Source organism: Phacochoerus africanus, chromosome 1 (assembly GCF_016906955.1).
Source record: "Phacochoerus africanus isolate WHEZ1 chromosome 1, ROS_Pafr_v1, whole genome shotgun sequence".
Classification (NCBI taxonomy): Eukaryota; Metazoa; Chordata; class Mammalia; order Artiodactyla; family Suidae; genus Phacochoerus; species Phacochoerus africanus.
The window spans coordinates 21,381,937-21,454,025 of NC_062544.1; positions in this window are offsets into that span (position 1 = coordinate 21,381,937).

The window sequence follows — 72,089 nt, forward strand, 5'->3', positions numbered from 1 at the left end:
AATGTTTAATGATATGTAATATATTTTTTTCCATTTGCTAAATCAGAGGGGCATTTATTTTGAATTCATACATATCTATTTCAACTTCAGTACTCACCAAGACGTGGACTTTTGTTTTTCATCTGAACTGCCTTCCCCTCTTTCTCTTTGTGTGTGTGTGTGTGTGTGTGTGTGCACGCGCTTGTAAGGCCACACCTGCGGCATATGGAAGTTCCCAGGCTAGGGGTGGAACCAGAGCCTATACCACAGCCACAGCAAAGTGGGATCCGAGCCGTGTCTCTGACCTGTACCACAGCTCATGGGAACACTGGATCCTTAACCCACTGAGTGAGACTAGGGATCGAACCTGTGTCCTCATGGATTCTAGTCAGGTTCATTAACCGCTGAGCCACGACAGACTCCCTCCTTCCCCTCTTCAATAAATTTTGAATCCAGAGAACATTTTTTTCATTCACAAATGAATGTGTGTATCTTTAAAGAATATGTATTTTTTTAAAAAGTAACCATAGCACCATTCTTGTTTCAAAGGGATATTTTTCTTAATAGTGTGAAATGTTTTGTCAGTGTTGAAATTTCCAATCCTCTCATATATGTTATTTACCTTTTTTTTTTTTGCATTTTATTTACCCATTCAGTATACCAAACAAGTTCACATGTTGCACTTCACTGTCACTTACGTTCCATTAGTCTATAGGAATCTTTCCCCCTTCCTTGGCTCTTGTATATATGAGGAGATTCCTACAGTTCATATTTTGCTGATTACATTGTATCTCTTCATATGCTCTTCTATCCTATTGTCCCACAAATCACACTCCAAAATAGTAGCCACTGGGTACATTTGGCTATTTAAAATTAATTTAATTATTCCCATAATGCTAAAATGTTCTCTTGGAGAGTGCTGATCTAGAGGATTTATCAGATTCACCTTCGATTTTTTGACATTGGTTCTTCAGAGGTGATGGTGTGCTCTTTTACCAGGAGCAATTTAATATCTCCTCTCTTGTGATGTTAGCAGGACCAATGATCAATGTCTAGTTTCATCATTCATTAGGGGTTGCAAATTGATTATGTTCTATTATTCTTCCAATTATGTACTGAAATTGTGATATAGAAAGAAACTCACCCATACTTACTCTATTATTAGTGATATTGTTCATATAGAAAAAGCAGAATAAACACTTGATTTTTTTCTCTTCCTTGGCTACCAGCATACTCAAGTTGTATATTTTTTTTTTTAGGGGAGGAGAAAGAGGAGAATATTAGTAACAATTTGTAAATTTTAAAATGTTTGATGTAATTCAATTCATCAAATACTTTAATGCTCCAAATGTCTACTTCGGCAACTCTTCAAGTTGGCTCCTGAGTTTTTTTGTTTGTTTGTTTTGTTTTGTTTTTTGTGTGGGTTTTTTCTTTTTTTTTTTTGGCATGATCTTGAATTTCTTCACAACTTCTTACTTTGTGGTATGACAAAATGTTTCAGTGGATTAAGTACACTTCAGATATAGACATGAGACCAACTATTTCTCTAAGGAGCTCTGCCTATTTTTATTCAGAAATAGTTTTGTTAGGAATTCCCATCGTGGCCCAGCGGAAATGAATCCGACTAGGAACGATGAGGTTGTGGGTTCAATCCCTGACCTCGCTCAGTGGGTTAAGGATCCAGCATTGCTGTGAGCTGTGGTGTAGGTCGTAGACGTGGCTCGGATCCCATGTTGCTGTGGCTGTGGAGTAGGCAGGCAGCTATAGCTCCGATTTGATCCCTAGCCTGGGAACCTCCACATGCCATGAGTGCCCCCCTAAAAGAACAAAAAGACAAAAATAATAAATAAAAGAAAGAAATAGTTTTGTTAGACCATAATTTCAGTGATAAGTGCTCATTGCTACCAGGTTTGACATTGTTTCTACGCCTCTTCAGTAGACAGACTTAGGATTTTCTTTTTAAAAGAGAAAGTATATCAGGTACTCTTTAAACATAAAATACATAAGCCCATTCTTCCATTTCCAGTTGAATTTGGGACTATAACGATTTTATTTAACCTGTACTACCTTATATCTGCATTTCCTTTTTCCCAGGTTCAGAAAACTGGTTGTCAATAAGAACAGAAATTATGAAATATAATTACTTATTTGCTTTATCCTTCAATGCTACAAAAAAATGTCAAAAATCCATCCTTAAAATTATGGTCGAAAATATTACTCCAGAAAACACTTGAAGATTTTTTTTTTTTTTTGTCCATAGGATTCATACTTTAAATGCTACTTGCATTCTGCAGTCAAATTATGTGTTTTTAAGTCACTTGGGATAGTAAGCAATAGAAAAGCAGAAGACAGTGGTCATTGCTCATTGGATGCTTAGTACTAGCCACGCACTTCTCTGAGAACTTCATAAGAAATAATTCGTAATTTGAAATACAGAACTGTGAGGTCAGTGCGACTTTAGAGATGGTGGAACTGAAGTGAAACTTGGTTTAATAACTTATTGGAGAGTGTAGGTTTAGAAAGTGTCTGAATAGGAGTTTGAATGCCAGCAGTCTGGCTGCTGAGCTCATGCTTTTAACCACTTAGTACCACCTAGGATTTATTAAAAGAGGTAGACCATGCAGCCCTTTAGAGAAGGAGAAACTACTGAGCTCCTAAAAACATTTATTTTAGACTCCATAAGGTCTACCCAAAATTTTATTTCTGAGACTCTGTGTTTATATATATACATATATATTAGTATATGTTTTCTTTCAAAATGTGTAAGTGCATCTCTACCAATGATCAGGATAAATTTATTGAACCTTAGGTTGTACATTGATAATTTTTAAATAAGGCTTTTTAAAAATTAGAATATATTCTCTTAGGAAATAAAAGCAAAGAGTAAAGAACTAAGAGATAAAAAATGACCCTCCATATTTGAAAAAGTATCTTCCTGAGAAGAAAAATAAGTTAAATACTGCATGCCTATGACATAACAATACCATTCACTTGTTTTGGGAGTTATTTATATTAAGGTAGAGGCAAGAGAAACACACATGGAAAGACTAAACTTTCCTGTACCTCCATGTTATCTAGCATGGGCATGAATCTAGTTCTGTGTATCCCCTCTTTCATGCTCCAGACGCCTCTGAGTGTTGGATTTTATTTGATGTGATTTTTGAGACTGATAGCTCTCTGTGAACAGTGAATTCTCTAGGTAGATGTACTAATACCATTGCAACATAGTAATGAGAGCAGGGGCTCTTGTTTTTGTTGTTGTTGGTGGTGGTGTTTTTGTCTTTTTGCCATTACTTGGGCCGCTCTCACAGCATATGGAGGTTCCCAGGCTAAGGGTCGAATTGGAGCTATAGCTGCCAGCCTACGCCAGAGCCACAGCAACACTGGATCCAAGCCGCGACTGCGACCTACACCACAGCTCAGGGCAACGCTGGATCCTTAACCCACTGAGCAAGGCCAGGGATCGAACCCGCCACCTCATGGTTCCTAGTTGGATTCATTAACCACTATGCCACTACGGGAACTCCCTGTTTTTTTCTTTTTGCACCAAGTGTATGGAAGTTCCAGGCCAGGAATTGAATCTGAACCACAGCTGCAATTAATGCCACAGTTGTGGCAGCACAGGATCCTTAACCCACTGAGCCACAGCAGGAATTACCAGCAAGGACTCTTTTGATTTAAAAAAAAAAAAAAGTGAGTTGGGTTGGGGGAGTGGTGTTTAAAGTCAGAATCATAGAAATAAAAGGCTTAAAAAACAACAACAAAAAATTATTCTTAACCTATATTTCTCCCCACACAAAGCTTTAGAAAGGTAATCTACTGTGTATTACTTTACCCAAAGGCCAAAGGAAACTTTTACTGGTTCAAAATCCCAACAAACCATATGTCCTTCATACAAGATTTGCGAAGGACTCCTGTGAAGCTGCATAACTCCAAGAGAGTGTACGCCTTCTTTCGTGAAAGGGCGAATGTTCCTTAACAAATGCTTCCATTGGAAAATTTTTTTTTTTTTTTAAATCTTAACTTTATTTTTATTTATTTATTTTTTTTGTCTTTTTTTTTTGTTGTTGTTGTTGCTATTTCTTGGGCCGCTCCCGCGGCACATGGAGGTTCCCAGGCTAGGGGTTGAATCGGAGCTGTAGCCACCGGCCTACGCCAGAGCCACAGCAACGCGGGATCCGAGCCGCGTCTGCAACCTACACCACAGCTCACGGCAACGCCAGATCGTTAACCCACTGAGCAAGGGCAGGGATTGAACCCGCAACCTCATGGTTCCTAGTCGGATTCGTTAACCACTGCGCCACGACGGGAACTCCTGGAAAATTGTTGATGGGGCTGTCATGAAGAGCTTATGCGATGCTCCAGGAGATAATTGAGAAATTTGGGATGCTTGTTCCTCTCTCCCAAATCTGGCTTATGTTATTTCTGAGCCAAGCTGTTGACCTTTTCTTACTTCTTTTGTTAAGCTGTGGCACCAAAAGGATTACATATCCAAACAGTTTTAGAGAAGCATTTTACCATGAGAATTGTAGGAAGCTTAAATTTATTGAATACTGCCGCATTTAACCTATTTAACTGGAACACGTTAATTAGATCTAATTGCAAAGTTGTTTTAATTGGAAAATCAAGCATTGCACTGATATTGGTGTGCATGATTAAACAAAGTAGCTGAGGTCACCAGTAGATTGTGTAAGATTCATGCCTGTGATTGATTAAGTATGAAAGTTAATCAATTTAATTTATGTGATTGATGTTGATTCTTTCCTTTTGAAATGCCTATTCATATCTTATTTTATCAAGAGACTGTGGATGGAATGTCAACTAAACTATAGTAGCTCTTCAGTTTGTTTATTTTGATATAATGATGTGTTTATTTCTGATCTAAGTAATTTTAACATGGCTTTTGTGTCACTAATTAAGATTTTCAAGTCACTCAAGATAAAATTAGATTCTCTGTTAAGAAAATTTAATTTTCCTGGGGAAATAATTCAAGCAACATGGGAAACTTAACATATTAGTTTCATTAGTGGAGTTGATAGTTTATTGCCTTAAAACATATGCCGCACAACTCAGGAACAAAGGTGTCCCTTTTTTAATCATCTCAGTGTCAATGTGCTTTGTGTTCCCCGATTACTATGATGATAATTATAATAAGATGAAGAATATTTATATAGTACTTATTATATGTCAGGCATTGTTTCAATTTCATTAAATATAATAACCTATTTAATAACATGTAAGTGCATTGCTACTGTGAATTTTCTTTTATCAAAGTGACAGTGGTAATATCTTATATATTGAATGCTGTTTCCTGCACAGTGGCAAACATACCTTGTTAAATCATAACAAGGTAACGTTATCTGCCTAGTTCCCCTAGTTGGTAGGTGCTTGATAATTTTCATATACAACATTGCAAAACTGTGTTTATTCATATGATTGAATCTATACCTTGAATTAGTCAGAGTTCTTCAGAGAAACAGAACCAATAAGAAGTATCTGTATCTATATTTATCTTTTTTTATCTCTATATCTAGCTATCTTTATCCCTCTATTCACCTATCTTTATATCTATCTATCTACCTATCTATTTATCCACAAAGATAATTCTTTTCAAGGATTCCTTTTAAGAACTGACTCCCATGGTTTGGGTAGAGTGCTGGCAAGTCTGAAATTTATAGGACAGGCCAGCAGGCTGAACACTCAGGCAAGATGATACTGTAGTTTCGAGTATGAAATTGTGGGGTGGGCCACAAGACTGGACACTCAGACAGGAATTGATGCTGCACAGTTGGAGAATGTCTTCTTTTCCAGGAAAATTCAAGTTTTGCTCTTAAGGTCTTAACTGATTAAATGAGGCCCACCCACAACATTGACGGTAATCTCTTCACTTAAAGAAAACTAATTCTAAATGTTGACCACACCTACAGAATATCTTTGCAAGTTCCCTTGTGCTGCATCAGCATTGTCACTGCAGCAGCCTGGGTTCATGCTGTGGTGTGGTTTCCATTCTAGCCCAGATATTGGCCTTTCCATGTGTTACTTTCTATATGTTTGCAATAGTTTCCTTCATTGTTCAGAGGCCCATGACTTCGATGTCAGACAAATGATAAGAAAACAGCCAATTCTATGTGTATTGAAAAAGTTGCTTACAAGCATCAGTCAACATTTATAAATTTGGTGATATTACATAAAATTTCCTATTTCTTAGTTCTCTTGAATATTAGGGAAAATGTGGCAGCACTCAGTTTGCTTTCCAAGATGGTATCAATAGGCTGGAGCCAACAAATAAATGTCCTGATAGATTGGGCATATAATCAGAATTCATTCTAGGCCCCGCCATTCCCAATTTTCTCCCCAGTGATGGGACATTTATTAAGATATCATTATTCAAGGAGGCTGAATTATTGTTTGGATATAGAGCTATGTAGAAATGTATCTTTATAACAATATATGTATTAAAAAGGTGAAACAAGGTGTTCCCTCGTGGCTCAACAGGTTAAAGAATCCAGTGTGTTCACTGCCATGGCTGGGGTTGATGTTATGGCACAGGTTTGATATTCAGGCCAGAAGGACTTCGTAGTTCAAGAAAATGTAAGAATGTATATTTCATTAAAAGAAAAAAAATTTGCATGTGTAGCAATAACTTGATAGTATATCTATACCTATACTGCACAATAGGGTAACCACTAGACATATTCATATGCAGCTATTGAAAGCTTGAAATGTAACTAGTCCAAATCAAATATGAGCTACGAGTTGAAAAACACTGTTTTTAATACTTAGTGAAAAAGAATTTTTAAAATTTCTTTAACAACCTTTTAATTGATTATATTCTAAAATATTTTGATATAAGGAATATAATTTTATTATTAAAATTAATTTTATTCATTTTGTTTTAATTTTCTTGCTATGATTAAAGGTAAAATTCTGTAAATGGCTTGCAAAAGGCCACTTGACTTATTGGACAGTGCTATCCAGAGGATACATCTATCCAACGTGGCCAGCTTCACTCTTTTTTTTTTTTTTTTGTGACTGCACCATGGCATATGGAAGTTCCTGGGCCAGGGATCGAATCCACACCACAGCAGCAATCCAAGCAGCTGCAGTGACAACGCTGGATTCTTAGCCCACTATGCCATAGGAGAACTCCTTCACTCATTTTTGTTACCTGTCTGATACCTATAGACACAGAAGATTTTAGGTCCTTGTATAGGATTCAATTTTGCTGTATTCTAATTCGTATCCACATGAAAAGCAAAGAATTCAGTTCTACATAAATGAACTTTTTTTAGAGATTGAAAAGCACTGTAAATAAGTAAATCCTACAGATTGTCTTTGTACTTAGTTCCCATAATTTAGAAGACTTATTTATTCTTATAGAGTAAGGCTGTCATTTAGATAACATAAAACAACTATACACTATTTTTGTCAACTTATATCCAAATATTTTAAACTGTGTAGGCAAATGCATAAAATAATATACTACAGATCTGCAAACCATGAAGAGTATTGGATTTCAGAAATTACGATTTTTATATAAAAGTTGATGTATTTCTGTACATTATTGAATGCTACCTTATATCCACAGCAAAATATAAAGTAGCACTCTGTATTAAAAATATCCCAGAGTTCCATTGTTGCACAGTGGTTAATGAATCTGACTGGGAACCATGAGGTTGTGGGTTCGGTCCCTGGCCTTGCTCAGTGGGTTAAGGATCCAGCGTTGCCCTGAGCTGTGGTGTAGGTTGCAGACGCGGCTTGGATCCCGCGTTGATGTGGCTCTGGCGTAGGCCAGCAGCTACAGCTCCTATTCGACCCCTAGCCTGGGAACCTCCATATGCAGCAGGAGCGGATCAAGAAAATGGAAAAAAGAAAAAAAAAAAATACATATCCCTATGTTGGAAATTCCTGTTGTGGCTCTGTGGAAACAAATCTATTAGTATCCATGAGGACACAGGTTCAATCCCTGGCCTTGCTCAGTGTGTTACGGATCTGTTGTTGCCCTGGGCTGTGGTGTAGGTTGCAGATGAGGCTCGAATCTGGCATGGCCGTGGCTGTGGAGTAGGCTGGCAGGTATAGCTCTGATTCGAACCCTAACCTGGGAACCTCCATATGTCACAGGTGCAGCCCTAAAAAGAAACACACACACACACTCCACTATATCTCCTGTGAAATATTTGAACATTCACAATGAAGGAAATTGATAAATTTTGTCAATTATTTCATATTTAGAATTTTTGCAGAGTGAGTTCATATCAGGACAGGTTTTGGCACCAAATGAGTTCTGAAAAAAAATTTTGATTTTCAGAGATTTTTGGATTTTGGATAAGGACTAGTGAAATCGTATTATGACAATACTAAGTTACTGACCTAACATTATCTTTTAATCATTTTTTTATCTCAAAAATAAACTATTAACAGTGCCTTTTTGGCATTGTTTCATATTTCCTATTTCTTCTTATTGGTTGAGCACCCAAAAGTGCACATTGGGATTATTTGGCTTTATGATGCTCTAAAACTCAAAATCAAAGCGTTCTTATATAATTGTCAAGACTGGTTCTTTAGGTACTTAAAGACTGACCTGTTTATTTTATCATTTTGTCTTTTCTATCACTCAAGTAGACCTAGTTCTTCAAGGTCTTTAAATACCATTGTTCCCAGAACTTAGAAAAATGGGAAGAAAGGAGTTTGTAACAGGAAAGCTTTTTTCAGTAGGAATTCTCCATTTTCATGTTACAGATTTAAAATGTCAGAATTTTTTTTTTTTTGCTTTTTATAACCACACCCGTGGCATATGGAGGTTCCCAGGCTAGGGGTCAAATCAGAGCTACAGCTGCTGGCCTATGCCACAGCCACAGCAAGGATCTGAGCCGTGTCTTCGACCACAGCTCACGACAAGGCCAGATCCTTAACCCATTGAGCGAGGTCAGGGATTGAACCCGCAACCTCATGGTTCCTTGTCAAATTCATTTCTGCTGCACCATGATGGGAACTCCTAAAATGTCAGAAATTTTTAAATTTTTTTAATCTCCTGAAAATCATTTAGGGTTGTTTTTAATAATTAGAGAAAGTAATGGAAAAAAAATAATGTTGAATTATACCCTGTATTGATTCTTTGGCATTTAAATATTTGCTTTTCATTGCCATCCCTCCTTCCTTAATTCAGGCCTGTTCAATTCTTTGGCAAAACTATTGCTTCAGCCTCTTTTCAAATACCATGCATGCACATCATCCCCAGTTGGATCCTACTAGACTCTATGGCTTCAAGCTTATGTTTCTCACTTCTTGAGCCCTATTCAATACCAGACCCCTGGTTAGGCGGTTTTAGATCTATTTTTTTTTTCATTGAATTCTTAAAAAAAAAAAAAAAAAATTCTAAAATGGTGTTCACTAGCTCAGAGTTTGAGCAACTTGCCCAAATTCCAGAATCTGATAAGAATACCATTAGGATTATAATTGCACTATGAAGAAATGCTTTTTTGAATGTGTTTCCTCAATGTCATTCTCTTTTAGGGGAAATTATCACAGGTAAACTAAATCATTTTCTGTACCTTCTAGAGAGGGCTCTGGAGAATTCACCATGAATTCAAATATATTTCAGTATAATGTTTTATGTAATTGTGCTACAGGTTGTAAATCAACAAAACAATACAGATGTTGTTCGAGGTTGTTTTTTAGTTGGTGGTTGTGTGTTTGTTTTTAATTATCAACATTGATAAATTAGCATTCAGTTTGCATGTTTTTTTTTTTTCCTTTGCCTAATTTTCTGGCCAGAACCTCCAGTTCAGATTGAATGTTAAATAAAAGCAATTTAGTGGCTATCTTTACCTTATTCCTGACCTGACAGGAAAAACATTCCCTTTCAACATTAAGTATGATGTCAGCTATAGGTTTTCTGTAGATGACCTTTATCAGGTTGAAAAAAGATTCCCTCCTATGCCTGGTTTGTTGAGAATTTTTATCAGGAATGGACAACAGATTTCCTCAAAGGCTTTTCCTGTATTTATTAAAATGGTCGTATGTTTTTCTTTTTTTCAGATTGTTAACGTGGTGATTTCCATAACACTTTGAATGTTTAAACTAGCCTTGCATTCCTGGGATAAACCCCATTTGGTCATGATGTTTATTCCTGTTTATATATTGATAGATTTGCTAAAACTGTGTTAAAATTGTTTGCATTTATGTTTGAAAGATATTGGTGCATAGTTTATATCATGTTTATCAAGTTTGGTATTGAGGTACTGCTAGCCTTAAAAAAGAGTTGGGATGCATTCCCTTCCCTACAATATTTAAGAAAAGTTTGTGTAAAAATGGATCTCTTCCCTCTTAAATGTTTCATGGAAATCACCTTTGAAGACATTGAGACTTAGTGTTGTCTTTGTGGAAAAGGTTATTAACTACAACTTGAACTTGTTTAATAGACGTAGGATTATTTGAGTTATATATTTCTTCTTGAGTGGACTTTGATAGTTTGTGTCTTTGTGTCTTTCAAATAAGCATAGACTTTATTGGCATAACATTTTTCATAGTACTCCTTGTTGTCTTTATTTTATTTTTTTTTTGTAAAATCTGTAGTATTCCCACTTATTTCATTCCTGATATTGGTTATTTGTATTTTCATCTTATCTTTTTTTTTTTTTTTTTTTCCCTGATTGGTCTGGGGAAAGAGTGGATAATTTTATTAATCTCGAATAACCAGCTTTTGGTTTCTTTGGTTTTTAAATATAGTTTTTCAGTATTTTATATAATCAGTGTCCACTCTTATCTTTAATTGCTTGTTTCTTTCTAAGTTGAGTTTAATTTTCTCTTATTTTATTCTTAATTTCTTATGGATGCTGTGAACATTGATTTGACAATTTCTTCTTTTCTAGCATAGGTGTTTAACACTATAAATTTTTCCCTAAGTATAGCTCTGTCAACTTCTGACATTTTAGTAAGTTATATTTTCATTTTCTTTCAGCTCAAAGTACTACTTTTCCTTTTGACCTTTTTTTTTTTTTTTTTTTTGCTCATGGGTTATTTCAAGACCTGTTAATTAGTTTCCAAGTTTTGGGACATTTTTCCAGAGATATTTCTGTTTTTAGATTATAATTTCATGTCAGCATAGTCAGAAAACAAATGTTGTGTACCTTAAAAAATTTTAAATTGAATGAGACCTATTTTATTTTTATTCATTTATTTTTTGAATGAGACCTATTTTATGGCCTCAGATATGGTTTATCTTGGTGGATATTTGATGTGTACGTCAGAAGAATATGTGTTCTGCTCTTGTTGGGCAGATGGTTCTATAATGTCGATTATAAAAATTTCATTGACTGTGCTGTTTAGATCTTCTGTAGCCTTACTGATTTTTCTCTCTACCTTTTGTATTAACTATTGAGATGGGATGGGATACTGAAATCTCTCATTTATCCTTAAGGATATTTTTTTATTTTTTAATTTGTTTATGTTTTTATTAATGTGGCATATGGAAGTTCCTAGAACAAAGGTTGTTGTGGCAACACTGGATCCTTTAACCCACTGCACCAGACTGGGGATTGAACCAACATCTCTGCAATGACCCGAGCTGCTGCAGTTGGATCCTTAACTCCCTGCACCACAGCAGGAACTCCTCTACCTTTTTGATTAATATTAGCATGATATATCATTCTCTGTTATTTTCCTTTTAATGTATTTGTGTTTTTATATTTAAAATGTGTGACTTGTAGGTAGCATGAAGAGGAATTATTTTTTCAATCTGATAATCTCTTTATTTTAATTGATGACATTTAGACTATTTTTAATGTAATCATTGACATAAATAGATTTAGATGTATAATCATACTATTTATTTTCTATTAGTCCCATTGGTTCTTTGTTTCTTTTTTCTCCTTTCAGACTTTTATGAACTAATTCAGTATGTTTTCATGATTCTGTTTTGTCTACTTTTTTAATTCCCTAGCTATAACTCTGCTCTACTATTTTTGTGCAGTAAGCATTTCTTTAAACATAAGGGAAAAAAATGAATTCCTGCTCTCAGCACTTACACTCAATGTTTTACTTAAGGTCCTAGCCAGACAGTAATACATGAAATAAAATACATAGTAAAATAATTATAAAGGAAGAAAGAAAACTGGAATTTTCTTCAGATTATTGCTTGTTTAGAATACCTCAAAGAGTCAATAGATAAATAACTTAATCAGGGTTATTAATTTAAAATCATTATGAAATTATATTTTTTATTCACTAACAATCAATACTTCAAAAAGTATTCTTTGACATTGCATATTTATGTTGAGCATATATCCATTTGTGGAGGGATCATCCAAGATTGATGGTTGGTTATTTCCAATGATTATACCTACCTCATTTACTTCTGGTTTTGTCTGTAAAGTTTATGTGTCCCTAATTGCATACAACTATGATAACTGACTTTCTATTCAACTGATTTGTTTTCTGTTTGACTGGCTTGTTAAACACCTCAAGGCAAAGTAACTGCTTACTCTTCTAGCTTCCTGTTGTCACTCAGTCCCTCACTTGAGTGTACCTTACATTCTTGCCAATGAATCTTGTCATAAATTCACTTTATTAGTTTAAGAATAACTTATCCAGTCATTTTGGTTATTTTTAACGAGATAATTCATCAATTTTCTATCTGCCATGTTGCCCAACATGTATAACCTATATAATTTCATAATTCATACTATGTAATTATCACAATGGTGCAGTGAGACTATTTCCTTATTTCTGCACAGTTATATACATTTAACTTAAGCTTCTGTTAGATTTTTTTATTAGGCCAAGTTTAACTTAATTAATCAACACAAATCTATTGAGTACCTACTATGTCCTTGCCCCTGGTAAGTAGACAAATGATTAAAACATTGTCTCTGTCTCTTGGGTTGTACATGATGGAAAATTTAACACACTATGGCTTAAAAGTAAAGATAATTAATTGATTTCTATAGCTAAGGAGTGAAAAATTGAGAATGATTTCACATGAGCTTTGAGTCAGCAGCTCAAGAGCCGTTAGCTGAGATCTGGCCTCTCTCTCTGCCCTTACTACACTGTGCACCATCACCTCTGCTTGTTAGGCTTCTCCCACCATGGAAGGGTCCAGGTTTCACATTCTCTTTATATCTTGCATGAAAAAGAAGTCATCTCTTCTGATAATAGTTAGAAAAGAGAAAGTGAAAAGTTTTCCCTCACAGAAAACCTCAACAAATATGTAGTCATGTCACATCACATCAGCCTATTTAGAGTATTAATCTATGAACTAGTTACTGTCATGGTAACAGGACATCCTAATTGGCATAGCCTGGAACTGAGGGTGGTTTCAACTATATTTAAACCATTATGGCTGATAGTAATGGTTGAGGGTGGAGGGGCTTTTCAAAGATAACTCAGAAGGCAATTAAGAAGAAAGAAGGTCAATGAAGATTAGAAAGGTCAGAGAAATAACTACTTCTGCCTTTCATGCCATCTTCTAATAATTTATGAACCAGGAACTTTATCATTAAAATTATTGAATCATTAAGCAAAACCAAGTAAAATGATCAAATCTAAACAGAAAACTGATATGAAGCTAGAATCCTCTGACTGTACTTTCTTGTGATGTATTTGTCTCTGCTTTTTAAACATAATCGTAAGATTTAGATTTATTCCTATAAAATTTTATCCAGTTGATTTTTCACCATTATTCCTGCTTTTTGAGCCTTTTCAGAATCTTGATTCTGTCAGCTGTCATATTAACTTCCCTTCCAGACTGAGGTCACCTGAAAATATGATAAGCATACCTCCTTTATCTGTATCCGCTTTGAAGATAAAAATGTTTCACAGGACAAGGCCAAATACACTGGTTGAACTTTTTTTTTTCTTTTTTTCTTTTTATGGCTACACGTAAGGCATAGGGAAGTTCCCAGGCTAGGGACTGAGTTAGAGTTGCAGCTGAGGCCTATGCCACAGTCAGGGTAACAACAGGTCCAAGCCATGTATCTGGGACCTGTGCCACAGCTTGTGGCAATGCTGGATCCTTAACCCACTGATGAAGGCCAGGGATTGAACCCACATCCTCACAGAGACAGCATGGGATCCTTAACCCACCAAGCCACAATGGGAACTCTAAATATTTTTTCTTTTTTTTTTTATTGTGGATGAAAATTTGAATAAGTAATCACTAGTATGTCACAAAGTTACAGCAAAAATATTCAGTCTTTTTATTATTACCTGTGTCAGCTTGAGTTAGTAATTCACTGTTTTATATGATTATAGTTGGGGATAGGTAAGGAGAAGAAATAAAAATCAGGTTTATCTGTTGTACAGACTTAATGGTTTTTTTTTAAAAAAAGAGGACAACGATTTTAGCTTTTACTGCATCCATTTTGATCATTTTGATCCTTTGATAGGCAAAGAAATTCAATATTACTGTGTTAAAATGTCCACATATGTGGTGTGCATCTATTGGCTGTCAGTCTGTAAAATTGGCCATCTGTTCACAATTCACTCTCCCTCCCCAACTGGTCTAGTACTGTGATATTGTAGTTTCTGATTTCAGACTCATCCATTTGACCTTATGGCTGACCTTTATTAGCTCTGCTTGATGTCATTTCTCCCTGTTTAATAATTCAATATGCAGAATTCCCATCAAGGCTTAGTGATTAATGGACCTGACTAATATCCATGAAGATGCAAGTTCAATCCCTGACCTTGCTCAGTGGGTTAAGGATCCTGAATTGCTGAAAATATGATAAGCATACCTCCTGTGCTGTGGCATAGGCCAGCAGCTACAGTTCTGATTTGATCCCTAGACTAGGAACCTCCATGTGCCATGGGTGTGGCCCAAAAAAGTCAAAAAATGCTACTACTACTACTACTACTACTACTAATATGATTTCATGTTTGGTGGGACATGTGTGAATCATGTAATTCATTTATAGATAGTACATTCTCTAGATTAGAAAAGGCTACCAACTCAGGAAAAAAAAAATGCAAGAATTATAACAGCAAACTTGTGAGTAAAGTCTTAATAGATAATTTAAAAGGGAATCCTTTTTTTTTTTTTTTTACCCAAAGCCAACATCAAGGAAGAAAATTCCCCTTAGTGCTTTCCTTGGCTAGCAGTTTTTGTTTTATTGCTATTGTTTTTGTTGAAGACCACAGCACATCCCCACCTAGACCAGGGCCTCTGTCTTTTGTCCTTGAATGACCATTGAAAAGCCTCTAGATTAGGTATCACTGAATACATCAGGATAGCTGTAGCAGCAGCTATCTACTTTTCTTTTCAGCTATCTTTCTTCATTTTTGCTTCTTTCATTAAAACAGTCTCATTTCCTTTCAGTATTCTTCATTTGTTTCCTTTACCACTTTATTTTTCTTTTAATTACAACTGAGAACCTTGTAAAATTCAAGTATGAATCTAAGACCTAATTACTCTAACTTTAGGGTGACTACAGTAAGATATATATCCTTCTGAATCTTTATTTTTATTGTGCATTTTTCTAAGTGTTCATATGTATTATCTAAATTTCGTCATTCTGTTCAATTCAAGGCAAGATACTCTCCTTTAAAAAAGGAAGCTAAAATTCATGTTTGAGGTTTATATTTTGGGCAGTAGAACCCACTGTTAACTAACTGAAAAAAAAAGAAGGAAAGAAAGAATCTGCCTTTGTCCATTTTGAGTTCTATCTTTAGATTATATCATCATAATATTAATAGGTTATGTCTAAAAGAATACTTATATACATTTTTATGTACTTCCATTGCTGACATCAGGAATTCAGAGACAAGAAATAGAGTAAAGCAAATCAAATTTGTAGTCCTTGATTTTTAAAAACACTTTTTATTCATTCACTTGCTATCCTATCTTGTTTGGGCTATCACTACTCAATTAGAGAAAGATAGAGAAGGTGTGTGAGAGAGAGGTGAACATTCCATTCTGTTTCCATCAAAATAGAAGCCTCTTATCAAAAGTGTACTTTTGATGATTTGCATGTCCTTATTTTTACTTTTTTGAAAATTGGTAGATTTAGAGCTCAAAAAAAGAGTGACCTAAATAAAATTTTTCTCAAAACAGGAACACTTTTGTCAGGCATCGTGACAATATCAACTTAGCTCCTTCACACAATATTCTTTTCACAATTCAACTTGACCTTGAATGTGATTGCTTTTCTAGCTGCAAGTGCTGTTCTTAAATATATGATGCCTACAGTGTTGTCAGATGAGTAGCAGATCAGAAATGTGCAAAATTAGAATGAGATGTACAGCCAGGTGCATAGGGTTTTTGAAGGCCAGATTCAGTCCTGTTGTGAGGTGTGTTAACTTGAAAAGATTGTTAGCCATAAAATAAATAAATAAATAAATGAAAGTAGCCCACCATGTACTCAGCTATACCTGCATTCAGCTAGTTAATGCAGGCTCCGCTTCTTAGCTTGAGGTGAAATTCACATGAACTATAAATGCTTGATCAGGAATATTTCTCTGACTTTACCTGGCTAGAGAGGCCCAGGGAAAGAAAAGCCGTAGGCCAGGAGCATCCTGCTGGCCAGTTTTTTCCAGGCTACAGCTTAGAAATAAGGAAAGAAACATAGCATCATTAGGCTGTATGGAGAATTTAGGGTTTTTGACATTTTGTTTCCCAATCTCTCAGTAATGTTGGTTATTGTACATTTATTTCCTGTTCTAAAACAAAACAGAAAAACTTCCAACCTGGAGATAGAGATCTCTTTTCTCTGTTTTCCATTTGAAACCACTAACGTTAGGTCTCAAGAAATGCTGAAAATGGCCCGATTATTTGCAGTACCAGAACCAAGGGCATCAGCCTCTTCTTATAGGAAGGGCTATAACCTATGTTGGAACTGGAACTATAGAAGAATAAGGAAGGACTTAGGAAAGAGCTAGAGACCTGGATCTGAAAAGTGGGAGTGGGAGTAGGAGAGGGTGGTGCAGCTGCACAAGGACAGAACCAGCCAGTGAAACGCAACATGGCATTTTGGAAAGACTTTAAAATTAGAAAAGTGGTGAATTTTATTCAAGATCACATACCAAGGAGGTATCACTATATACAAAGGCTGATGCTTTTTTCCCCCATTTTTCTTTGTAAAATGGGAGGTAAAGCATAAAAGATTACAGGTGAAACCAAAGAGAAGGATGGTTCAGAAAAAGCTAGATAAGAAGACAGTGGTGCTTTGGATGGATAGTTTAGAATGCTTTATTCCTTCAAGTACTTATTGAGCCACTATTTTTGATCCAGCCACCATGCAAAGATCTGGGTGTGGTATAGTGTGTAAAACAAGACACAGTCTCTTGAATCTTCACTTCCTTAAAAAATAACTGCATGCATAAGTATAAAATTGCAACATTGTTATTGCTGGAAAAAAAGAGGGAGGTGATGGAGATTATAATAAAGAAACCACACTAATATACAGATGGTTTTCCCTTGAGAAAGTGAGGTCTGAGCTGAGACAGGTGAAAACCACAGCAGTTTGTTAAATGAAGAAGGGCGATTGGGAGGAGGTAAGGTCTGAGCAGAGAAAATGACATGCTAAAGACTCAGTGGTTAGGGGAATGTATCAGTTGTGAGTGATTAAAAACAGGGAGCCAGAGAATGAAAATAAGCATAGAAAGAGATGAGGACCTAAAATCTGATTATTGAGGGTCTAGGAAGCCACATCAAGAAACCTTGTCTGTATTTTTAAGAGAACTGGAAGCCAAAGTTCAGTGTGAAGAAGGAACTTGCCACCAGTAACAGCAGATGTAGGCTGAGTAGTAAAGAGGCTACTTTATGGAATGGAAAAGAGTAATTATGATAGATTGGTCCAGGGTGCTAATGGAAAGGATTAAAAGAATGTGAAAATATGAGATATATTTGGGAGAAAAATTCAATATGCAAATAGATGTAACAACAACCAACTCATGCAAGTAACACCTGACACCCCCAAACCACAACGTTCATCAGAGGCTGTTTTCCATGCTAGGGGACCAGTTTATCTGCAAAATGAATGCCACTCTCTGGTTCAGGTTCACAACTTTTAAATGGTTCCTATTGTGATCAGAGCCAATCTTAGCATAGAAAGTGCTGGTACAAGGAGGTAATTGAAGTACTTTATAGATAGAAACAGGTGCCTGTGGGTAGAGGGGCAACAAATGCTTTAGAATAAAATTATGTTACTTCTTTCCTTAATATTTTTCCTGAAGTATGTATAAGTAACCTTCGCTGTCCAAGTTTTATGTGCTGTGGGGTTAGAGAATGAAGAAATGTGGAGAATGGAGGTAAAAAATGTAGAAAACTAACACATCCTAGAATCCTGCCACTTATTTTGTTTCCTCTTTCAGAAGATTTACAAGAAATGGAGAATATCAGGATCAAGCCTAATCTTTCTAGATCGGGATCTGCATATTAACAGATCTCCAGGTAATTTTGATGCTTGTGCAAGTTTGAGACTATTTAAAAAATACATAAAATATCTCAGAGATGGGGTAGGGTACTGTGCTATAACACATTACTTGGCAAATTGCAGCTCTTTTGCTATTTAGCCTCCTTCTACATACACATTCATACAGCAGGACATAAGGTTTATTTTTAAATGTTGTATGTATGCTGAAACATTGCATTAGCTATAGGTCTATCCAAAGCTATTCAGAATTGAAAGAAAAGAAAAGCACACCAACTTTGGAAAATGGCAATGAATGAAAGTAAAGTTGATAGCAATGACAAATGAGAAAGAAAAGTGTAAGTCAGAGCTCAGATTTAATTTAAAGAAAAAGTCCTCCTAAAAATTTGAGAAGGAATATATTGCTTACCACAAAATTAAGTCAGAAGAACAGAATTCTTCTTTCACCTTGTCTGCTCTTAGATTTATTAAAGTTTACCCCCTTTTCCTTCAAAAACAAATTGCCTACCATTCCAGTTATCTACAAATCACCCTGATATTTACTGGCTTAAAACAGCAATGTATTATCATCTCTCCTGATTTTGCAAATTGAACATGCTTGTTTGAGTGGTTCTAGCTTGGAGTCTTTTCGGTCAAATGGAGTTTGAGGTTGGGGACAATTGAAGGCCTATATGGTTTCTATGTGTAAGGTTGTTCATTATGTGACTGGCAGCTGAGGCTGGCTATCCACTGTTCGCTGAGCTGGTGTGTTTGTTTGAATGGCTACACATATTTCTCCATGTCCTTGCCCTCTTGTTGCAAAGAGAGACAAAGAGAGGAGCAAAGAGGAGGAGAGAACAGGAGAGAAAGAGAGAGAGAGAGGTGTTTTTAAAGAACACTGGACAAACTTAAGAAGAATTTCCACAGGTAGAACAGAATATATAATCACTACAAATTAGATGCTGTTTTCACCCCTCCCTAAATATAGATTTCATTTGCATCATCATCTCGTCTGCTAAATGTCATTTTTAAAATGTGAATTTTTAAATGTCAGCTAACAAGGAAGTTTGACTACTCAGTCTCTCTTGTTATTCTGACTCCACCAGTCTATTATTAGGGACATTTTAGCAGTTGATTGCTGATATTCCTAATTAAGTATTGGTTTGTGTAAATTGATTGAAGGTGACATGATTTTTAAGAATCATGTGGCATAGAATCTGTTACATAGTTATAGTTTAGTTGCAAATCCCTTTCTTAGCCAAAATGCATTAAGTAGATTTGCACAAAGAAATATAAAATTGTAATATAATTGTTAAAACTCCCACTGAGCTCAGATGTTTCATTGAAGAAATTCTGCTTCAGGTGGAAGAATGGACAAGAAGATTACACAAACTAGAAAAACTTTTAAAGTCCTTCTAACTTGATAACCCTATAATTCTTAAGCCCTTTCTATATTTAACTTGGGCAAATCATAGTAGGCTTTCTTCTCCACTCAAGCCCCTCAGATGCTTTCTAAAAGAGACTCAATTATTTGCTGCTGCCATTGTCACAATCAAGTTATCTATCCTGTGAAAAACCTGACTCTCTAATTAATGTTGTAGCATATGTGCATTAATGTCTGCTCCTCAAGTTCTCTAATGAGACACAAACTCACTACAAGATCTTTCTTAAGAAATAATAAACTGATTGACTCAGCATGACACCACCACCACCTAATTAATAAGATGGTGACAATTTTGAAATCCCTGTACTGTGGTTTTTCTTTAAAGAAAACTGTTTTGCCGATTTGCAAAAGGACACAAGAAAGGATGTAAATTTAGCAGTTAGCACACTTTGACTAAAGAAACAGGGCTTAGATAAAATCAATACTGCCCAAAAGAATTTTCCCCAAACGGTCCAGGAAACCTGGAAATGCAAGAAAACAAATCTGCATCCAAAAAAAATGGTCTGTTTATAGTGACATCTAGTGGTATCTGTTTTCATGCTCGCCCATTCCTGAATGAATTCCCAAGGAAGATGACAAATACAGAAAGCTTATTATTTTATTTTTTATCAATGCAAATGTGTAATTGATATAACATGTAATTGGAATAACGCAAATACGTATTTCACAAAACTGCATGAATTAGTATTATCAGGTGATTCAAAAACCTACATTTGAAGTGGCATGGGCGAATGGATTTTGATTGGGATGGTGACCACAAGAGAGGAGTAATGTCTGCCTTCATGTATAATTAGATATAGTTCTTGGTGTTGAAATTATGTGACCACAGGGGGGTTGTTTTCATATCTTTATTTCAGATGAATGAAACCAACCAATCGGGAGATGTGTGGTGTAAATACCTTTGTGAAAAATGAGTCATCTTGTGGCAAATTTATCTTATACTAAGTTACCTAAAAGGGCTACATTTCCAAAGGGTTATAGTGCAGTATAGTGACAACCTCTATTTTCTGGTAGTTTACATTAGTAGAGTTTGACTCAAAAAATATGTGTGTGCAGGGATTGAGGGAAGTGGGGGGAAATGTAGAAGCAGAATGTAATCCTAACTGTTCCTGACAATTAGGGTAGACCTTTTGTTTAAAACACATTTGTTTAAATGTTGGCAATTAAAAGAAGAATGAAATTTTGAAATAAAATATTATACTTCAAAATAGCAAGCAACAACTTGTAAAACTTAGAGGCTTTTCACAATCAAGAGACTCCATGAAGTTTCTAAGTGATATTTGCTCTTGTTACTTCAGAAGAGAAAAGATGTTTACAAGTAAATACTTTTGCAGAAGTTTTTGCCTTGCCCAGGTTCTGACACTGGTCCTTCTGAGAGAGCCCCCAGAGAATTCCATCTTATGCGTTGCTCTTATCATACCTTCCAGATCATCGTAGGGCAGATTTCATCCATTACGGACAGATGCCTTAACTCAGTACTTCATTCAACTAATATTAATGGCTACCCATGTGCCAACTTCTGTGGATGAGTCTGAACCAGTACAAGCTCTTTATCTTTGAAAGCCCATGTCTTCACTTCTTTAACTGAAAAGCTTCCCTGGCATGACACAATTTCTGTCTCTAGCACTGTCCCATTTTCAGCAGTTGTCATCAATATTCTACAATATTAAATATAAAGTTTCAGAGTGTCCTTGAAGTTTATGTCTGTCCACTTGTACCCTCTGTACTTCAAGGCGCATAGAAACTGCTTTGACCTCTGAGACCATCTTTTCCCTTCGCAAGATGAATTCCACACAGCTTTGACACAGTAAGCATTACTTCAAAAGCTCCTCATTCTACTTTATTCTCCCATGTGATGACCATTTTGCCTGCAAGTGTCATGGGTGAATGTTTTGAAAGACGAAATGTGACCATAATACCTCTAAGTTCTACTCAGAGCATTTTGGAAAACACCTTCTCTTTAGAATATATAATAAAGTTAAATAACTTGGCTTTTTCAGAAAGTAAAATTTGTCACTGAGGCATAAGTTAGTTATACAGTAGCATGATTTAAATACTACTTTTTGCCCACAGAAGGGAATTATGGTAAACAGATTCATAGAATTTCTAGCCTAAAATTTTGTCTGGGTGTTCTAGGGCATAGCCACAGGCAGATTTCAAAAGCTTTTTAAATAGGGGAATTGAAAATGCTTCATACATGAACCTAAGGATAGGGAGAAAAAAATTACTTTTAACATCTATCCACAGGCTTGAATTTGACTGACTTATAAAAACCTTCTAAAGGAACATATTAAGATTCAGTAAAAATATTTAGTGATGCAACATGTCAAATACTCAGTATACATCTGAAATCTTAAGAATATACACTACTTCTCCATCACCTTTAGTTTTACTGCGTGCTGAAAAATGTAGCTACTGCCTGGCAAAGTGTCATCTGTCCTGGTGTGAAACAAAGTATCATTGAGGTTTTGTTATTTTGACAATGGCCAGAATCTCTGCAGTATTTTGCAAAAGGCATTTTGATGGTAGCATATAGTCAATAGTACTTAGAAGTATATACATGTACATATTGAAATTTATCAGCGATAATTTAAAGTAAGTGATGGGATATTAATCTTAACTATCATTCCACCTAATGTGTCACATATTCCTCCAATTAATGACGTTAATAAATATCACCAGTATCTTTTATTTCTTTACTCAGAGAAAAATCATCCATACATAACTCTCCTATCGCTCATTTTACTGTCTTACCCTGCTGTTATTTCATCTGGCTGGATGCCTCACGATGCATAAGTTCAATATAAACTTCAGTCAGTTGATATTCATCTTTCTAGGCCTGACCCAGATTTTAAGTTCAGAGTGAATCGCATCTTCTCTGAGAAGGATTCTCTGCTTATTCTGGCCTAGTGATTCTCAAATCAGCTTAAATATTAGAATCACCAGGGAATGAAAAATTACATATATACAGTGTGTGTGTGTGTGTGTGTGTGTGTGTGTGTGTGTGTGTATTTTACATCAGACCCCAACTCAGATATTTTGTACTATGGTTTAATGATCTGGGGCAAAACGTAGGTAAATCCGTTTTAAAAAATTCTCTGTGATTCTAATTGTATATCCATGTTGATAATTCTGGCATCTGGTTTCTGCCCCACAAGTAATACTCATTTTTCTTTTCTGTTTTGGTGAGAGGAGGATAATCAATGGGTGGTATAAGCCAATGATACAAAACTTTTTTTAAAATAGTAGACATTTATAGTAAAAACAAACAATCAAAACAAAAAAAAACAAACTGAAAAAACCTCCCCCTTTCCAGAGTTCCCAGCCACTCTGCTGCTTTCTGCAGAGGTAACTGCTCTTACTAGCATCTCATGTTTTCTTTAGAGATAATATACTCACAAACAGACATGATTTTTCCTCCAACAACTCCTCTTCTCATCTTCTCCCCATTACCATACAAAAGATAAGGTATAGCACAAACTCATATAATATTGCTTTTTAACATATTTGATAATACCCATTAAAACCTCTATCAGAACATGTAATTTTGTTTCCTTCTCTTTACCAATGGCACAATATTCCACTTTGTGAATAGGGCTTACTCCACGTACTGGTCCCTGTTGCAGTATTTCAACCTATGTATTTACCAATTCATCAGTTTCTGCACTTGGGAGGATATGTGTAGAATAGAGATTTGAAGTGGATGTGCTGTTTTCAAGATGCTGTGCAGCTCTCATTCTGGTAGTTAAAGCAGATCACCCCCAGAGAGACTGGATCACTTGACACTCTCACCAACAATAGGCAAGTCCTTTTTTTTCTCTCTTGCCAACTCAGCGTATTAACAGAATTTTGATAACTATCAATGTGATAGGTGAAAAAGCAAATATTTCATTGTGGTGGTAAATGTCCATCTTTTCTGAGGGATGAAGTTGAGTGCCTTTTCTTCTGCTTAGGAAAACATTTGTATTTCATCCTTGGTGTTCATTCATATCCTTTGCTCACTTTCCTACTAGATTGTTAGTTTTTAACCTGTGGGCTTCAAGGTTTATTTTATATGTTAACAAAGCATTCTTTTGTGTTGAGTTGCATAGTGTGTTTTTTTTTTCCTATGTAGTATTTTTCTTATTCTTCTATGAGTAGGTTTCTTTATTTGCTTTTAATTGCTTAGGTTTTGAGACGTAATAGAAAGAATCTCTGTGCTCTGAAACTATTTAAATACAATTAAAGTTTCTTGTATTTTTATAGTTTCACTTTTACTTCTAAATATTTGATCAATCCAAAATTTACTAAAAATTTATAGTGTCCATTATTAATTAATGTTTTATATGTTAATATTTTATTTAAATATTTATATACCACCTCTTGTGTTAGATTTAAGTTGACATACAAATATTAATACTATATAATGCAGTAATTTTAAACATGAAGTAAGTTTAAAATTAATGAAAACATTGAAGAAAAAAATTGGTGCAAGTAAGGCAGAGATGTGTTTGAGTTTAGCATACAAATTACATGTAGTGAAGAAAAATATTCCATTTAATAATGGACCACAAATTTTGCCATAAGCTGTCTTTTAGAGTGTGAGAAGGAAATATGCTAAAATATAATCAGTTATTAAATTTATAGGTCATTAAAATTGACACACACAACTACACACACACACCCCTTGTTTATCAAGACAATCAGAGTATTTCCTAAATAAATTTTTTTCTTCCCAGCATTTTTAGGAAAACATACTTAAACAATGAGCAAATTCCATTAATCTGTTTATAATTCAAAGCTGGCAGCATCAAACTAAACTTAGTTTAGTAAACCAGTGCTATATGTATGGGTCCCTAGAATGAATTGATTGAGACATAAGATTCATTTGATGATATACACTAAGAAATTTTTGTTTTTTTATTTTAGAGAAATGAAGGACAACATGTCTTTCGGATAGTCTCCAAAAAGGTAGCTTCTTTAACTGAGCATTAAAAAGTACTTAGTAGACACAAATTTCAAAAATACACTTTTTGAAAGTATACCTATTCTAATTTGCCAATTGAAAACAGTCATTAATGTTGATTCTCTATTTATACTCCATAAATAAGTGATTCCTTACCCACACTATGAGATCCTTAAAGGCGGAGGTTTTATTTATATTTGTATTTACATTTATGTATTTGTAACTTAATCTCTGTAATATATAACTTTTAAAAGATGGTTGGTTGGTTCTCAACAATTTCTGATTGACTCATATGAAAAATGGTTCAATTTTCATAAAATTACTTAGAGATAGGAAGGGGTACCATTTTTTAAAAACCAAAATTGCAATATATTGCTAATACACAGTCGTCTTAACCTTATGCTGATAAAAAAAGTTTTGGTTTATTTCAGTTTGGTTTGTACAAGTGTGTTTTCTGATAAGCAGACTAAGAGCAAATAATAACCTTTTGTTATTATAGATAATGATTGACATCAAATTTCACTTTTATCACCTTATTAGGTTCTATCAGTTGAGGGAGCTTGTCTGTCTTGTTTACCTTTGTACTTCTAGCACTTAGAAGAGTGCTTAGAATATTAAATATTTCTCAAATTAATGAATGAATAAGGGTGTATTTTAGTTTTTGACATGAAGTAGCTTAATAGGCTAGAGACGTATGATTACACATCTTTAGAAAAGAATATAATCTGTATAGAGTTCTAGTATGAATAGCCTTGTGGTATCTGAGCAGTATTTTCTAGAAGGTGCCAGAATACTATTTCTTTAAGCTAATTGCTAGTTGTAGTTTATAAAATTGCTTAATCTCACTGATTCTTTGGTAAAAAGAAGTAAAAAAAAAATAAACTTGATTGTGTTAGCATTACACTCTACATGACAGAAAATACCACACTTAAATTTTTCATGTTGTCATGCCCCATTGTCTTATCCTGATTGAATCCAGAGCACTTATTTGACTCCCCATTATTTAAACTTTGGCTGTTTGTAAATTTATTTCCTTTTCTCCCAGATAAGTTGTACTACTAATATAATTACTATCTATAACTATAGTTCACTTTTCTATCTTATTCTGTATTTCAGTAGATTACACTATGAGTTTTTTTTTTTTCTTTTCTGCTGTTACCTAGATTTGTCAGCTGTTGATTTGGAAGTTATAAATGCTGTTTCTGCCCTCCTGATAGTTGTCCTATACACCAATTTCAATTTATATTTTTTCCATTGATTTGTGAAATGTGTTAAATCTATGAAGTGCTTTTTTCTAATACTTTAAAAATGTTTATTCCTTTATTTTCTTTATTGTGCTAATATCGAAAATTCTTAGGCCAATTAGGTTGTCTTAGCTTTCTGTATGAGAGATTTTAGAGTTATTCTGTCTTTGAAATTCTTCACAAAAGTGTGTCTATATTTGGGTCTTATATTCTCTGTTCTAATTAGTGGTCTATCAATGATTTATGTCTGAGATTTGTAATTATTCTGTTATACTAGTGTATTAGTCAACTCGGGCTGCTCTACCAAAACAACCCAGACTGGGTAACTTAAAGAATAGAAATTAATTTTTTCACAGTTCTGAAGGCTGGAAGTCCAAGATGAAGGTCTAGCCAATTTAATTTCTTTTTTTCTTTTTTTTTCTGGCTTTTTGGGGCCACACACACGGCATATGGAGGTTCCCAGGCTAGGGGTGGAATCAGAGCTGTAGCTGCTGGCCTACACCACAGCCACAGGACCTACACCACAGCTCACAGCAACACTGGATCTTTAACTCACTGAGCGAGGCCAGGAATCGCACCTGCATCCTCATGGATGCTAGTCAGATTCGTTTCTGCTGAGCCACTGTGGGAACTACACCAATTCAGTTTCTGATGAGAGCTCTCTTCCAGGCCTACAGAGAGTCCCCTCTCACTCTGTGGTCACATGGCCTTTCTCAGTGAGTGATTCTGATACTGCAAGTCTAGAGATCACCTTTTGAGAATCACAGCCTTAAATATATCCTTTTACCCAGGCTCCAGTCTTCCCCATCCCCACCCAAAACACACATTCTCTTTCATGATGGCTTTCTTTCTAATTAATGATATCTTGAATGTGTTTACTTGTTTTCATTTCAGTGTTTTAGTTATTTTATATTGTTCTGGTTGTTAGTTTCTATGATCCATACTTTTATCTTACTTTTTTTTATTATTTTTTGCGGAATATATGCATTATAGAAAATATGGATAACACAAAAATTTGAAAAATAAAGTTCATCTTTAATTCCTCAACTCTAAGATAGCAACCCTTTATGTTTTAGTTTAAATTCTTCTAGTCTCTTTCCGTTAAAATAAAAAAAAAAAACTTTACATTTACATAGATAAATATTTGGTGGTTTATATTGTGGATTATGGGGTTAGAAATTTTGGCCTGAATGCACATAGGTGACTTTTTATTTCCTGAATCAAATGTTAAAATTAAATCCTGAATGGAGATATTCTTTTTGGAGCTAAATATTCTCTTGCTATCTTTGACTGTTGTACATTTTCATAGTATCCACATCTTTCACTTAAATTTATCCTTTCAAATTATAGGATCACTCACATCTGCATTCCTTAGGTAGGAAAAATATATATATAAGATGTATGCTTAAAGAGTACATATTACCATCACGATTATTTGTAATACTAATATCATACTCCTAGAATACTGCTGAAATCAACTCAGCTTATACCACTGATAAGTGGTCACTGAAAGCGGAGTTTGTAGCAGAGAAAAGTTTATTGCAGGGCCATGCAAGGAGGTGAGTGGCTTTTGCCCCTCAAACCTAAAACTCCCTGAAGGGTTTCAGCAAAGCATTTTTAAGGCCAGGTGCATGTGTGTGTGTTTGGCGGATGGGGGGTGGTCACAGGGTATGTGATCAGCTTGTGCACAATCCTTTGATTGGCTGGTACTGAGATAACAGGGTGGTGTTACAGGGATTAACATTTCAATCCTTAGGAACCAATAGGTCTGGGGGCTATGTGCTTAGGTCATCAAGTAGTTAATGTCTTCCTTTGGGTGCGGTGTTTTCACCTCTGTACAACAACCCAGAAATATGCATTAGATACGGTTATCTAGGAACTTCAGAGCGGAGCTAAAGCAAGGGGTATGGTGGAAGGGCCTGCCCCAGGAAGGCCCCAGAGAGACTTGCTCAATTACACAAACAATATTATTTAATGATTTTGTTTACCCTTCCCATTTGCCATCTGTCTTTTTTCATAGTATAGAAACTTTGGCATCAATACCACATGAAAATTAGCTAAGGCTGGGCACCTACCTATAGATTAACTCGTGGCTTATGCCGAAAAACAGTAACTTACTTTCTAAAACACTGTGTACACTCTTTTGAATGCTAAGTAATAATAACAGTGTCAGCTGCTAACACTTATCAAACAATGCTGTCTTAGGAACACTAAGACACATGCTTTCCTTGGTTTATCTTGTTTAATTCTCATAACATAGTAAGGTAGGCTTATTACCAAGGTAAAGGTTCTGTGTTTGAGTCAGACCATCATTTGTTTATTCAACATATATTTAGAGCCTACAGTTTGCTAGACAATGTGTATAGAGCTGAGGATCATGAAATAAACACTTTCTAGGAGCCTGTAGGCTTATATGCCAACAGAGTGAAAGAAAAAAATACAGAAGCAAAAATAAAATAAAATATTCTAGCTAATGAAGAGTGCTTTGAAGGAAATAGTGTCATATGAATATGATAGGATAGTTAGGGAGGTGTGGTTATGTTACCAAGCTTAATTTGGGTCCCCTTGCTCCTCGCACAGTAAATCTACTGACACAGGTTTGTGGTGAAGGAAAGTGCAACATTTATTACAGGGCACCAAGCAAGGAGTCCAGGGCAGCTAGTACTTAAAAGACCTGAGCTCCCTACAGGCTTTCCGGGAAGTGTTTATGAAGACAGGGAGAAGGAGGGGGTTTGTGTGGGGCATGTGATCAGCTCATAAACATTCTTGTCATTGGTTAGTGATGAGGTAATTGGAAGTCAATATCAACAACTCTCTGGTTCCAACCCTTCTGGTGTCTCTGTGCTTATGGGCAGCATCCAGTTAACCTCGTCCACCTGGTGAGGGTTTCAGTATCAAACTGAAACAGTTCAAAGGATGTGGCTCAGAATATTATCTATAGTCCTTGAGGAAGAAGTAAGATCTTTGACTTTGTTTAATAGGTAAAGTATTATTATTTTGTATTGCTTGACTGTTGTCCTTTCCTTCTGCGATTTCTCACTTCTCTAATTAAATGTATTCTTGGACTAATGTTTTTCCACAGATAAAAGGCAGGCAGAAGACATGGATGGGGGTCTATTCTGTAAAGTCTTCACAGGGTTCTACTTGGTTACAGTTAGAGAGGAGAGGACTTCTAAGAGATGGTATTTGGTGAGGCAGCCACATGCTTAGCAGTGTTCCAGATAATCAATGAAGTTTAAAGGCCTTGAAATGAGAATTATTATCTTTACTGTCCATCTTTTTCCCTGGTACTGTTCCTTTAGGATACGGTTGATCCAGCTTTCTTTGATTCATGGTTTCATAGTGTTATTTTTGCCATCTGTTTACCTTAAGCCAATTATATAATTATGTATAAAACAGGGCTGTCCTGGATAAACAGATGTGTTTTTTAATCCATCCTGACAAACTCTGTCTTTTAATTGGTGAGTTTAAATTACTATGTTTAATGAAATTATTAATATGTTTGGATTTAGGTCCACCATCTTACTATTTGTTTCCTGGTTTTTCCCTCTATTTTTTCATTCCTCCTTTTGAATTATTTAAATATTTTAGCATTGTATTTTATCTATTGAATGTTTAATGATGTTCATATAGTTTTTTAGTAGTTTCTCTATAAGGATTATGACATACAGACTTAATTTTTTTTTTTACTCTAGAAATACTGAATATTCTACTTCTTCAAATGGCACACAGAAACTTTACCACAATAAAGGTCCTTTTATTTGCCTCCTTGTAGTTCTTATATGTTATAACTACAGACATTGAATAATCCATTAGAAGGTATCATAATGTTTACTTTCAATCATCATCATGTTTTTTTTTATTTTTTTTATTTTCCCACTGTACAGCAAGGGGGTCAGGTTATCCTTACATGTATACATTACAATTACATTTTTTTCCCCACCCTTTCTTCTGTTGCAACATGAGTATCTAGACAAAGTTCTCAAATACCATATGATATCGCTTATAACTGGAATCTAATATCCAGCACAAATGAACATCTCAGAAAAGAAAACCATGGACTTGGAGAAGAGACTTGTGGCTGCCTGATGGGAGGGGGAGGGAGTGGGAGGGATCAGGAGCTTGGGCTTATCAGACACAACTTAGAATAGATTTACAAGGAGATCCTGCTGAATAGCATTGAGAACTTTGTCATCATCATGTTTTAAACTGAAGAAAAGAATAGTCTGCAATATGTATCCACATATTTACCATTTCTGTTATTCTTCTTGTATTCTTTATGTTATAGGTTTCTTACTTCCTGTATTCTTTATGATATAGGTACCTAGTTATAATCCTCCTTGTTCTATTTTATCTGACAATATTTTATTTCACTTGCATTTCTAAAGAATATTTTCACCAGTTATAGAAGTCTAATATAGAGTTTTTCTGCAGCACTTTAAAAATGTTGTTTCATTTCCTTCTGACTGATATCACATATTTAGTCATTTGAATTAGTATCTCCGTTATGTAATGAGCCCTTAGCTGAAGTCAAGATTTTTGTATTTGTCTTTAATTTCAGAAATTTGATTGTGATGTGTCTGCATGTGGGTTATTAGAGTTTAACTTGCTTGGAATTTCCTGAGCCCCCTCTTGTATCTGTAAGTTTGTGTCTTTCACCAAATTATAGAAGTTTTCAGTTATTTTGCTTTAAACATTTTTTTTTCCTGCATCACCTACACTTTTTTTTTCTCTTTATGTGACTCATATGACACCAATGTTAGAATTTTGATATTGTTCCAGAGGATACCGAGGCTCTTTTTCTTTTTATTTTTTTCCCCAAATCTCTTTTTCCAAATGCTTAATTTCTCATGATACGTCTTGAAGTTATCTACCTCTTTACTATGTCATCTCTACTTTCCTATTTAGGTCATTTAGTGAATTTTCTGTTTGGATTATTATATTATTCAATCAAAAAATTCCAGTTTTGGAGTTCCCATTGTGGTGCAGCAGAAATGAATCCAACTAGGAACCATGAGGTTGCAGGTTTGATCCCTGGCCTCGCTTAGTGGGTTGAGGATCTGGCGTTGCTGTGAGCTTTGGCGTAGGCAGCAGACGTGGCTCAGATCCATCATTGCTATGGTTGTAGTGTAGACTGGCAGTCATAGCTCCAATTGGACCCTTAGTTTGGGAACCTCCATAAGCCTCAGGTACATCCCTAAAAAGCAAAAATCCACTTTATCTTTATGTATTCTAACTCTGATAAGACTTTCAGTTTTTCTATTTATACATGAGTTTTTGCACTGGCCTGTTAAAGCATGATTATAATAGCTAATAGCTGTTTTAATGTCTTTATCTAATGAGTACAACAACTCTATTATCTTTATTTTGGTCTGTTGATTATTTTTTTTAAATGTTAAAATGTCCTTTATTCTTCATATGCCAAGTAATTTTGCATTATATACTGGACATTTTGAATATTGTGTTCTGAGACTCTGATTTTTATTTAAATCATAAGAAGGTGGTTGGTTTTCTTCAGGTTTAAGCTAAAAGCTTTGATCTATTTCTTTGGATTGTGGTTTCAGTGTCAGTGCAGTTTTTAAAGTGTTTGCAGTCCTATTTGGATCACTTGTGTGTTCACTTTCTAGCACCCATTCTGGGCATGAATAGTGGTTTATATTGTAGTTAGTTTTAGAGCTTATGAGATCCTATTTAGGGTCATATATCCACATGCGTAGTTCATAGGTAAGCACAGGCATTCATACACCCTTTTATGGGATTGAGCTTTCTCTCTTGAGCTCCCTCCTATCTGCAAATCCCTGATTCTTGCCAGTTTCCTGTAGCTGCTCTTCTATATCCTCTAGTCAGAGAGCCTGGGCTTTATTTCACCTGCTTTTCCATTCACTTCCAACAATGGAGTCTGGGTTTGGAGTCAGATGCATTCCCCACGTTCTCAGATCATGGCTCCTCTCTTCAGCATGGTTCCCTCCCTCAGTATTTAGGTGGCTGCTTCACTACCAATCCTGTGCTTCAGCGGGAGAATTCCTCAGGGGCTAGAGAGCATAGGAGACAATGGAAAAGAGAAAGAAAGATAACTCAAGGAAGTTCACCCACTTTCTCTGCATTTCTGGAGCCCTCTTTACAGTTCTTTAGAACTCCTAAAGCTCTTTCTATCTTTAGTATGCAGTTTTGTGCTCCCTTGCAGTTGAGACTAGGCCAGGCAATTCAAGAAGGAAAGGAAATGGTAAATTCACTACCAGTTTAGTGGTACTTTAAATTCTGCTCTCATTTCTGAATCTACTTGCTACCACTTATTTTTCTCAGTCCTTGGGTGTCTGTATTTCTTCCAAAATGCATACGTGCATTCAGTGGGAAGCACTCCTGTCTTGGCCTGTTAAAAAAAAACAACAGAATTTAAAATGGTATCCAGAGAAAAATGAGTGTCAAAAATTGGAGGAGGCGTACAGTTGGAGACAAGTGGTCAGTAGCTTGAATTTTATTCCAATAACACTGAGTAATCCCTGGAGAAAAAAAAAAATTCTTCTACATCCAACCTGTGGTATATGGAAGTTTCTGGGCCAGGAACTGAATCCAAGCTGCATCTGTGACCTATACCACATCTGTAGCACACTGGATCCTTAACTCACTACAGTGGGCCGGGGATCAACCCCAGAGAGACAATGCCAGACCATCAACCCACTGTATCACACTGGGAACTCCTGGAGAATTTTAATTAAGACATAGTTATAATCTAATTTATATTTCAAATTACTTGGGCAGCTATATGGAAAAAGAATTGTGGGAATTTAAGGTATTTGTTGATGTTTTAAATAGCTATCTGTTGCATACAGAAAAAAAGATTTTAAGAGTTCCCATTGTGGCTCAGCAGGTTAAGAACCCGACATAGTGTCCTTGAGGATATGTGTTTAATCCCTCACCTGCTCAGTGGCTTAAGGATCTGATGTTGCTGCAAAATAGGCTGCAAATGTAGCTCAGCTCTAGTGTTGTTGTGGCTGTGGTGTAGGCCTGAAGCTGCAGTTCTGATTCAGCCCCTAGTCTGGGAACTTCCATATGCTGCAGGGGCTGCCAGAAAGAAAAAGATTTTAGATGTAGAATCAAAAGGATCTGTCAATGGGTAAAAGATAGTGAAAGGGGAAGACAAAGGGATAAGGATGATACTGATATTTTTGGTTTGAACAGTTGGGTAAGTGACACTGACATTTGCTGAGATTTGAAAGACAGGAAAAAAACAAGGCTTGAAGCTAAATATAAGATATAAGTGGTTTTATTTTTCCCCCTTTGGACACACCACATTTGACATGCCTGTTAACCATCAAAATGGATATGTCAACAGGGCTATTGGGTACACTCTAGTTCATTATCACAGACCCTACTGATGGTGAAACATTCTGGATATATTTAATATGGTTCTTAAAAAAATTAAAAAAAAAATGTCTTGGAGTTCCCATTGTGGCTCAGCAGATTAAGAACCCAGCTAGTATCCATGAGGATATGTGTTCAATCTCTACTCTCACCCAGCAGGTTAAGTATCTGTTGTTGCTGCAAGCTGCAGTGTAGGTTGCAGGTGTGGCTTGAATCTGACTTGCGGTGGCTGTGGTGTAGGTTGGCAGTTGAAGCTCCCATTTGACCCCTAGCCTTGGGAACTTCCATATGCCATGGTTGCGGCCCTCAACAGCAAAATAAAAAACAACAACAACAAAAAAATCAACAACAGGAAACTGTCTTTTAAGAGTATTCATAACACATTCAAACATAGCCTCACAAATACAGTGTCCCAGGAATGCCATAATATATACATGAAACTCATTCTCTATTTTCCTTAAAACTTACCGGGAATGCTTTTGTTGGCTTGATTGGAGGTCATTGCATTACAAGCCCAAAGTGCTTATATTTCATGATATTTTGATAATAATACACACGTTAAAAAAAAGAGCTTATTTCTTTGGTCTCTTTTGTACTCAGAGTACAGTATGGTGCACTGTATTCTGAGGTATTTGACCTAGAATAACATCTTTCAAGGTCTTTATTTTACCACTTAAAGTGGTCTTTTTTTCAGTCCAGGTCATTTTGCTATCTCTCTGACTATATATAATGAACATGTGATCCCTTATAGTTCTTTTGGTCTTCTGTTCTCTAATGACCAATTAATATTCAGAACAACCACTTAATGAAAAATGCTCACTGCCTTCTGGATCTTTTTATCATCTGAAATTTAAAATGTGAAGACATCTTGAGTTTCTACCTGTTAACAAATCATTATGGTCTTTCACCAACTTATTTCATCAGAAATTTTATCCTGAATAAGGAAAGATGTTTATATATATACACACATACTGTTCACATACACGTACTGTACACACACACACACATTTTTTTTTTTTTTACCATATACGTTTTACATATACACAGCCTGCATTCACATGCACAGACAGAGCAATGTTAAAATGACCTATGCTTTTTACATCCTATCTGTAGAATTCTCTCAGGATGTAGAAGGTAAAGGGAGCTATGTTTCTCCAGAAAATAAGACAGAAGCAGAATGGTATCTAATTAAAATGTTTACAACATTTCCCATGAGATATAAGCTACTGACATTTTCCAGAGTGCAAGCCAAGAAATGCTTAGGATTATACAGATGTACTTTGCAAGCTACAATTGCCATGCAATGAAAACATAGCTTAGACACAGTTCAGGAAATATGGATTGGATAACCTTTCTTTAGAACTCAGAAATTAAAAGTTAGGTCCTATGAGAACTTACGGTAAGTTGAGCAGCTCATCTCTTCTCAAAAGTAAATCAAGAATTAATTTTCTCTGCGTCATAGGCCTTCTTCCTCTAGAATGGTTTCCAACATCTGTATCTGAGTCTGCCAAAACCAGAGTTGTTTAGTCGTACTACTTTCTCCTCCCACCTGCTCTCATTTCTATCAGAAGACTCTACTCTTTCCCCTAGTTGTCACACTCTTATTCTCCAACACCTTAGTATTTCTGAGATGTGAATGGTGGTGATGACCTCAGCTCCTCTTAATTGTCCTATTCCTGAATTCCTCATAATGTTACTTCTTCATACAGTCAAATGGCAAATGTTTATTAAGCAACTACTTTGTTCCAAGCACCCTTCGAGGGAAGGGGATATATCAACAATCAGTGTAGACAGAATTCTTATTCTCATAAAACTTACATTTTGGTTCAGGTGTGGGGACAAATATTGAACAGTAAGCAGTGGATAACTAATCAATGTTTTTTTCTATAATGATGAATACCATGAAGAAAATAAACAAAAGGAAGAGATAATCGAGAGGATGCTGTGGGGCTTTGATTCAGTCCCTCCGAAGGCAACTCTTCCTTCTTTCCTTCAAGGGTTGGTGTTGCCCTGGAGTTGGTTCTTCTACCCACACCGGCATTTGTTTTTTTTTGTTTGTTTGTTTGTTTTTTTCTTTTTTCAGCTATACCCACAGCATGTGGAAGTTCCTGGGTCAGAGATCTAATCCAAGCCACAGCTGAAGCAAAACCAAATCTTTAACCCACTGTGCCAGGCCAGGGATCAAACAGTCACTACCACAGAGACAAGCCAGATGATTAACTCACAGCACCGCAACAGGACCTCCCACATAGGCATTTATAAAGCCACGAAATCCTAAGATCATTTCCCATAGTTCATTTTTATTAGTCTAAAATAACTGTTTTTAGGAGAATAGTGGGAGGTGTACTTCGTCACTTCAAGCTTAAATTCCTACTATCAACAGATAGAAGTCTTTGTATTATGATAGAGCATCATCATCTCCATTTTTCTCACTCTCCTACCTCCAGACCATACCCAGAAGTCCTTCTTTTTCTAATAAAGACATCTGTCTATTTTTTTCTACTTATAATTTCCCCCCCAAGAGCAGAATCTTTGTGAGGAAAAGAAAAAATTCCTGTACAACTGAGCCAGAGTTGATTCTTAGGCAAACTTCTTTAATAATCACTGCATGTGATGGGTGACAACACATACATATTTTTCCCTTGAACCAAGAAGTAGATTACAGTGGAATAGGGTAAGGAAGAGACTTTATTTCAATAACATCACTTAAGAGAATATCTTAATGCTTTGGAACTAAGGAAAGCATTCCAAATTAAGATTTCTGCTAAACCAACTTTTACAGAGAAAACCTGCTATATAGAAGCTAAGTGTGAAGTTGGGTAAAGAATGAGTGTGACAAACCATTTTTAACTATTAATGAACTTCTGTGAATAAACCTCTATAGCAAAAAACCACATGTCAGTGATGACTCCTGAGTAAATATGGCTTTCATAAGAAATATTTTCCAGCACTGTTTTTTTATTACCTTTTATTTTTTTTTCTACTGTACATCATGGCGACCCAGTTATACATACATGTATACATTCTTTTTTCTCACATTATCTTGCTCCATCATAGGTGACCAGACATGGTTCCCAGTGCTACACAGCAGGATCTCATTGCTAATCCATTCTGAAGGCAATGGTCTGCATCTGTTAACCCCAAGCTCCCAGTCCATCCCACTCCCTCCCCCTTGGCAACCACAAGTCTATTCTCCAAGTCTGCCCTCTTAAACTTTTATATTCTCATCTCCTCTCCAAAAGGATTCTTTGAGCAAAGCTTCTGTGTTGTTTACTTATTGATAATCACCACTTATCTTATGTACAGTACCCACTCTGGTGGCCTTTTGGTAGCCTTCCCTCAATGCCTTGCTCTTATGCATATTTATTACTATGCTACTTAGCATAGTAATAAATATGCATAAGAGCAAAATGTCACTGAGATTTTCTTGACACGCATGCCTTTGATAGATCTATGGAGAATGTTTTATACAACATACTGCTTCTGATAAGTGAAGTATATGGGATAAGTACATGGAGCAGTTTTGTTTTGTTTTTGCAGGTGGGAAGGGGCACATCACTATTAGTCTTTGTGTCGGTGGTATGTATTAGCCAAATGACAAAAAAGGGTTATATATACAACCTGAATTCAAGGATAGCAAAAGTAAGAACTTTGAAAACTATTTCAGAACACTGGAATTCCATCACTCCAATTTTATTTTTCCTCTAAAAATTAAAATATGTTCATTGATATGAAGTGGAAATTATAGTTATATAATTGAAAAAAATACTTAGTCCTGTTAAAACTTTAGGAAACTTTTGGAATTCCTACTATGGTACAATAGGTTAAGGATCCGACTGCAACAGCTCAGGTTGCTGTGAAGGTGTGGGTTTGATCCCCAGCCTGGCACAGTGGGTTAAAGAACCCAGCACTGAGCTGCAGGTAGGTCATAGCTGTGGCTCTGGTATTTCAACCCCTGGCTCAGGAATTTCCATATGCTGTGGTTTAGCCCATTAAAAAAAAAAAAAAAAAAAAGGAACCTTAGGAAACTTTCTTTTAAAATCTTTTTTTTACAGAAAATGTGATGTTTTATGATATCTTTAGTAATCTGATCTCTTTCCCTTTATACAAAGTACTGTGTTAGGTTAATAGTGAGCATAACTGATAATTTCTGTTCTCACAGTCCATTATATAATGTATCTTTCCATGTTGGTAAATATTCATTATCACATAATTGCCTAAATCTGTATTTGATATATTATTTAACCTTGTTTTATTATCAGGCATTTAGTATGTTCTCTGCCTTTTTCTGTTATTCACAGTAATTTTCTACCTGTGGAAGTCTTGAGATCAAAGACCCCTCCACTCCCACCCATTTCAGCTTGGCCTCCCACCCTCTCATCTCCTTCACAGCCAGCAGTTGGTCTGATTGGGTTAAAGTCATTCCCACCACTGTAAGGAATACTTCCTGTGCATTTCCAAGGAAAAGTTTAATCCTGTGGTTTTTCACACTATCAAATTTAGTCAACATTAATTTGCCAAAAGCCAATTTAGTGAAAATCAACTTGACAAATATTGAATTTATGCAATGACAAATTTGAGTTACTTCCTCATTTCTGAACATCCATTTTCTAAGAAGGGAATGAACTTTTTCATAAACACAACTTTTCCGCATTTGTTTTAAGAACTAACACACAGCCAACTTACCTTTTCCTGCTCCTGAATCTGTCTTCCCATTTTTCTGTCCTGAATTTGCACTCAGATCTCCTCCTGCCTTGTACCTGTCTGCCCCTGCTGATGCCCCTGGAAATAAACAGCTATAACCCATTATCCTGAACTGAATGTAACATATTATTTTAGAGTTTTATGAGAATCGGTCATTTCAAAAATTGGCTTGAGGCAAACTGTTTACCCTCCCCATCTCGATGAACCATTATTGAAAGCATGGCTTTTACTTGAGGCTTTCAGAAGTACTAATACTTGTCTATTCACAGTCAGACTGCCTTCCTTCATCTAGCCTCACAAGAATTTCTATACATGGATTAGAACAATAACTTCCCAACCTTCAGTTTCCTTTCTCATCAGGTCATGAGGTGTTCTGATAGTTCAAAGAAAGTGAATAATATGTACAAATATTTCTAATTTTATAGCCATGAATAAAGAGGACTTCATAGGTTTGATTTATAAGTGATAATTATATCTGGCATTTTTAGCCTATTATTTTTCAAAAAGATGAATTTTGCCTGCAAAGCATGGAGGCAACAAGCTGAGTCATCATCTCTAATTTTTCATAAAACCTTCATAGGCTGAATTCAAGAATACACACCAGAAATAGTCTTCAGAAAGTTTTCCTTCATTTTATATGTACTTGACAATCCACCATCTCAGCTGGACCTCAGATCGTTGCAGACCCACACAGCTGCTTGGTGAGCCCCATGACTCTGCCTTGGTAAATAGGAGGTCCTTGAAATTATGAAAAACCAGAAATGAAATACTTATTTCACATAAAAGAAATATAAATCAGAATCTCTCATGTGCATCGCATTTGTATGAAGATTGTTGTTAAATGTTATTCTTCTTCTATCATTTCATCCTTTTATCTATTCATTCTCCAGCACTTGGAAGCTACAGGCAGTCTATAAATACAAATATTTACTGTGATTGAGAATAAGAAGAACAAAGCAGAGTCTAAGGGAGTAAAGTACATTACATTCTATAGAATTTAAAGTAAACATGATATAAAGAGGACATAATTCTTCCTTTGTTTTCTTACTTGATAAGATAAATCATGTAGTGAACCATAACATAAGATATAGTACTTACTATACATTTAGAGTAATGGCTTAAGCACATTTTCTCTGTAGGAAGTATTCCTATGATAATAGGGCAATATGAAAAAATGCCTGTGATAAAAACAAAACGTGGCCACAAAAGAGAGCTCAGCATCTATGACACCCCAAATTTATGTATATATTTATTTATACTATGAAATCTTATTATTAATATCAATATGAAATTCCATAGAGTTCTCTATGAAAATTTTCTAAAATATTAAACTCAACATTCAGTAAATTAAAAAAAATGGCCCCACTCTAGTAGTCTCAGTTTTTATATTAAAAAGGCTTTACATTTTTTAATGCTAACAAGCAAATAAGCACTAACCTAGCCATTAAAACACATTAATCAATCATTTATTCTATCTGAAATCATCTATGCTATGCAGATCATGTTAACCCTTTTATGACTGTATGTAAAATTGTGGCAAAGGAAGTTTACATTAACCAAAATGTTCACTAAGAAACTATCTAGACCCTTTTATTAATGTACTTAATATGGCACACACCATTATTTTCACACCACCAACTTAATTTGTTCTTTCTACCTTGTTTGGGATACATTGTTTTGATTTATGGTGTATAGTAGATGATGACTGATATTACACAGCCACAGAGTTCTGTCCCTTGCTTTGACATTCTACTTTGCAAGTAAAAGTGGTCTTGGGGGTCACTTGAAGTTAATGAGCCTAAAAGGAAGTCTTTGGGGGGGAAGTAGAATGGTCTTTTTTGTATATCAGTACAGACATAGCTGCCCCTCTATCCCACGGCCCACTTCCTCTTTTGAACATGGAGGTAGGATCTAGATTTGTAAGAGGAGACAGTTGTGAAAAAGAATGCAAGCATCAACTAGCACGAAGAGATAGAAATAGATAGATTTATTCTAACCAACATTTAGCTCGGTTTACTTGAAAGGATAAGGGCTCTCTGATTCACAAAGACATTTTGTAATACCTCTTCCCAAACTAAATTCTATGTCTTTAAATCTGCACAAGAGACTTGCTTGCCAAAACAAAATTTTTAGTGGAAAACTCTACTATGATTCAGGCCCCCATATCCAAATTTAAGAAATAAAATTTTAAACTCTTAATCTATCCCAAATTTGCATTATGTTGGGGCTGTTCATGTAGTTTTGTCACTCTTTTTATTTCCCTGACCCAGCTTTTTCTCTCTCTTATTCTCCCCCAAATACAAGCTAAAAATAACCAAATCTGTGGCCCAGGGACCTAGACAATATTAGAAGAAAACAAAAGGGGAATCCAGTTTTCAGGATATTTTAAGGATTACAGCACAACAACTGATTCAGTGTCTGTAACCCTTAATTACTTTGTCATTGTGGTGACATCCACATCATTTACTGTTAACACCAGACAACAAACACAGATAGTCCTTGCACTTACTGAAGATTGCCTTTGTACATTGATCACTAGCATCACTCTGGTGGTTCAGCTGACTTACTGGATTGAAGTACTCAGGGAATTCCCAGTATGTTATGTTGTGCAGTTAAGATATTAGAGTACATAAGAGAAAGTGGGTCAATGTAATGTCTTTTTGTTTTGCTTTGTTTTTTAATTTCACCTAAGTTCAGAGCCTATGGATTCCAGGATTTGTGCAGAGGCTTAGACAAGTACCCGAGATCATTCCACTTCTGATAGATACTCACTGTGTTGGTCATGTCTTACCACATGGTTAAAAGATATCTGCAATACTCCACAAGACAGTTTCTGTAGCAGAAGGTAAGCAGGTGGAGAAAAATGTATCTCTTCTTATACTCCAGTCTCTTTCCTTAGAAGGAAAACCTGTTTCCAGAAGTCTCTTAGCAGATTGCTCCAGTGAATCACTGGCCAGAGCTGGATCACACGGCGTTTTTAGATTGATGTTTATGGTAACTTAGAAAAGGATGACTATGACCAGCTGGAAGAAAGATCCAACCTCCTTGTATATACACTCATCCAAATGATACTTGAATAGAATTAAGATGTAGCAAGCAATAACTGTTCTCTAAGGTAATTTTTAAGGTCTTTTATTTTTTTCTTGAAAATTTTGGTGTAACTGGCTATATTTTAGTATCCTAAGGGCTCAGATAATAAGGTAGAGGAAACTGAATTCCTTAAAACAGCAGAAATGTATTGTCTTGTGTTTCTAGAGGTTAGACACTTCAAATGTAGGTGTTGGCATGTTCTCTCTCTCTTGAAGGCTCTAGGGAAGAATCTATTCTGAGCCCTTCTCTTAGCTTCTATGTTACAGGCAGTTCTTGGCTTGGAGACACATCACTCCAATTTCTGCCTTTATCATCATCATATGGCTTATTCCTTGTGTATGTGTCTCTGTGTCTCTTCTCATAAGGACACTAGTCTTGTTAGCTTAGGATCTACCCTAATGTTGTTTTAATTCAGTTATATCTGCAAAGATCGTATTTCCAAATCAGGTCACACTCACAGGTACTTTGGAGGACACAGTTCAACAGATATCACTGACACCACTGATGGATACCTGGGGCTGTGGAGTAAGGGAAACAACCCTCAGAAAGCATAAAAACAGCTACACTGAGAATGCATGTGATTGAAACTAATACATAGTATGGTCAGAATGTTGCCAATGAGACAATCCGTTTCGTTACTTTTTTATTCATTTTTTTAAAAAAAACAGTTCTGCTTCTTTGTTCAAGATTCAAATTTCTATGAGTGACAACTAGATTGGTTATGTTTGAGCAGCTTGCCCACCCATTGGCAGGGCACAAGGAAAATCAACAGTTGGTCATCCTCCAACCAAGATTTTACCCACTGTGGAAGGGGGAGTTCCCTAGAAGAAAACTAGGTAAGTTTACCAGAAGAAAAGAAAGTGCAATGGAAGCAAAAGTAAATAATGTTTACATGACTTAGTCATTCCTGTCCTGTCTGCCTCAGTAGTTGGTAACTGACCCCTTGGCTGCTGCACCAGCAGTAGGAAATTAGAACAGTCCAGGTTTCCTTTAGACACCCTGATCATGAATCTGTCTGAGATATAAGGTGCTACAGAAAATGGTTCGGCACACACACTGGACAATAAGCATTGACAGCAGATATGAACAGTCTGTTCACATCAGCATCCACTGGATGAATATCAGCTCTGACTATAGATGCAAATAAAATGTAATAATGATTGCTGTATTTATAAATATTTTATGAACAGATTTTATGTCATCCTTAGCATTAGAAAAGAGTTATAGGAAGGAGAGTTTGAAAGAGAGGAAAAGGAGAAATAAGAAAAATATGAATTTAACTTTCAGTTGTCACTAACAAAATATACAAAACAAATTTGACTTGGTGTGTAGTTTAACATTCTGGATTCAGCCCAAAGTTTGAGGAGACAAAATGGGATAGAGATTAAAGGGACCATGCTTCAGAGAGATCTGAATTGAAGTCTGGGTTCTACTCACCATTGTTGGTAAGCCATAGAATAAGTAAGGCATAGAGTGCTTGTTATATTAACGCAGTCTTAGTAATAGTTATTTGCTAAATTAATGAATGTACAATGAATCAGTAAACTTGACTTATGGTGGATTCTAATATGTTTCTAAACAAAATATCAGGAGGAGGAATACACATACAGAACTAAAACTCCTTTTCAACTGCAAGATAAATAACGCTATATATAAAATGTAAAACAAGTATCATCCTTGACTCACTCTGGGTACTGTGCCTGATTTCATAGATTTGCTGAGCACCTGTCCTAGGTAAGACACTGGGCTTGGTGTTTGGAAACACACTGAAGTCACAAAATCTCTGCCTTTGAAAAATATGTAAACTACTTGGAATTGGAAGGGAGGTATAAACTTTTATCCAAGATATATAGAAGTTAGTCAATAGAGGTGTGACTATAGAGAGAAAACAGAAAAACTTGATTTATCTTGACTGGTAAGACCTTGAAAAGTCTTTGCAATTAAGGTAAAATTTGAAACTGGATACAGAAATTATTACCAAGATATGGTTGTGATGTTTTTGTTTTTTGTTTTTTTCCTGGTAAAAAAAGAGATATTTATATATGATAAAATGTTATATATTATTAGTCAATAGGAATTGGAAGTAAAAGAGCTTTGGGTCCTTGCCTATGTGATTTTTTTTAAAATAAATTGTTAAGTTACTGTTGATTTACATACTTTCCAAAGTGACTGTGAAATTCTTCTGACTTTTTAAGAGCCAACACTTAATTATCTAAGAAGGTATTAGAAGGAATAAAAAAAAATGTGAAGGCTAACATTGTTACAAAGCATTATGTAAATAAACAGCCTCAACTCAAATGTTGCAGAGGAAAACATGAGTGTGTTTGTGGTAGCTCCTAAAATAGGTTAGCTTTGCAAGGAGGAGAAGGGACAGTTTTGCTGGGGCTAATTATTTCTCTGGATTAATTTGTACTTTTCCACCATGTCTCCTTACTTAGTTCTGATCCTTTGTCTTTTATTTAGAAAAGGATGAGCAACCTGTATGTGGGGGTTTATGGTGGAAATTAGTTTTGCCCACTTAACCACTTACTTCCTTGGATCATTTGTCAACTTGTATTCTGGCAAAAACAAACAAACAAAAAAAATAGTAAGCTAAAAATTGAAGGGTGAGGAGAAAATAACACTTTTTAAAAGCATAACTGAATTTGTGTTGAAGGGTACTTAGGCTGATACATGGCAGTGTTCTGAAAAATAAATAGATATGTCACTTTAGTACAAAACCCAAAGCCTTCTGCTTACCAATTCCCTTGTGTTTAGTTAGGAGTTCAAATATTTTTAAGGCACTGCAGTATAAATTAGAATGGTCTCCAGATGTTTTGGCACTGTAAATGGCCAGACTAAAATTCATTTTAATGAACCATATTTTAATGTCAGTCTCTCCTGTCTTCATAAATGACAAGGAACTCATCTGACTTTAATTAGCTCCACTGTTCCATTACCACTTCTGCGGTTTATCGCGCTTCTCTGTTTTTCTGAGAATTCATGGTGATTTTAGATGTGTTGTGTAGGAGAAAGGTTAAGATTTAGGAAGATAGTAAACTTGGAATCAGTAGGACATAGACTTTCTGGGTAGAATACAAAAATCTAGTCGTGACAATTTCCTCACTGAAAACTGAAGATTTGGAGGCCAGAGAAAGCATAAATAAATACAGAGGATTTTGAACAGAATAAATAATCTGAGACTGCAAGCTCAGAATCCATGACTTTGAGTCAGCTGTAATTCCTGTGTCACTTTCTTGATGTTCAGAACCTAAGGTTTAAGGAGAGTTGTGTCCAAAGATTTCATAGAACTCAGCTTCAGGATTATTTGGGTCAATGTATTTGGAATTACTTTTGCTTTGTAAACTTACATACATATGATGTTTTTCTCTACTGTTCAACCTATTGAATTACAACTCTTGACATTATGGCTAGATGGAGTGAAAAGTTATATAACTTTCTTTGTAAGTTTTTCCTTTCAAACTTACATGGAACTTTAGTGCTAAAACTGGGAAAGCCATAGGTAAATCATGAAGCTGGTCATTTTAAGTGCCTGGAAGACCAAAGAATAGCAAAGAAAGAAAGAAAACATTCAAAAACTGTTATCAGTGAAATGGATACATACATGAAGTGTAATTCATTGCGTGTTATCTTCCAGGTAATAAAAAGTGACCTGTGATTTTTGAAAAATCAATGTGTAGAACTATATATTGACATGCATAGACATTTTCAAATTTGTAAAAAAGCAAAGTCATATATAGAGTGTTATGAATCAGCAGTGGTTTTCTGTAACTTATGGATTCTAGGCCTTATGATGAATGTTACAGGAATAATTTGTCAAATTAATTTCACAATTATAATCACCAAGTAAATTCAAAGAATGATTTTATTGAGTTATATTATTTTTTCAGTTCCACAGTAGGAAGGAAGATATTTTAGATTAATAAATGCATGTTAGAACTCAGAGGAGAGGAGAAAGATGTATGCTTTTATTTAAAAAAGGTCTTTACTTATGATATGTTAAGGATTTAATGAACTTGACATATTTCCTCATGAACACACTTTTCAGTCTCCTTCCCTGCAGCTCACTGTGAAAGTGGATAAAGCTGCCACTCTGTTTGTAGTCATAAACTACCCAAGAATATTATGTTGAGAGATGATACCTTTAAGACATCTTTTATTTCTTTCATCAATTCTATTATTTAATTTGAATTTATGAATATCAAAAGAAGGTTTGAAAATGGATTGTGGGAAAGCTTCAAATCAGTGGGCTCTTTGAAATGCACTTGGTTCTACTGTATTGCTACTTCATTTGCTTCCTGCTTTATACCACTATTTTGTTAAATTTTGCATTTGAAATGTAATTGCCTATTCAGTAATTCCTAGCATTAGTCAGATTTCTTGGATGACATAAATATTGATTTACTTTGACTGATAAAAAGAATCACTATCACTGAAGCATGAAAAAAAAAACTCAGCTGAGAAGTCTATTCAAAATGCTTTCATTTGAGCAATCTGTGTTTATAATTTTTAATATGTCAAGTTTATTACAAAAGAAAAATCCACTTGAAGTGCTTGAGTAAGACTTGGAAAGGTTGTTTTGTTGGATCTTTGGCTGTCAGTCCTAGTAGCCCTATTAAGAGGGTGGCCGTCAGGAGATAATAATAGGAGTCAACTGGAGTCTTTTATATTTGATAACAATGAGTGCTTAGTAAAATGAATAAAACAAAGAGATAGGTAAATTATACCCTACGTTAGATGGGAATTTTTTTTAGTTTTTTTTTTTCCTATTATAGTTGATTTACATTGTTCTGTCAATTTCTGCTGTACTTAGATGGGAATTCTAATATTCTAATATTCTAGTATATTCATGCATAAAGTTGCAAGGTGCCAGGTCTATAACCACGAGGGTGGAGAAGGATGTGAACAAGTAATCTGCAAAGGTTCTGTAATTCTGTGCTATCGTCTAATTATATTTCCTTCACATTCAAGGCAATGGATGTGATAAGATGGATTCTTTTCATCTCTTTTATTTCCTGGGTATAAACCAGAGCTTTTCAACCTTGGCATCATTGACATTTCAGGCTGGATAATTCTTTTCTGTGGAGGGCTACCTTGTACAGTATAGAATATTTAGCAACATCCTTGGCCTCTTCCCACTAGATACCAGCAGCAACTTCCAGGTCATGACAATCAAAAATGTTTCTGATGCAAACTATTACATTTGGAATGGTAAGTGATGGGGTCCTACTGTACAACCAGGAAACTACGTCCAGTCTCTTGGGTTAGAACATGATGGGAGATAGCATGAAAAAAAAAAATTGAGTGCATATGTGTATATGACTAAGTCACTTTCCTGTACAGCCAAAATTGGAGGAACCTTGTAAATCAACTATAATTTCATTAAAAAAAAAAAAAATCCCCCATGCTTTCAGACATTGCCAAGTATCCTCTAGGAGTCAATATTTCCCTCGTTGAGAACTACTGGTGTCAACTATAGTATCTTTTTCCAACTTTTAAGCATATCATTTCTCAAATTCAGGTTACCTATCAAAGTAAACTGTAAATATACAACTGGGTTAGCTTCTCCAAGAGGAAAATAGATAGGTAGGAAAGAAACAAAAAGAAACTTAAGAAAAGGCTAGGCCAAACACTCTTGTCCTTAACTCTGAGAATGGTAGAAGGCATGTCACCATTTTACGTGATATCTGCCTGTATTATCATTTACTGTACTTTTTCTGCACGTATTCAGCCAACAGCTAAGGACTTCATGAACCTGGTTTACTGAAGGGTCAGACTATCATGCCTGTGAATTGTTCTTAAACAAATTCTCCATTACATTAGGCACGGATAAGCTTTTCTTTAATGTCAAGCATGACTATCATCTTATTCCTTCTCATTTTCTTCCTGAATATGTCTCAACAATGAAAAGGCAATCCTGCCCTATGGATTCCGTTCCTGTAGTACACCTTCCATATTCTGGATTCAATACCTTTTTCATACATTTTTTTGTTTGTTTATTTCTTTGTTTTTTTTTAAGGTTAGAGTACATGTATGGTATTTATATCAACTGATAAACAAAATGATCTTAAAACTAAATTTTATAGTACTGTTTAAAGCAATTGTTCTTCCGTTGTAGTTCCCTGATCAGTAGCATCATCTTCACGAGGAAACTTATTTAAAATGCAAATCGTTGAATGTCATCCTAGAGTTCCTGAGATAAAAGCTTTGAAGGTGCTTTAACATGCCCCCCAGATGATTCTAACATACACTAAAGCTTCAGATCCCCTGGTGTCGAAGCCTCATTTGGGGAAAGTTACTGTTTATCCACAAAGTAGTATGTGAAACTAAATGGCCTTTAATATTTCTCCTTTAGCTGTCAGTGTGAGAGCAGATTTTTACAGGACAGCGCTTTAGAAAATTAACCCCTGGCAAAGCAAAATATGTATATTGATAGCATCTGCTAAGCTCATTTTCACCTTACTTGTTTTCTTTCTTTTCTTTCACTATTTCTAAAAAGCCGTAAAGTTTATTCCCTTAGCCCTGTAAATTGGTAGTAATTGACAGCCTGACTGGGAGTTGGGCTGTAATTCCAAGTTTGAAAGAGCCAGGGATACAAACTCTTGCTTCACCTCTTAAGATGGAAGTTTGGTCAGGAGCAAGGAGCAGTAGGATAAAGGGTTACCTAGAAGCCTGGACTCAAGGCTATTGCCTGCAGCCTCTGCTTCCAGTACACGGAGCTTAGTATGAGGGTTGCCAAATGTATATATCTCTCACCAGCATTATAGTCATTTTTCTTTTTAACCTACACCTGAATGACCCAGAGAGTGTTATACCCAATGACAAATTTATCCATGCTGGCTGACAAGCTTCAAGTGCTCTATCACCCTGTAGAAAATAGCATAAGACCCTCTAAGCCAAGCTGGTGTTCCATTTAGCAAATGGCAAATAACAACACCCCTCCTGACAATTACAGGCTGTTTCATAGCACTGACATGTCAGCAGCATTTATACATTAAATATCTTAAACTTCTAATAGGATCAGATCTTAATCTACATTTCAATCTGTCAATAAATGCTTTTTGAGTGTCTTTTTTCAAGGAGTAATATATGGAAAATTAAATATTCTTGTCCCAGTCACCAAGATAATCACAGTCTCATCCAGAAAATCATAAACTTATAGCTACTTAAGAGCTAAATGCTGTGATTAACCATGCACTAAGTGCTAAATAAACTTACAAACTTTTAAGACAGTATTTTTTAATTTTTTATTTTTATGGCACCTGTGGCATATAGAGGTTTCCAGACGCCACAGCTACGGCAACACCAAATCTTTAATCCACTGTGCCATAGCGGGAACTGCAAAGACAGTATAGTATTTGAATCTTCATGACCTCTTGCTTGATGTTGTATTTGTCGAGTCATGTATATGTCCCAATTTTTGGCTCTGAGAATTTATAAAAACAAAGTTTCTATGGATTTCGTTTTAAGTCTGTTTTCCCACTGATTGCTATGTAGTCTTTTTGTACCATATCATTTGCTGTTCTGAAATACATGAAGGAAGTTTGATATTGGTAGGCCAGAGAGAGTCATTTTATTCATAAGGACGGGGTAATCCAAGCACTTGCATGTTTTAGGACATCTAGCAAATTTTGCAGAGGTGCCTGTAGTGGTGAGAAATTACCCAAGAGAGGAAAAAATGTTACCCTAAATAATATTTGGGGAGCACTCTAACTGGAGTCTGAAGGATAGTGAAATTTAAAGCAAAGGGTATGAATCATTCCTTCATATAGGAAAGTGTCATGGCTCTCTTTAATGGGGGTAAAAGTAAAATAATAGAACAAAGAGTTGTTGCAGAAATATACCGTTTAGATCCTTAAACATATTAATAATAAATTAGAGAGCAATGTCTATAAAATTGTTTAAAGATAGATATCCAATAGAAAGAGTTATTTTTAAAAAGTGAGCATTTATTAAAATACCCTTGCCCTCATAATACTCTATTCACCAAGGTGTTCTGCTAGACTCTCAGATTTTAAAATATATATATTCATAAAAATAAAGCAGAGAAATGAAATTCATGCTCCAGGGAGCAATAAAAGAGAAGTGAGAATGTTTGCTTTTGATTACTTCTCTCACCAGCACTATCACCACTGCCAAAATATGCTCCTTTTCTATCTAGTCTTTACTTTGTCAGTGTGTAGCAGCTCCATCAACCCCATTGCTTAATCTTGAAACCTGGGAATCTTTCTTAATTTATTTTTTCATATTCTCCATGTACAACCACGTTCTGTGAATTCTGCAGCTAAAATCATACCTCTACTGATACACATCCTAGTCAGAGACACTACCATGCCTCCCCTGCACATGCTACAACCTGCTAATTACTTTTATCATCTCGACTTTCACTTCGGCTCTCCATTCTTTATACAGAAATCAGAACAATATTTTAAAAGGGTAAATAGAAATTGTCCTTCTCAAAATACCTTAGTGTTTTTCACTGCTCTAAGATAAAACTCAAGCATCAGCACTGGAAGGTAACTATTACTATCATGCCAAGGTTACAGGTGAGGGAGTTACAGGTGATAAAAATTAATTTTATTGAGAATACATGATCGGCAAGTGGCTCAGCCCAGCCAATCTAAATCCAAAGAACTGATCTGCTGCAAATTTGCTGCCCTCTGATGTGCTGGGTTTACAGTATTACTGAATAGACATGACAAGATGCATAAAGCTAATTATGAGACAATCATGCCAAGAGCTGTCAGATTAAAATATTAATGATGATAATCATAACATTAACAACTAGGACTTGCCAAGCACACACATTGAAGACCTATAAACTCGAGGCTCTGTGCAATGTTATATTTGCATCTTACAACAAAACTCATTAATTTGTAAATTTAATAATACTAAATAAATGCAGTTAATTTATTCTGAATAGCAATGTAGCATTTTGAACATAAAGAAGATAAATATCTTGTATTCAAAGTATACTGTCCTTTACTTGTTATGTGATTTGGAAGAAACTCCACAATTATAAGCCTCAGTTTCCTCAGTCTGTAAAATAACATTATTAATAATAATTTCACATAATTGTGTTGAGCACAGAAAAGAGATACTATTATGAAAGATATGCTATTAAAATAAGAACAATATTGTTAGAGATAATGTTTATGTATCATTACATATTTCGGTGTTTTTACCAAACTGGCTTAATTTAGCTCAAGTCACTGACAAATTCAATCATACTTTTCAAGTAAGTAGATCTATATTGATAAAATGAGACATTGAATGTGGAGAAGCAAAATGTAATCATTTTGCCCAAGTGATATATACCTTTCTTTTCTTTAATACTATCAATTTTACAAAAAAAAATGACAATTTAATTGTAATTTATTCATAGTCTGTTTGTATCACTCAGAGTTAAGTCAGAGAGGGAGAGCTAGAGGAGATGGATGGATATATAGATAGATAGAAACAGATTCATAGATATAGATATATGTAAATACTTATTACAATAGGTTGACCGTATGTAATTGTGGGAGTTGGTAGAGCAGTTTCTCCAACACTGTGCACTTTGCTTCTTTTTTTTTTTTTTTTTGTCTTTTTGCTATTTCTTTGGGCTGCTTCCGCAGCATATGGAGGTTCCCAGGCTAGGGATCTAATCGCAGCTGTAGCTGCCAGCCTACACCAGAGCCACAGCAACGGGATCCGAGCCTCATCTTCAACCTACACCACAGCTCACGGCAACGCCAGACCGTTAACCCACTGCGCAAGGGCAGGGACGGAACCCTCAACCTCATGGTTCCTAGTCGGATTCGTTAACCACTGCGCCCCGACAGGAACTCCCTGCACTTTGCTTCTAATGCTTGAGCTTGAAATTCACAGGGAAGATAATTGGGGGGGAAGATGGATACAGAGTGGGGGAGATCCAAAACACCCTGAAACCCATAAGGCTAGAGCTCCAGGAGGAAAAACTAAAGCACAAACCATTTCTTGTCGCCTCTGACCTTGGTGATATCAGAGCCCTGCAGAAGGTGGTGTTCTTTATCATGGAGCTAAGCACAGCACCTGGCCCCAGAGCATGTTCAACCAGAATTTGCAAATGCATATAAAATGATGCAGTATTTGCACTGTGAGTAGGTTTACTCACACACTCCTATGTACTTTAAATCATCTCTAGATTACTTATAATCCTTTATACAATGTAAATGCTAGATAAAGGGTTGCCAGTACATAACAAATTAAAGTTTTGCTTTTTTGAACTTTCTGGAATTTTTTTTCCTTCATGAATATTTTTGGTCTGTCATTGGTTGAATGTGTGGATGCCATGTGGAATCCAGGAATAGAGTGCTGACTGTATATGGGAAAGGGATTCTGAGAAGTGTAGTTTAGCATAGTCAACCCAATACATTGTAGAGCCAGTAATACCCTCTCCTTATCCGTTTGGTACCCACAAACATCTAAAACCATACCTCACCTCCGAATAAAAACAGTGACAAAGTCAAGCCCCCACCTAACATGATAGAACTATCCTAAGTTATAGCTTAAAATAAGTTAACTTTTTCATCCTAAGAGGATGAAAGTCCTCCTTTTGTCTTTGGATGGTTTTCATTCTTCTGCTAATTCATACTTAAAGTTGGCTATCTTGTAATTTAAATACTGACATATAAATTTGACTAATATTAATACATTTTATATTTCATGAGAGAGGAAGAAAAGAAACATTTTGTGTCAATATACAAATATAGTCATATCAAAATAATGAAGAAATACTCCTAACAGTCAAAGCCCTCCTTTCTACAGCTGGCCATAAACCTGGCATTTATAGCTACTACTTTTACTCATTTCCTACCCTTCTTTTTCCTCAGCTAGCACCTCAGCTGGTATTAGTTTCATAACTGTAACACACATCTTTCTTCCTGAAGATTCTGGACCCTTAGCAGGCCTGCCTGAATTGAGCTGTTTCAGTTTTCCATCTACTTTAATCACAGAACATAGGAGTATAAAAAAAAACACCTAGAGAATCTTCTGCATTATAGATGTGTTCCTTTTACCCTCATTGTGTAGTGGCAACCCACATTCTCCTTGATGGTCAGGATCGATAATCCCAGTCAGTCCAATAACTGTCTTCTTTGGCTGTTGATTTAGACTATGTCAGTAATCCCAAAGTGGCTAGGTAGTAGGCTCAATTTGTATTTTAATGGAATCATTTTGTTTTTCCTGAGGTCAGTCTGCAGTTCGGCAACAAGTGTGAGCTATGAAATGGTTGATTTTCACTTTCTTTCTCTAAATCTCATATAAGCATTTTTTTTTTTTTTTGTAGTCCATCGTAGAAGAAACATAGAAGAAAGGAATTTCTGGAAAATGTAGTTTTGACTAGCCAAGTTGAACACTAAGTAATCAAACTACTTTAAAATTGTGAGAATTTTTAATTCCTTTTGAGAATGAAATCTCCATATATTTTTGGTTTGGGGAACTTTATGTGGAAGAATTCGTCCTTTGGAGCTAAGACCTCTAGACTAGCAAAACCTAAAGCTGTATGGGTGGAAAGAAAACATTTTGGTAGTGGAATACTGTGGGTAATTTTGTGCGGAGCCACTGTTATTTCTATCCCTTGATTCCTGGTTAGCAGACAAACAGCACTACCTACCTAATTCTGATTTTATGCATATACTTTATTCTGGAGGATTGTGCAGTATCCTTGCAAGCCCTTCAGCATGATAGAGAGCATGATAAGATTAGTAGAGATAAGATATCCGTTAAATCTATGGACAATAGTTTGGGAAATGCTCTGCAAGCAGAAGTGGCAAATCCATATCCAGAGCATTGTCTGTGCCAATAAGAGCAAAGTACCATACCAACCATGTTGGAAGAGGTCCAATATAATCAACCTGGCACCAGTTAACTGACTGATTTTTCAGGAAACAGTGCCATGATGGGGGTACAGTGCTGGTGTTTGCTATTGGCAAAACAGCAGTGACTGTAGTGAGACTGGCCTGGGTAAGTGGAAACTCATGTTGTTGACCCTATGAGAAGCTTCAATCCACACCATCATGGCCAATCTATCATGCATAATGACAGGAGTGGCTGGGAAGATAGCTGGGAATAGAAGATAATAGTAAAGAAATTAAGAATAAGCTGGAACCTCATGAGAACAAGACAGAAATCTATGGAAGTTCTTGTTGCCTCCAAAATTGTTGGCATAGGTACTCTACAGAAACTGTTTGGTTTTTTTGTTTTGTTTGTTTTTGTTTTTGTTTTGCGTGTGTGTGTGTGTGTGTGTGTGTGCGCGCGAGCGCGTGTGTGAGGTAGCTAAGCACACAAACCTAGACCAGGAGTCTGAGAATTGAAGGAGGATCCAAGGAGTATAGAGCAGGTGCAGACCCAGCTATAGATTCACACCAATGAGGTTAGTAAACAAATCAGTGACAATGTGAACTACAAAATATTTCCTATCTCACTTCCCTTCACAAATTCTCATAGAAGAATCTCCTCGTAATCCATTCTAACTAGGAACATAGGAGATGGGAATTTTGAATACATAGTTTAATCTATCCAAGATGCATATTACAAAGCCATTTCAAAATTGTAAGACATTTTAGATGCCTATATGATTGAAATAGCCACATATTTTGGTTTGGGAAACTTTTTTATTATAGACACAATAGCAAGAATTCAGAACTGGGAATATGGGTATTGGGAGATTTTGTCATAGTTTCAGGATCACTTGGACGTGAGAATTTTGTTAGCCATTTATTCTCACCTGACCTTCATTTCTTAAATTGTAAAATAAAGGAAATACTCTAGATGATCTTTTGGAGACATCATTGCATAATGGGTAAAAGGATTTATCTTCAGGGTGCCGTGAATAAAATTTTGGTTTTGTCAGCTCTGTGATACTGTATAGGATCCTAGACATTCTATAATTCAGTCTCTTTCTCTGTTAATAAGGATGCTGTTGAATCAGAGGTGTTGCAAGAATTGAATGGGTTAAATATTGAAGCCTTTTAAACCACAAAGGACATATAGGGAGCACACATTAAGTGTTAGCTAGTAGTAGTAATTTGCCTGTGAATTTTATGATTGCTTGTTTATTGTAGAGGTTTAAAAACCATATTGATTGCTTCAAAATGTGTACTTTGCTTTAGAGAATTAAGAGGAAATTACTATAGGTCTTTGCAAGTTTGTTTTACCACTTGTAAATCATGATTTTCCCTCTTTTTTGGATACCAATGCATTTACTAAGGATACATTGAATATCCATAATGAGATGGACATTGTATGAATATGCAAATTAGGCAATTATTTAGTAGCCTTAATGAAGGGTGAATAAAATGGTATGGAGGGTTATTAATTTTATAAAAAATGCTGACAGAGAAACTTTTTCTCTTTAATGATGGAGAATAGTGCTAAAAAAAAGTGGGCTTAAAGTTTAAATAATTCTGATGCATATTTTCCACATTTGGAGAACTACCAAAAATGTTCTTTTATAGATACTAACTCTGATTCTAGTAGAATTTCTTGCTTTTATTTCCTCACCAATATCCCAGTTTACTTCAGGAGTTCCAAACATTATGTAAGTATGTGTTAAGAATTCCACTCATCCCATCTTTCCTAAAGAGCTGTCTACTGCTCTTGTTCTTGTGAGCTAATTCAGTTCATTTTCTGCCCTCACTCTCTGTTCTTATTGAGCGTATGTGAGGGAGACTGGGCTGAAACAGAATCACTATTTACAAGACGACTTTTTTGTTTGTGGAAGACAGGAATTCAACTAAAATCAGCTTAATGACACAAAACAAGAAAAGAAAAAAAAAGGAAGGCAGAAAGGAAAGAAAAAGGAATTTATTATTTCACATCACCAAGTAATCCAGTAGTTTCACTGGTTTCTGATATTATTGGATCCAGAATTTCAGGCAGGGCGTCAGCTCTGTCTCTGACCCTGTCTCTTTGTCTCTACTCCCTTTTTCCTCTCCAAGCTCTTTTGACATCCCTCATTTTTGATGTACCTATCAGCAGGCTTTTGATAACACAGTATCAGGTACAGTGGCTTCTAGAGGCTTCAAGATTTTGTCCTTAGAGTGAGTGATCCCAGCAAAAGAGAACACCCTATGTTCTTCCATCTCCATGTACTCTAAGACAATCCACATGGACTGTATTAGACATGCCCCTGTGTATCAGTCTACCTAAATGTCATATCAGGATACCACAGGCAAGGTGGTTTAAACAACAGAACTTATTTTTCTCACAGTTCTGAAGGCTTGAACTCAAAAACCAAGGTATCAGTAGGGTTAGTTAGTTAAAAATACAGGAGACAAAAATGATATGAAATGGACACCACAATAATATACATATTAAGATGCACTTGCTCAAGGGTGATGTCATTAAAATGGTGACGTAGGTCATTCCTGCCTTCAGTCTCCCTCAAAAGAAGACAAACTAGCAACTCTTTATAGAGAAGACACCACTGTGAAAACCCCAAATCCCAAAGGTGAGGCTGAAGCATCCTTCTGGACCACAGAGACTGAGAAGAATCACATTGGAAAGGTCAGAGGAGCAGGTACACCCTGACTGCATTGCCCCTCCCCTAGGAAGAGACAGCACTGTACCACCAGTGCTCCTTGGACCTGTGATTTCTCCATTGGGAAAAAGAAAGCACAAGGTGGATGCTAACTCCCTTAGAAGGACACTCCTGGAATGTCCACCTATATCTTGTCCCACAGAGTTAGTGGGGGAATCTGCAGACCTTGATCGCTAGAGATCAGATAGAAGCAGAGAAGTGGGATGAGCTTACAGGAATCAGCACTCATATCTTGGCCAACCATATTTCTCCTTGTAGCTGCAACTGTGCAGAGATCCCAGCCATGGTCTCTACCTATCTGCAGAGCTGAATCTGTGACCCAATCTGGCCAAGAGGTTTATTGAGTACAAGCTCAATGTACTCAATGTACTCAATGTACATGGAGCCTCTTCTATGACCCTGTCCAGGCAGGGAAAAAAATTTGATGCCCTGCCCAACTAACCAAGGAGAGCCTCCCACCTCTCCAGGTCAGAGAAGACAGGCAGCTGCTGACCCCATCCTGTAGTCAAATTCAGGCAGGAACCCAAGCCATTAACACTACCCAACTACCAAGGGTGGTCTCTAGCTCCAAATAAGGGGGAAGCCTGAACAGTGACCTTGGATAGCCTCAGAACATCCTAGAGTACCACCCAACCCTGCGTCACTATAGAGCCCAGCCTGTAGCCTTGACCAACTGCTGAACACTGTCTGTGTCTTCACCCGGGAAGGAGCCCAGCCAGTGAGACCACACAATCTCAAAACATAACCTGCAGCCCCACCCAACTAGCCCTACCCTGGAGCACAGCCTTCCATCTCGCCCACTGTGAGATATAGATCCTTCCACCCAAATAGCTGTGCCAGAGCCTTTACTTAATAGCTAAGCATAGTCAGTGGCCTACCCGATCTTGCAGCCCAGCCACTAACCTTGCCCAACTTCTGAACACAGTTTGCCTCCCCACATAATCGAGGTGCATGGGCTGAGGCCTTGTCCCACAAATGGGATAACTTAGAAGAAATAGATAAATTCATAAAGACATACAAGCTACCAAGATGGAATAATGAAGAACTAGAAATCTCAACAAATCAATAACAGGTAAAGAGATGGAATCAGTCATCAAAAACATCCTGACAAAACGCAGGACCACAGTTTCACTGGTGAACTGTTTCTTGGGTTTCATTTGTTTGCTTGTTTTGATTTTAGTTAAAATAAATTGAATAAAAATTTAACAAATCAATAAAAATAAACAAAACTTTAATATCTACTTTTAAAAAAGTTCCAGTGTGCTTTCCTAACCATATTAGAACCACAAAAGTTATATAGGAGGTTGCTCCAACTAATTACTATTGTGTAGAACATCAGCATCATTGAGTTATCATTGGTACATGTCCTATCCACCTGAATTCTACATTAGCTTTCTTTCTCCAGTATGGAGGCATCAAAAAGACATGATCTAGCAGTCAGTTCATTAGTAATGGCATTGATTGCTAAATATTATCTGCTATATGTAAAACACAAAATGCCTAACTAAAAAGCTAAAAACTATAAGGACATCAAACATTCATTTTTATTTTCTGTTATTCTGAATTTTCCTTTCTCATTTGATTTTTCACATATGATTTTCACTATCTCAACTATGGTAAGAAAGTCCACCTGAGAAATACTGTATCTCACACACAAAAAGAAAGCAGTTTTCCAAGTGATTGGCGGTCTATGGATAATAAAGTTATTGCAATATTCTGTATTAGGATATAGGGAGGCTTAAAAAATGAGAACTCAATCTAAAATTACAGTGTCTACAAAAGAGATTTCTCATTAACATAATTTTTGTTAGCAAATCTGTAGTAATAAACAAGCAGCAGGTTAGGTACAAAAAGAAATTTAAAATTTAAAGCCATTGCTTAATAATTTGACTATTGTGAAAACTCTGTGAAATTTGAACCAGATAATTGGCATTATATAAAATTAGTACAAGCTTAGTTTAAAAAAATAACTCAAAACTTAAAAAAAAATTAAAATTGAAAAAAATTCAAGCTGTAAATTCTTTTAGTGCTGGAACATAATTTAATGACTTTTATATCATTAGCAATAATCAGAGTATTTGGTGCAAAGCAGACTATCAATGTAAGAATACCTTAAAATCTCCTATTCTTTTTTCTGTATCTTCTGAAAGATGATCACCCTTTCTAGATAGTATTTATTTTATCTACACTGAATAGAACTGTCCTAGTGATAATATTTTATAAATTAATGTTTCAGCAGATTTTCAAATTCATATTGGAGTAGTCAGAAAAAAAAAGCCTAGACTAGCACTAACATGCAGATGTTTATAAACAATAGCATTATATATGAATATTATTTATTGTTGATAATAGCTTTTACCAGAAATAGAGATGAATTATCATCTGTTCTGATTCTATCATATCCTGTATTCTTGAGAAACTGAATTCTTAGTGTAGAAGAAAGGAGATACAGATATCATATAGAAGTGGTTAACTAAAACACTGTATTCCTGAATTTAAACTAGAAATAAAACATGAACTTTTGAGATAATTATAGTGTTTGCATGTATAAGCATTTCCTAGCTTTGTCCACTGGGAAGGTCTGAAAACAATGATCCATCTAGTAACAATAAGCATTGTTGTCTTAAAACACTGTTTTCCATTTAGAAGGAACCACTGGTTTTTAGAGATGTGGCTTATTCCACGTCTTGGGTAGGAAATGTAAGAAATGAGCTGACACGTCTTTTTTACCAGATAGCAACGTATCTACCAAAAATTGCTAAGGTCATGTCAAGAAACTTAGGAGCCAGTTTTAAAAGGTTCCCACTAGCCAAAGATAGGGCAAACTAAGCTCCAATTAGGATAAAAATTGCAGTGGGTACAAATCTATTGACTAAGTTTACATCTGTGTGTTTATAACATAAAAAGAGCTCTTGGATTGGTCATCCTCAGATGGCAGAGAACCCCCTGATTACTTTTGAAAGCTGAATAAAAGACACAAATTGAGTGTTTACTTATTTTTCCTATATGAATGACACCACTAGTAAACAGATAGTATAAAAAGGGAAGTACTGGAAATTCCTTTGTGGTGCAGTGGGTTAAGGATCCAGTGTTGCTGCAGCTGCATTGTGGGCTCGCTCAATCCCTGGCCCAGAAACTTCCACATATTGCAGGTGTGGCCAAGAAAAGGGGGGCGGATATCACCTGGAAAATTTATTTCAGTTAATATAGGAAATAAAATGCGAGAATTAGAATATCCTCATTTTTCAACTTACAGAGTCATTGAGAGAATCAAGGACTGGTAACTTTGCCAAGAGAGAGAGAAAGGAGGGAGGAAAAGAGAAAAAGAATATGAATAAGAGGTAGATGGCTCTTGATGAAAGAGCATATCATCCATAATTATACCAAAGTGATCCAGTCTGAGTCTGATCAAGCCCCTGGATCCAGTTGCCAATTTGAAGGACAAAGAAATATGTTGAAGTGTTCGAAACGTATAATAAACAAGATTTACAGCCAGAAACTCTAGGTGTCGATCGGTGTATGTCCTTCAACAATAACAATAAAAAAATTATGAGGAAAAGTAATTGGGAATCAGTAGATTTAAAGATAATTAAAATGCACATTAAGTAAAAAAGTCATGCAAAATTAAATTAGACTGTCTTGAGATGAAAATTTGGATGGCAAAGCCATTAGGAAACACAAGGTCCTACTATATAGCACTGGGAACTATAGCTAGTCACTTATGATGGAGCATGATGGAGGATAATGTGAGAAAATGAATGTATACATGTATGTGTGACTGGGTCACCTTGCTGTACCGTAGAATACTGACAGAACACTGTAAACCAGCTATAATGGAAAAATAAAAATCATTTAAAAAAAGAAGAAAACACAAGGAACTGGTTACTGAAAATGTAAAATATAAAATTCAGTGTGGTAATTATTTTTTGGAGGAAGGAAGAAGGGAACTGTGATCGTGATGGAGTTTTTGAGGTGCCTGGTCTAGTTCTGTTACTCAAGAGTGTGGCTTCTTGGGTTTTTGCCTCATTCATATCCTTTCTGCTTTATGTGTTTTCAGTATTTGCATTCACCTTACAGTAAAAAGGTGAATCAATGGCTGAATCAGGTGATGACTAGTTTCTAATCTGAAGCCACATGTATCAATTCTCATTTCATGAATTAAAGGTAGCCAAATAGCCAAGGCTGAGGTTAATATCATGGGAACTATAATTAACCATATAAAAAAGACAAGCAAATGAGAATAAAAATCAATTTATCACAGATAGGATGATGTAATACTAACAAGAAGTGGTGTCACCCAAACAGTGAGAAGTAGCTGGCCTCTAGATGTGATGAACGGGTGGGATCTAGGGAAACATGATGATTAATTCTATGCAGGTGGTGAAGTAAAAGGAAAAGTAAGGATTATTATCTACTGTTCCAAATTGAAATACAAAGTCAATAGTGACACTATTCAAAGATAGGGAACAATTGAATATGTAAAACAAGCTCTAATAATGTTTGAGTAGGAAGATGATCATATGCTTAGACACAAGTGATATATTCAAGAAAAATGCCCAAGCAACTTAAACATAAATAAATAAATAAATAAATAAATAAATAAAAATAAATTCGAGGAGAATTCTCAGCTAGAAATAGATTTATGGGAATTACCAGCATGCAGATCATTATATATTGAAGCCATTTCCTGGAGAGTATGTAGGTTAAAAAAAAAAAAAAAGATTTCTGAAGAATAGCACCATTTGAGGACTAGGTTAAGAAATAAAAGATGTGTGGGGGGGGATTCTGAGAAAAGACAAAAGGGTATAAGAAATAAAATGAAATTTGTACAGTGAAAGAAGATAAAATACAATATAGTTAAATATCCAGAGAGTTCAATAAGATAAATAGTGAGAAATATGTTTTTACCTGAAAAAGAAAGTTTGTCCATCAGTTTTGATAGAGGAAGTAGGCAAAGGTCATTCGTGTTGAGGGGATGGTGAGATTGAAACTTGGGTGTTGCTTGGGTCTTTTGCATGAAGTCACCCAGGATAATGGCTGACCATCAGGTACAGAAAAGCTCTCTTAGCCAAGATGAGAAAATCAGTGCATGTGGGGAAGGAATTAGAAGGTAGAAGAAAAATACTCCTTGTTTCTTGGTTTCTTACTACTTCTACAGCTCTCAACTTAAGCATCACTTCTTTAGAGAATTCTCACTTGCACCTCACAAGCCCTAAGTTAGGTGTCCCCTAGCAGTCCCTGTAGCATAATTTAATTAGCTCATTATATCCCTTAACAACTCTGCAATAACACTGAACAGTTGGTTTTCTCTTTATGAGACTCTTTGCTCCATCAACTGATTTCAAGCTTATGCCTATTGTTTCTTATCTGTTTAGTGCTGTAATTGGCACCTAAAAGGCTCTTCGAATGTGTTTGTTGATAGAATGAGTAAATGAACAGATAAACAGGAGGGGTTGGGGTATATTCAAGAAAACAGCAGAGTTTATCCAAGGCTAGAGGAGTACTGAGGAATGATGACAGACTGCAAATTCTATGGCCTCCCCCCGCAAAAAAAGTTATCAGGACTAGGATTATTGTTGCTTCTAGAAATAATCTAGCCTAAAATTTTGAACTTCAATTTATTCAATTATTTCTGTTTAATCCCGTTAAACTTCAAGTCTACAAAAATGTTTTATATCACTGGAAAATTCAAGATTATACATTTTCCCATGAAGTATAAGATGTTCAATTCATTGACTTTTAATATTCCTAATTTTGTATATAAAAGAAACTGTCATATGTAAAACAAATAAGAAAAAATATTTTTAGTCGCATTATTTGGTATTAGGGAAAGGGCTTAGATTGAGAAAAGATGGAAGAATATGGAAAGGGAACAAACAAGGGAGGGAAATATACACCAGAAAAGAAAGTATAATTTTTAGTTAGTAGAATGAAATCAGATATAGTAATATTTGCTGTTGTTCTATAGTGTTCTATGTTCTGTAATCTGAACTTTTACTGAGAAGAAAATGGTTTCATTTCTTATGGCAAACCTAAAAAGTAGGCAGTATTTTGGAGTGGAAATTGATGCTGGAAAGATGTTACCAGAATCCAGGTTCTTGGTCACGCAGTCGAAGGATGAAGTCCATGAACACACAGGCAGCAAGCAAGCAAAGTCTTTATTAAAGGAAAGCAAATAGCTCCCAGGGCTCCTGGGAGTGGGGAGAAGAAACACCCCCCCCACACCCTACTCTCTATTGTCCTGTCGGGGTTTTGCCCCTTAAAGATGGGGGGTCCCAGCATGGGTCCAAAGGATGTGGTTTTCTCCCATTGGCCTTGTCCAGTTACCTATGTCAGTCCTTGTCCAACAGGGTTTTAGGGATGAAAGTGTCCCATAAATCTCATGCTCTTTTCTTCCCATAAACCGAGTCACAGGGGATTAGGGATTAATTTCCATCTAGGCATGGGTATGCTCCCTATAGGAAACAAGGACTGTGGGGATGTTACTCCCTGGAACCCTTAAGCCACAAATGTTAATCAATAGCCATATCAAAGAATGCATTGAAGGCCATGCTCCTACACTGACCACCTGAGTTAGTATTCTGCCTCAAAATGATTCAGAGTATGTAATAAGTTCAAGGTCAAACAGCTCATAAATGTGTGAACTGGAATTCAAATCCTGTGGACCCTCCCTTAGTTTTCAGTACCTGGCTGTTACAGTGAATCTTTACCCTCAAGAATTTGTAATAAAGGACATTGTCTGAAAATTAAACTTTATAATGACAAACTATATACATATATACGTAGAGAGAGAGCATGAGTGTGTGTGTGTGTGTGTGTGTGTGTGTGTGTGTGTGTTTATGTGTATATAAATTCACTGGAACCATAAAGATGGATTCTCTGGTCAACAAAAACATTTCTCAGTGTTGTATGTTGATACTTGAACTGAGCAGGTTTAGGATTACTGTAAATACAGACTTGTCCATTTCAAGTTGGTAGCACCATTTTCATAACTGCATTGTGTCAGGATGAAATACATTATCACAGCACTGAGACTGTATTTTAAGCTGCTACTATGGACTTTTTAAAAGGTCATAATATAATTTAAGGACATAATCTCATTATGGGGCAATATTTAAACCTCTTATTTATGGAGCAAATGTATAAGATTTCTTACCTCTCTCCATGCTGCATTTCTTAAGTGGTAAAAATTTGAGTCCAGTGAATCAAAATGATTTTTTTATTTTAATAGCAACTTTTAGGATAAATAGAAATTCCAAACTTAATTTGAATGTACTTTGAATGAAATTATCTTTTTCAGGATATATAACTTTTTAGAGTAAAGACATGTTGTTTTAGCAACTACTTCTGTAAGGAATAAAAGAGATTGTTTTAGCTAATATAAAATTAAATCTATAAACAAGCGGAATCTTATTTTTATTGTGTAGAATGTCCACTTACATTTTATTTTTACATTTGAAATAACAGTTTCATTATTTCAAGTAATACTTTTGAGTACAAATTAAATTAGTATCTAGGTATAAAGTGCTTAAAAGTTTTGGGGGCTCATGCTGTCCTGGGGTCATTTACTGTGTGGAGACTTCCCCTTTGACATTTAAAGAGAGGCAAGTTGACTCACTAATAGGATTGCTGGTTCTGGTTTTCCCTGTGGTTTTTGGAGGCCACAAGGCTACAGAATTTGATTTCCTTGATGTCAGTCTCAGTCAGTTAGTCCCCATATGGACTAACTCCTATTCCTAGTTTTGTTGTTCCATGCCTTTTTTTTTTTTTTTTAATCTTTTTCTTTTCTTCTACCTTTTACCTTCTGGAAAAGAAGAAATATACTACTTTTAAATATATTGGCTTAGTAAATATTTATATGCATTGGGAGTCACATAGCAATAACTATACTGTTTATAAAAGAATAGAAGCAAATACTAAAGCTTTATTTTATAGGTATAATCCTATATGATACTATTTAAACTTTTTTTAAGGCTTGAATAATTTTCTTTTCATAATGCATTGCGTGAGTCATAAGAATACATTAATAATATTGTTTGCAAATTTACTTCTTAGCTTTAACTTACATTTGCCTACTGTATTGAAAATATTTTTTAATTGTCTATTACATGCAGTATACTGTGGCTAAGTACAGTCAGGAAATCAAGCCAAGTGTGAGCCAAGTGCATAGGACCAATTAATTCCAGTTTAAGAAGCATGCAGTGAAAGAGAAAGATCCACTCTTAAAGATTTATATAGAGTTTTGATATGTGTCGACTTAAAAAGAAAAGCAGGAGTTCCTATTGTGGTTCAGTGGAAACGAATCTGACTAGGAACCATGAGGTTGCAGGCTGGATCCCTGGCCTTGCTCAGTGGGTTAAGGATCCGGTGTTGCCATGAGCTGTGGTGTCGGTTGCAGATGTGGCTCAGATCCCACATTGTTGTGGCTGTGGTGTAGGCCGGCAGTTGTGGCTCTAATCAGACCCCTAGCCTGGGAACCTCCATATGTCCCGAGTGCAGCCCTAAAAAGCAAAAAGCAAAGAAAAAGAAAAAGAAAAAAAGCACAACCTGAAAGTTGAGAATTAAGTTTTATTTGGGGCAAAATTAGACTTAAACCCCGGAGACAGCATCACAGATAGCCCTGAGAAACTGCTCCAAGGCAGTGAGGGAGGAGCTAGGATACACTGGAGTTTTTGCAACAAAGGGTAGGGGTGGGAACAAAAGAGGCCTGGGCTTACCAAAATCATTCCTTTGATATGCTCCTTCGCTCCTTCACTATCAGGGCCAGTATCTTGAGTTTTCACAGCCTTCAGGACTCACCAGCTCTCTTGGAGGTGACTGCATCCTCAGTGATTGTGACATTCTTTGTTTCATCCTTAACAATAGATGGGGTTGAAATACAACCCTAGAAGGAAAAGGGGGAATATCAGGCTATGATAAAGTGAGGAGGAGGTGCATGCAGCATACACATATTTTTCAATGCTTAAACGCATTTTGCAAAAGTTTTTTGCTGATCTCCTTAAGGTTACTACTGGTCACAAGGAGCAGACATCACCATGAAGGATTTTAGTGTTTTTCTAGATATAAGGAGATATAAGAATTGGGCACATACAATCTCCTGAAAATATCTGTCTGAAGATCTGTTCTTCCAGTTTTCCCAGAGCACAGAGTGCCTCGCTCCTATGTTCACCCTGAGATCTGCTCAGGGGGTGTTGTGTGTCAGCAGCTGTGGTGGATCATAATTTAATCCATGTAGAGGCTGATGGCAAGTGCCAAACTTCACTTCACGTATGTAAAGTGTAAGGAAAGGGACACTATGCACGGATTAATGAACACTGTCTTTGGGGGTTTTTCCGGAGCCTGATGTAACTGAACCAAGGACAGTGGGCTGGATACCACAGTTGAAATACAGTGGAGAAAGGGCTAGAGGGCTTTAGTCCATAGAGAAGGGCTTTAGCCTTCTCTATAAAGGCTTCTCTATGAAGGCAAGAGGGCCTTAGCTAAAGGCTTCTCTTTGAAGGGCTAAAGGGCTAAATGGCTAAAGGGCTTTAGCCCTTCAAAGAGAAAGAACTAAAGCCTGAGGCTAAAATTGAACACATTTGTCACTGGTGGATATATCATCTCTGTCTTGGCCCTGACTCCAACTAAATAGCGGAAATCAATCATTGATAGATTCATTCAACAAAAATTTACAGAGTCTGTATGTGTAAGGTACTGAGCTGCTTGATTAAAGAGTAAATGTAGCATAGCAAGACATATGCATATCAGGAGAATTGTATTTAAAACACCTTTTAAAAAACCTCTGTTGACAACTATCTTCTTTAGATACACACAGGGATTTTGTGTGTGTGTGTTATGTACATGTGTGATTTTAATTTTTAGTTTTTAATTCTGTTACAAATATGATGGTCAAGTTTGTTTGTTTTTTTTTTTTCCTTACAAGGTGTTGAGAGATATTGACTTGGTGATTTCAGATGCTATTGGTTTGGGAAGGTCCATTCTAAACTGTAAAAACACATATAATGTTTTGCTGATATGTATAAGTAGTTGCAGAGTCACTGTCTCAAAATTTTTCTTATTCTTCATCTGTCCTCCCATCTTTGAGGTCAGCTAGCTGATTGTGTGACTGAAATCAGAGAAACCTCAAGTAATGTATATTTGAAGGAGGTGTTTTATTTAACCCTGAATGATTCAGTCTTAGATGATTTTATTACATGACAGTCACTGAACCTTCAAATTTCATGTAACTCTGTAGTTATTGTTTTATAAATAAAATAATTGAGAAGAGTTTCATTATACAAGGGGCCACTGTGAGATGTAGGAAAAAAAAAAAGTTGGTGGACCATGGACAGGTAAATTTTATATTTTAAAAAAAGCTGATTTATGTTTATTCTAATTTTGTTGAAGTTTGTGTTTTCATGTTATTATTTGATTTTATAAAACATAAATTAGAACCAAATGTCCTTTGTTTCATATACATAAGTTTAAAGATAAAAGAAGCATTTATCTTATTAGCAATTGGTGCTATGCATCTAAACTAAGAAGCCCAACTTTACTATAAGACACTTTATTTTTAAGTCTTTTGGCAACAGAGGTGAAATAATAACAACTCAATTTTATGAGCTTTGGGAAAGACTGAGGTAACATTTTGGATGAATGTGGCTTAAAGGGGATATCAAATTTATTTTGTCCATCTCAATGTGCCAGCTAAGAAATTAGGTGGAATATTGATTTTGGAAAATGGAGTCATACTCTTTTTATGATAAATGAAAGAAAAGAGATGGATGGAAGGAAGGAAGCAAGGTAGGTAGGAAGGAAGTAAGGGGAGAGAGGGAGAGAAAGAAGAAGGAAGGAAGGAAGGAAGGAAGGAAGGAAAGAAGGAAGATTGAAGAAAAGGAGGAAGAAAACCTTAAAATAACTTATTATGTTATCCAGTTAAGATCTGGATATCTTTACTTTTTTTTGAGCATAATAATTGGAAAAAAATAAAGTAAAAAATGTGTCAGAGTTGATTGGCATTATATACAGAAATACCAGAAGAGTGTATAATGAGGCTGAGAATGCAGAACTAACGAAGAAGTATTGTAGCAGGAAAGAAAAAGGAAGACCGGTGTGGGAAACTGGAGATGAAGTAAAAGTAGCTAGTGAGGAGATCAGACAATTTCTCTAACCCTCCAGGAACTAAACACACAAAGGAGCCCAATTAGGAATAAACTAGCTAGAAGGAATATTTCATAATAAATTGGGGATTATCAGTTTGCCTAAAGGGAATGAAATCAGAGCATTGGAGCCTCCTTATTTCAGAACCAAATGCTTTATTTTTTAAATTTTTTGATACAAATGTTCTTGCTTTTCATATCATAAATATAAAAAAAAAATCATGTGTGAAACAAACGAACAACTAACCAAACTTTCTGATTTCTGAGAGAAGAATCATTTTCACTTGAACCATGGATAAAAGGAGATATTGAAAATATTTGTCCAGATCTTTTTTTTGTCAATGCCAGGTTATTGTAATGTATTCTCTGGGTATTCACAGATTTCTTGGAGACTTTTCATTTGCCAGTTTCACTGACAGCTTCTCCAGATATAGGTAACATATACTCAGCATATAGAAACCTGAAACTTGATTTTACCTTGACAGACTCTAAAAGAATAATTCAGAGTCATTTCTGGTTGCTTAAATAAGTTAATTTGAAACAATAGCAAAATGTTTTAAACAGAAAAGTGGTCAATACTTCTGCTGACAATGCTTCTGTTCCCGGATCTTTTATCATGTCAGTTCTGAGTACTGCCAGCCACTAAATAAACCGAAGGAAAACAAAGAATACCATCAGTGTTCAGTAACTTAGATATTTTTATTATCCCTGCGAAATAAGTGACCCTGTGAATAAGAACAGTGTGGTTTCTCATCCTCCTCTTCAGGATACATTTTGTTGTTTCTTTAAAACAATATATTACAATAGAGGATGTTTTTGATGATCCTCTATTCTGAAGTCTGTGGTTTTCCACACTGCCAATGGCACACAAAATGTTTAGTCTTTCATGGATGTTTCTGATTTTTCTGGGGGTAAGACTGGCATCTTACTTTGAAAGACTATAGGCTATCAACTCTTTAAACACTAGAGAGTAACCTAGACAAGGTTTGAAGAATTCACTGCGCTGTCTTAAAACCATTAGCTGGGCATATTTATGCACAAATATTTATTGAGCATCTGGTATTTTGGCTGGGTGCTTAGGGACAAAACCTGAAATGTAATACATTCTTCAGCCACAAAGAAATCACAAGTAAGCAAATGATTACAATAGAGTGTGATAAAGGCAAGGAGAACAAAGTTTGAAGGAGAAACTAGTAGGTAGTTTGGAGGGAAAGGAGAAAATCGGAGTAGATTCCTAGAAAAGCAGGAGACTTGTGATCTGAGTCTTAGAAAGCAAATAGAAAATTGAAATTAACTACTTGAAGGTGAGTTTTGGGAGGGAAGTGGGATAAGAATTAATGTTTAACATTACATTCCTGGAGGAGTATCTGTCATTCACTGTTTCATTTAGCAAATATATATTGAACAACTACAATGTTGCTTGGCTGAACTCTCCGGAATAACAATGAACAGGAAAAAAAAAATTGACTCTGCGTGGATCTTTCATTCTTGAGGGTAGACAGACAAGACACAAATTATTACAATATTAGCTACCACTCATAAAGTACACACTATGTGCCAGGTATTATTCTCAGGCTTTATATAAAACCACTGATTTCAAATTTGTTAACAACCCATTGAGAAAGCTTCTGCTATTATTGAATAAACTGGGGAATAGTCAGGCTACTCATGTTACTCATAGAGTGATGGGCTGGGTGTCAAAACTAGGCAACTTGGACTTGGGGTTTATTCTTTCAAGTACTCTAGTAGATTGCCTATCAAAATAAATAAATGAATATGTAACATCACCTTGGGATGTGGTCAGAAACATGAGGAAAAAGAAAACTGAGTAAGCAGAGAAGGTGGTGGAAGGGAATATGCTGTTTTCAATAGCAGAGCAGACATCGTCAGTTCTTTGAATATACCTCTTGGTCCTTAAGTGGGACAAGGCCAACTTCCAGCTACTAGAAGGAACTGCATGTCTTTGTCTGTGAGATTTTTTTTTGAAGTCGGAGAAAGGCTTCTCTAGTCTGGAACAAGGCAGAAGCGAAGTGGAGGGGACTTAACACCCTTAGAATAGCTGTCAAACAGTCATTTTCAGAACTTGATCTACAACCATCCTCAGCTTCCTGAGCCCTCATGAAGGATGGCTCCAAAGAATGTTCTAGACTATTCACCAGACATCTTTTTGTTTGTGTGTTTCATATGTTTGTTTCTGTAGAATTGAGCTCAGTAGGCCCACAGTGGTGGCTGGCCTAGCCCCACACTCTTTATTGGCTCTGTGCTTTTCCTGTCTCATTTCTTCACCCTTGTATGCATGTTTCCCTTTACCTCCCAAATGGACATTTATCCTTAAATCCCTGCCTTAGAGTCTGCCTTTAGGAAAGCCTAAACTAAGATAAATTGGCTGATCAAGAAATGTGTCTCTGAGGGACATTTGTGGGGAAGAGCTTCCTGGGTAGAGGAAGCTGTACATGCCAGGAACATGAGAAGGGCATCAGCAAGGCAGCTGTGACTGTCTGGAGTAAGGACAGGGAGTATGTAAGAAATGAGTTTGAGAAGTAGGTGGGGACCAGGTAGTAGAGAACTTTGTAAAGTGAAAAGAAAAAAAAATAGTGCACCATTCTATATGAGACAGTATTAGCTCTAAAAGCAGATTTCTCCTTATAAATGAGCGAAGTGAGGTCCATGTCACCTTGCTAGAAATGGGAATACACAGGTCTTCTACCCAATTTGTCTGATTCCCAATCTACATTTAAGAGAGTCATGTTCAACTTAGAAGCCTACCAGAGTAAGCACAGCAAATCAAAATGAAATGAATAAAAGAACATAATAATTATCAAGAGTGCCTCCTTAAGAATGATCAAGCCATGACTGCTTTTTATTTTTGTTTTTGTTCTTCACTACTGCTTCTCCAACTTCAGTGCTTCTAACTCCCACAAGGTAGGATAGAACAGTTCTTTCCACTTTCTCCAGTGAGGGGTGGGTGGGCTGAGAGGCAGGTGACATCTATCCTATGAAATTCCCCATGGACATAGTTCAGGCAGGTCTGGAAGCTAGGCCAAGTTTCACATGGGCATCTGAATACAAGAATGTCTTCTCTGTGGGCTCCCCATTGAAAACGCTGTCATTAATGTGAATTCTAACACCTGCCGGTAAATGGGTACTTGATGTCACCTAGTAACTCAATCATCAGCTTAAAGTACTCTATCCAAATAATGAGATTGGTGGATTGAATCTCTGTACAACTTGCTTTCCAGAACCAAGCAAGTGCATGGTGAATTTATTTAGTATGTTTGCTGTTTACTGCATGAGATGAGATGAATTCTAGTAATGCCAAAGGGAGGGATTGAATCATTTATTAAGTACAGTCTTGGACAGGTGTCTCAAATGTCAATTCTAGGATTTAATCTAAACTAATCTTCAGAAAAGTTAGGTTTAATGGAAATAGGAACCCAGAGGAATTCAAAGTGCAGGTAGCTGGATGCTTAAATTTCAAACACCTCTATTTATGGCAATCTTTTAAATCAAGTCTCTTACATGGCTGTTATCCTTCTGTGTTCTGAGGTAGAAAGTGTTTGAAAAGCTGATGTTGGCTCATGGGTAGGCAGGATTTATATAAATCAAGTTGTTTACTCTTTATTCCCAACCCTGGCATATAGTCAGTTATTTGCAAATAAAGCCACAAAGTCATATCTGAGATCAGCCCACAGAGTTTTTAGAGTCTACAGGTGTCCCTGCAGAGTTATTATATATATGATGTACTTATAATATGCTATACTAGATCATATTTCCTTTTCACAAAATATGATGCCAGAAGACAGAGTTTGAACTGATAAGGAATACCTGCCTAAATGGCCCCCACACATCCTATCTAAATATTGGCAGGTCAGAAGGAACACTGAATGTAATTTGCAAAATGTATTGGCAAGGCCAAATCTCTAAATTAAGCCCTGGTATCCGTCTCCTCTTCAAGGCACTGTATCTCCTACAAAATAAGAAAAAAATATTTCAATTGCAGCATATATATATATATATATAATATATAATATATAATATATAACATATATGCTTATTAAAAAATCTTGTCTTTCAGTAGCACGGAATTAAATTTAATATTGTGCAAACAGATTCTAGAAAAGTAGAAATGATTCATAATGTATTTTGTGACTATTAATTTCTCAGAGATGGTATTTGAGAGCTTTGCTGGTAGCTCTTATAGCACTGGAAATGTCTTAATGACCTATTTACTTTCTAATATTAAAGAGAAAAGGGCTGGCACAAAAAAAATTGCTAATGATTTGTTCAGTGATATAAAATCTAAAGACTACTTAAAGAAACTAATAATTGTCAAGAAGTTCAGTGTAAAGAACATTGCTGAAGTAAATAAAGACGAGAGCTTAGAACAAGGGAAATGAGTTAAAGAAAAATAACATGAAATTAAGTAGTGAAATTTTTGACGTTATCAGATGAAGTTTCCTGGCTCAGCAGAAGTTAAAGACATTCTTCTTTCCTTTCTCTCCATTTTTTTTTCCTTCCTCCCTCCTTTTCTCCTTCCTCTTCCTTCTTTCCTTCCTTCCCTTCCTCTCTTCCTCTCTTCCTTCCTTCTTTTCTTCCTTCCTTTCCTTCTTTAACTTTTTTCTTACATATACATTGATAAAATATTTTATCTTCCAGAATTGAGATTAATGAACTTGTTTCTACAATTAGCCAGATAGTAAATATCTTTAACTTTTCAAGCATGATAATCTCAGTTGCAGCTCCAGCCATTGACAATAGTAAATGAATGAGTATCGCTGTATTTCAGTAAAACTTTATTTATAAAACCAGGCAGCAGGTAAGATTTGACCTGAGGACTGCTCTTTGCTGATCCTTGTTCTAAAAAGTGATTTTTATAGACATTTTCCACAATACTACTCTTTTCTATGGAAAACAGAAACATGAGTAATGTTTTCTGGTGTGATACTCAAAGAATGGACTTATTTGGTATGCTCATCATGAGTGTTTAAATATGAGATAAAATTGCTAGTAAATACACATTCTATGATCTTTTACTTCAAGGATTTATTAGTTTCATAATAAAACTAAATCATTAGTTCTATTAGTTTCTAAGTTGGTGCTTCTTCCTTCAAAATGTACCAGAATTCAGCTACGAAAATATGCATTACCAATGGTTCTTAACCGAGGACCCTGACACTAGCTAGGGAACAGTTGGAAAAGTGCAGTCCTTGTGATTGTAACAATGATTGCAGAGAGGTAGTGACACTGGCACTTAGTGGGTGAGGGTCAAGGAT